Raw genomic sequence first — 72,089 nt, 5'->3', positions numbered from 1 at the left:
TCGGATCTCGGAGGGAAGACATGCCCACAGCCCGTGGATACACTTATGATTTAAGGCTGACATGAGTTATATATATAAAACGCCTTATCTGCGACGCCATTGGTTCTACTTCATAGAGGGGGTAAGGGTGTAGGGGCGGGACGGAGGGTGGGAGGGAAAGGGAGGCTTTGAAGGGAGAACCCTTCAGAGGAAGATGTATGAATGTCAGGCGTTCGATGTGTTCTGGACGGTGGGAATGGCCTCGCTAGGATTTATGACCGTTTTAATTATGGCCTGGACTGAATTTACCGCGCACGGAGTCAGGAAGGGGAGGGAGTAGGCTGAGGGGAACCTTGTAGGGCCCTTTGGAAGGGTGGGAAGGGGGTGGGGAATATTTAAAAAAAATTATAAGGGAAGGATTATTAAAAAAAATACAATCGCCAGAGTTGTAATGATTTTTTTTTATTCCAAACGTAATCTTTTTCATGGGTTCTTTTATCGTTCCTTCGTCTTGAGAACTGAGATAATCCCGCCGTCAGATCAAACATTCAATCTCTAACGAAGTATGCATAGGATAATTAGCAAAGTACAGTACTTATGAGAGTTATGAGAGTATGCTAATGTTTTTTTGTGTTTTTAATAACCATTACGAGTCGGTGTGAGACAAATCAGTCTTGAATTTGGGTGCTAATGTCGAGTTTTCTCAAAAAACTATTGCTATAGATTCGATATAGATTTGCGTGTAGTGAGGTTTGCAAAGAAATTTACGGTAATTTTTTAAATTTCGCGAATTAATTGGCAAATTTCTAAAAAAAATTATGTTGCTATACATACCCCTAAACAATGATAAAATGCTTAGCTGTGTTTATTGTTTATACTTGTCTGTAGCAGCCACTTAAGGTAAAGAAGTGTTTTTTTTTTAGTTTTAGGAAATTTTTCGTTTTTTACGTAAAAAATGGATCAAAGAATCGGTATCAAATTTTTCCTATTAAATGGAACAGTATGAAACACTAAATCTGTTTGAAAATAGTTGACAAAAAGGCAAAAATGACGAGTCTGCTATGGCTAAAACAATATGTCTGGCAAATAAATTGATACGGACTATAGCCCCGCCCAATATAGCGGTGCCAGTTGCCTGAGCAACATATAGAGAAGCTATCTTTGTGCTTGGCGGATCGTTGAGCTGTGAGCGTATGGCATGCCAGTTATGTTTAGTTTCTGTTGTTCTTGTTTTTACTATTTGTCGTCTGAATATGGGAATTGAGAACGAAGTCACAGATCAACAAATCTATTTACTAAATATTATTTTTAATGCTGAAGTGCAGAGGTAAATGTATTGATGCGGACTATAGCCCAATAAAACGGCGCTAGTTGCCTAAGCAACCCAATGAGGAGCCATCTTTGTGCTTGGCGGATCGTCGAGCTGTGAGCGTATGGTATTCCAGTTTCTCTTGTCCTTGTTATTTTTACTGTTTGGAAATTGAGAACGAAATCACAGAGAAAAGAATCTATATACTAAATATCATGCTTTGCATATCAAGGACAATGCACGTCCACATGTCTTCACATCAAACGACCACCCTACTCAATGAATTCGGCTGATGGGATGTATCATCGACCACCCTCCTTACAGCCCGGACGTCGTTGTCCCCCAAGCGACTACCACTTGTTTCCCGCTCTCAAAAAACACCTTGGAGGACAGAAATTCAAGTCAGACGAGGAAGTTCAGGAAGCAGTTGTCGTGAAGTTGGCTTCGTGTGACATGGCAAGAGAAAGGTACGACGCCGGTATTAAAATGCTGCCTACAAAGATGCAAAAAGTGATTGAACGTCAAGGCGACTATGTAGAAAAATAGCTAAATGCTCAACCTTTCCATACGATGTACGCAAATTTAAGAATAAATTTGGTTTTACAAGGAAAAAAATAGGAGACCTTACTTTTCGTAACAATGTTCCAATCCATATTGAAGAACTCATGGTGCTATATTCAATTCAAAATGCAGAATTAAAAACAGTGTTCCTATATAAATGAGCAGATCTCATTTACATCTCTCTAATACTACTCAAAAATATAGTTTAAATTGTATGAATTGTATGAGAATAAATATGTCCTGTCCAGAAAGTAACTTACATTTTTAAATAAACTATGAAGCATATTGGAAAAACTTTGATCAAAGAATTTGTATATTAAATTTGGCGTTAAAAATAAAGCGCAAAACTAAGTCTGTGTGTGTGTGTATAAATAAAAAAATGCTAAAATGATGAGTGTCTCTGGGTTAATGAGTGAAACAAGAGTTTCTTAATAATGGTGTATATAAGCGAGGCTGCAAGATGTGGACGTTGAAGAAGTTTGAAGATGGCGAACGGACGACCTCAGCACATATCAACATAACAACAACCGATGAAGAAACGTGGAAAAAGTACGTGGCACGCTGTTTAAACTCGCCTTGTTTGACATATATACCATACAACACTAGAACACGTCTCCATACTTTATCCGCTTCTCAAAATACTACACTGGATGAAGAATGTAACGACCTCAAACCTGCAAATATGCGTGTTGAGGGGGAATGTTACTTCCACATGCCAGAATGTTACTTCCACACGCCAGAATGTTACTTGCACATGCCACCAGACCAGGAGTGCTCCTGGAGGTCATTTTGTATGTGGTTTCTACAAGTATGTGTGCATTAGTTTTCGGCTTAAAATTTTGTTTTGAGAAATTGTCAGCAGTGAGGTGATATGAGGAAAATTTCAATGTTAATACAAAAATTATTGAACTATAAACAATAAAACAAGATTAATAGATGTTTGTTGTCTTAGGATATTGCATTAGATTGGTAAGATTCCGAATACAATTGGTATTATTCTAAAAATTTGATAGTTACTTATTATTTTGTTTGGTAAGTGTAGCATTGAATTTACTGCAGTCATAATTGGCGGACGGGACATTCGTGTGAAACTTCCACATTCAATGAACTTTCGCGGAGTGTCCTCCAATCACTTCCCAGAGTTCTCCGCGCGCTGACCTCTTCCAACTCGACCCGTTATACATCCTTAAGGCTCAGTCAATCCACCCTCCCACCTCCCCTCCCTCTCTCTCCCACCATATCGCAAATCTTAAATGAATTTTCACGCTTTCAAACCCGGAAATAATAATAATAATAATAATAATAATAATAATAATAATTTTATTGGACATTAAACAAAATAGTTTTGCAATAGTCTTCGTCATAGAGATACATAGTTTAGAGATTATGGTTACATAAACACATATTACAAATCAAATATTACATATTACAGTCAAAATACATTTGGTGAGACAAATGATTGTATGTCTATCATGGACCACACAATTTTTGAATCAAAAAACTCATTTACTGAGTAGAATGCTTTTTTAGTCAGCCAGTTCCGGATAACTTTCTTAAACTTGGGCACACTCACAACTTTAGCCTCAGAGGGCAATCTATTAAACAAACGAATTTTTAGAATATTGAAAGAATTTCTGTTCTTGGCTAATCTGCAATAGGGAATGTCTTGTGTATCGCTGTTCCTTGTATTATGAGAATGGAAGTTAGACCTTTTCTCGAAAGAGCTAAGGTTTTCCTTGACATTACATAGGCATTTATAGATATACAGACTATGCAGAGTCATGATGCCCAAATTACAGAACAGAGGTTTACAATGTTCTCTTGGGGGTGAAAAGGAAATAATTCTGACTGCCTTTTTTTGCATCTTAAATAACATATTTGTGGAAGGTGAGTGGCCCCAAAGTACAATACCATAGTCAATGTGGCAATGAAATAAAGCATAGTATACCTGAATAAGGAACTCTTTTGGAATAATATATTTGAGTTTACGTAACATATACACAGCCTTTGACAATTTTCCAATGAAAATCATATCGAAAAATCACTTCTGCCATGTTTAATATTCGCAAAAAATTAACTATTTATAGTTCGGTATGAATTAAAAAAAGCTAATTTTGTTTACGAACAGGAATCATTCAATAACTCCTTAGAAAAGCTATGGCAGAACAACCTTACTATTAAGAAGAGAATAATAATTTAACAGTCAACAAGAAAAATTGGCAAATTGATTCACCAATGGAGTCAAAACATTCCCATGATTTTTAAAAAACTTTACCGTATCGATGTTTGAAATAAATAGAATAAATATCGATACATGTATATCGTAACTCGATTAGATGCTTGAACGTGCGATATATTGCCGACACATTCCGCCAAAAATATTAGTCTAATAATTAAAAAAAATCCTGAATATGATACAATCAGGCATGTCCAACTTATTCATGTCTTATTCTGAATTGTGTATCGATGTTTTGCATCAACAAAAAAACGGTTAACATCGAAAAAATATCGATTTTTAGTGATCATAATGCAATTAAAAGCTGGGGTCACCGATGCATTCCATACGTATTCCTTTAAAAAAATTATAGTTCTATAGTCTAAAAATATCTGAATAAAATACAGTCCTTTGATCGGATATGTTAAACATTTTCATGTTTATTAGATGTTTTAAATCGATTAAATATCGATCAGAATCGATTAAATTTCAGCTAACATCGATAAAATATCGATTTTTAGTTAGCGTAATGAAATAAGATGCTGCAATTACCGATGCATTCCCTACATATCTGACAAAATATATAGGTTATATTAATTTATAAATTTCTGAGTGTAATACGATCATTTGATCGGACAAGTCAAACTTATTCATTCCTTATTCTTAATGTTGAATCGATGTCTGGAATCGATAAAATATCAATCAATTTCGATAAAATATCGATTACTTTCCATGAAATATCGATCAATTTGGATATAATATCGATCAATTTAGATTAAATATCGATCAATTTCGATAAATTACCGATCAATTTGGATAAAAGATCGATCAATGTCGATAAAATATCGATCAATGTCAATAAAATATCGATCAATGTCAATTAAATATCGATCAATGTCGATAAAATATCGATCAATTTCGATAAAATATTGGTCAAAATCGATAAAATATCGATTTTTATGTATCGTAAGGTAATTAGACGCTGGAATAAACTACGCACTCTCCACATTTCTCACTCAAAGTATTAGTCCTATAATTTATATTTCTGAATGTATATGTGTTCTTTCATAGGATATTTTTTCTTTATTAATGTCTTATCGATGTTTAATCTCGTATCGATGTTAGCGATACATCACTACCTTATCATATAATAATGAACTTCTTGTCTCACACCATCGCAGGGTTCTTCTTCAAAATCGTTTCATGTTACAACATTCCGTCTGCGGAATTCTCACCTGAGATAACATTTGAAAAACTCTCCTTCCGCAATAACATTTAAGGAAGCACTTCAGAAGTTAATTTTCCTTAGTTACGAGCGATATCTCAGAAGTACCCGACCAAAGAAAACACAACAAATTTTGGGGAAAAATGTGTTTATATTTCAATAAAATCTCCTTTCAAATCAATAAAACACTTTCCTCAGCGATGTTCAATAAGTTCTATGCCCTTTTTATAATAATAAGAACTGTCTAGCTACTCGAAATAGCCATTAACTAAAGCCGACATCACTTCTTCACAATTTGGAAAACCTTTGGCCATCCGAGCCATTTTTTCTAGTTTGCAAATGCAGAATATAATCCGAGGGAGGGGCTATATCTGGCGAATGATGGTGAGTTAGGTACGAGCAATTCAAACTATAAATCATGAATTTTTTAGCCATTGCAATAACGGATTTGTGAGTGGGTGCATTGTCCTGATGAAAAAACACTTCCTTCTTCGCCAAATGCCGCCGCTTTCGCTTGATTTCTTCCCTCCCAACGTTGCAATAAGTTCACTGCATAATACTCGCCTATGTTGATAGTTTTTTCCTTTTTCGAGATAGTATCGATACTAAATCAACACCGTATATTTTGAAATAAAATGATATCCGCGTATTTCTCACGCGAGATAAGATTTCTACATCTTATTACAACGGCGTATCGATGTTCGCGAAAAATCGATACAGTATCGATACAGTATCAATTTGTCGAAGGTTTAATTTTACCAAGCAGTATATTTGTCGGTATACATTCATCACACCGTCAAAAGAAAAATATGAATATCACCCAAACTGAGATAACATCTCTATTTCTTATTACAATAACGTATCGATATTCGGGTTAAATCGATATGTATCACCTTTGTATAGAAAGTATAATTTCAGACTGTATTAGGTCAGTATACGTATCGATACTAGCTCAACACCGTGCACATGAAAATATAAAAGTTATCAGCGTAAATTTCCAAACTGCGCTTTGATATCCTCAATTACTATAGCGTATCGATGTTTTTGAATAAATCGATACAACATCGATGCACAGATACTTATATACATATAAAAAAATATATATCTCAAAGAGCACTTCCTCCCCTTGACTGCGTCTCTTAAACCGCACGTTCGTGCCTGCAAAAGCTCTCCACCCCACCCCAAAGCCACACATAATTCTACCCCCCCCCTCCCAAGTCCCAAGAAACCCCTCACCCCACCCCTGTCCCGGCTGTGGGAGAGGCGGGACAGGGGTGTTAGCCAGTCCCTCACTTCCCCTCCGTCCCAACCCGCCCCTTTTCCCCCTGCTATCCGTTCCTTCCCACTCATCATAGACCCGTCACTGCTTGAAGGATATATGTCTCTGTATAACGCCCCGCCTGGAACCGGGAGGGGGCGTTCTGGCTGCCTTATCCCTCCCTACCCACCCTCCCAAACCCCCTCCTCACCCCCTCACACAAAGGAAGTGTTCTCCACAGCCATTTTTTCCCATCTCTCCTCCCCTCCATCATGGCACAAGAACTCCCGGGTGATGTATTCGCCCGACGTCACGAATTTGAGGTGGGTTTGCCATCGCGGTGGGATGGGAAGCGGCTGGAAGGGGTTACTGGAATTAGGTCCTGGAGTGTGAGGGAGTGGGGAAGAGGTTCCAGCAGCGTTAACGTCGTCTCCGCAATTGTAAATTTTGTTTCAACTGCTTTAATGTTGTCATTGCGTATGTGTTGAACTCAGTCCCGGTTTGAGTTTATTATATTTTGGTGGATTTTGATCTAGTTCAGTCGTGGTTGTGCTGAAAAGTTTACAGGACTAAACTGCACTAATGAATCCCCCAGTAGGGTCACGTATTCACTTTGGCCAATTTAAATTAGAAAGTTTAATTTTTTAGATCGTAGTTTATAATAATCTATGTTAGTTCTTATTTAAAAAATATCTTGGGATAATTAAAGCATTCCTGGAGTATATTTCCACTCCTTTACCGTTGCTAATTATGCTTAGTTATGCTAAAATTCTTAATATGACGCTAATTTGAATTAGATTGTTTAATTTTTAAGATCGTAGTGTATACTAATCTATGTTAGTTCTCATTTAGAGAATCAATGTTAGGTCCCGGGTTCGATTCCCGGGCAAGGCACTCTGGGCACCTGCAGCTCCACCCAAGCTATAGTGATTTTTCGGGTACCAGGTCATCCTGGGAAACCATAACCGGCACAGGGAAAGGAACTGGCCCCCCTTAATACCCTGTTAATGTGTGAATTTTCACACGCCGTATAGGGCTTAGTACTGGGTTATCTCTACCATCACCTACTAAACCGACCTTCGGGTTGATTACTGTGTTTATGGTTTATTAGTTAATACTAATCTTGGTTAATTCTCATTTAAAAACAACTTGAGACGATTCCAGCATTCCTGGAGTAGATTACCCTTTTTCCAAATGCTAATAATGCTTCTAATTTTACATTTAAATTCGTAGTTGACTGCCAATCTTGTTTCATATTGGATACGATTTTGGTAGATCCCATAAAATATGATTCTTCCATTTTCCTATATATTCTACGACGTAGTCAACTACGGGAAAATAGGGCATATGCCCCTATTACATTAAACAGCTGTCCATGAACCTATCTGCTCTACGTAGGGTAATTCTCATTTAAATACATCTTCAGAATATTCCAGCATTCCTGGAGTAAATTACCCTTTTTCCAAATGCTAATTATGCTTCGAATGTTACATTTAAATTCGTAGTTTATAGTCAATCTTGATTATTAAAGATTAATCTTCCTTTTTCTAAATATTCTACAAAGTAATCCACTTAAAAATGTCTCCATTATACACGTAAAAAAACCTTCCAAAGTCGGGTTTACATATGAGACATTTCTTCTATAATTTAACATAGTTTTTGCAAATTTTTAAGTCATTATATTCACGTAGGATAGCAGAACATATCATATCATATCATAAATCAGGACCAAAAAGTTATAATCTTTGTAAAAACAATTCCAAACACATCATTTCACATCCACAGATATATTAGTTTGTTGACGTACTCGATAAAGCTTTTAATCACACCAAAGAAAGTACCCCGACATGTGAATACAATATTCAATTCAACAGAATATGTACAATCATATGATGTTGTACTAGAACTGTTAAGTAGATTGGTCTATTAAATTAAAAAGAGTAAGAACCAGGATATATACAAATATATACATTCTATAAAATCCTAATTATCCCCAATCGCAATTGCTGTTTTATCTATTTTCATCTCTAATGATTCAAGGACAAAAAGATATTTTAAAACTATCCAATCTACAAATATATATCACTGATTTCGCGTTGGTGATCTTATTATATTCATAGAAGCACTAGAAAGTTGAAGTCTGTAAGATGTCCTTAAAAACCTCAGATAGGTAACCTGCCTCAAATTCATCCACAGTTCATTAAAACCTACTACTACCCTAGTTGTTTCCATTACGTCCAATAGTATCCTGACATTGCAACCTACTTTTTCAAAAAAACCCTATCGCAAACCTATCTAATCTACGTTTCACTCGATGTAGTTTCTACAAAAACAAAGCCTACTTCATGAGGATCCCATACACTTGAAGGGCATGTAATACTCAAGGTGGGGTCTGACTAACTTAAAATAACATAGCTCATTGATCTCTCTTATTAACAAATCACAATTAACCTACGAGGGTCATCCGGAAAGTAGTACCCGTTCGTGAAATAAAGACACAAAAGTAAATATTAACAAACATAAAAAAATTTAATTGAAAGAGGATACTTTAAACTACTTCTCAACATAATCTCCAAGCAAATTAAGGCATTTGTCATAACGTGTGACAAGTTTCTGTATTCCTGCTGCATAGTCCTTCGCCGCCAGCTCATTGAGATACGCGAGGGACCCATCTTGCACAAATTTTTGCATAATGCAGATGGTGTTTAACAATTTCATGAACAATTGTTCGAGAAACATTGGGAAAATGCTCACAGATGTCATCAATTGTGACGCGCCGATCGTTCCTCACGAATTCGTCAACTGAGCTCACCAGTTGGTCTGTAATGACAGACGGTCTCTCCGAACGCTCATCGTCGTGTGTGTTCCCCCTCCCCATGTTGAAGTTGCGACACCACCGCCGAACAGACGACTCGTCCATTACATTGTCTCCATACACCTCCTTTAATTGGCGATGAATATCACATGGGCGAACGTTTCTTGCATTGAGGAATTTAATCACTGCCCTCACTTCACAACTGGCGGCGTTCTCAATTTTTTTAAACATTGTAAACAATCACAGAAACAACACAGGCAATGCTAGCGTCACGCAACTTGGCTCAGAGAAGGCAGACAAGCCACTGAAGCTATCTGACCTCGTCCAGCGGCTACTCGCGTCGTCAGCACTTCATGCGGCACGAACGGGTACTACTTTCCGGATGACCCTCGTATTATATTAATCCTAACTTTGTGATTGCCATTCCGAAAAATTTCGCGAACGTATCATCCCCAGGATATATCCACAGTTAACGCTACACCCGAGTCTTTGAACGATTCCACGTTTGGTTTTTTTGGATCCCTGGTTTTTTTAAGGTGCCTTTGGTATATTTACGTGGTGAACTGAAACGTTTCACTAAAAACGAGTGCCTCTTTGATATATTTTAGGTCAAAATATTAACTCGAAACGGTCTAATATTATTATCAAAAATTAAACTTTCGATTTTCAAATTTTCTACAAATAAATCCAATTTTTATTGAACCCATACAATGATACTAAACTTGTCAAATCCGGCTTTACCTTTTTTAAGACTTTTTATCATGTATTTTACTAACTTATTTCAAGTACTTTCGTTGATTTTTCCCTTAAAAAAATGAAGAATTGTTCATAGAGCAAATCAGTATAAATACAGGACGCCCCCAAAAGTGGTAGGACTGATTTTCTCTGGCGCGAACGGAGCGGTGGAGGGGGGTCTGCCTGACAGCGTAAGGTGGAGGGGGCTCTTAGCAACAGACCGACACGTACCTCAGTCACCTGCGGGCCCTCGTTGAGTGAGGACACCGTTTTTAGTGAAGCAAGTTTTTTGTCCGCGTCGAAAAACAAAATGAATCTGAATTTGGAGCAACGTTATTCCGTGAAATTTTGTGCGAAACTCGGGAAGACGGCAACTGAGACCCTCGATATGATCGAGCAGGCTTATGGGGACACTGCCTTAAGCCGTTCCACAATATTTGAGTGGCACAAGTTGTTTAAAGAGGGTAGGGAGCTCGTTTAAGGAGACCATCACTCCGGACGGCAAGAACCGACACGAATGTGGACAGAGTAAGGACACTGCTGAACACAGACCGACGCTTAACCAGTCCAGAAGAAATTGCAGACCAGTTGGGTCTGTCTGCATCAAACGTCCAACGCACTATTTCACAGGATTTGGCCATGCGCAAGGTGTGCGCCAAGATGGTGCCGAAAATTCTGCCATGGCGCGCTCGTCGTCAGACAGCTCCTGGCCAAATACGACGTTGCCACGTTGCTGCACCCGCCCTATTCTCCCGATCTGGCACCAACGGACTTCTTCTTCTTCCCCCTGATGGAAAGACAGCTCAAGGGACGACGTTTTGACTCGATAAAGGCCGTTCAAGAGGCTTCGACGAGGTTCATCAACGGCATCCCCAAAGAAAATTTCCAGCGGGCGTACGGGGAATGGGAGCAACGTTATACTAAGTGTGTAGCAGCTCAAGGAGTATACTTTGAAGATTATTAAGTCGATGTAAGTATATCGACAATAAAATTCTTGGAAAAAAAATCAGTCCTACCACTTTTGGGTGCGACCCTGTTTATATGACCCCTGTTGTTAATTCAGTTGTTTTAGAATATATGGTCTTCGAATTATTTCTTTTCGTTTTTGATGTCCATAATACACTCCTCACCGTACACTTCCACTAAATGGCTGGATGAATTTATTATATCGGAGGAGAAGCAGTAGTCGCAGTTGGCTTCGTGATGCAGTGGGAGAAAGGTACGATGCCGGAATTAAAAAGCTGCTTACAAGGAGATGCAAAAAGTGATTGATCGTCAAGGCGACCGTGTGGGAAAATAGCTAAATGCTCAACCGTTCCATACGATGTACGCAAAGTTGAGAGAATAAGTTTGATTTTTAAGGAAAAGAACATAGGGGACCTTACTTTTCGAATCGTCTGCGTACCTCAACGGCTATAAACACGCTAGTTTAACATTCTAGATGTTATTTTCAAAATGATTTTTTCTTTCAAATGAACAAAAAGGTAAACAGACCAATCTTGGTTTGATTGATAACATTATAGCATTTGCATAAATTAGCTAGACCTCCTTTCAATTCATATGCAAGGTCTTCAATCATCAGAAAAAAATGAAATTTTCTTTCCTAATATTATTATTCTTAAGGTTACTAAATATTTCCTTAAGAGAAATCAACAATTAGCGTCTCCTTTTTTCGCAGGTTCTTCACACCCCCCAACCCCTTCGTGGGTATTTTCCTGGATCGTGGGTTTTTACTAGTTGAGCAATGCTATCACGCTCTCCATAGCTTCTCGCACAAACCTCATAGCTTTGCTCAGGCTTTCCTTATTTTATTGTCCTCTATCTTCACTGTCATTTAATTTGAGTATGTGTGTATGTATTCTTAATTTATATATGTATATATGTATGGGTATATATGTGCGTAATTATGTATGCATTTATGTATGTGTATACAAGTATGTATGTATGTTTATGTGTGTATATATGTGTGTGTGGATATGTATGTATATGTGTAGGTATGTATATATATATATATATATATATATATATATATATATATATATATATATATATATATAAAATATCTTCGAAATGGAACGCTCTTCGGCGACACACAATTATATATAAACACAGATGTAGATTTTTAGAATATAGAGACACAAAGAAAGGACACTCACAATTTGTTATTTTATGTTTCAACAGCACGGCTGTCGTCTTCTGATTCTGAAGACGACATCCGTGACGTCTGAAGACGACAGCCGTGCTGTCGAAACGTAAAATAACAAATTGTGAGTGTCCTTTCTTTGTGTCTCTATATTCTAAAAATCTACATCTGTGTTTATATATATATATATACTATATATATAGTATATATATATATACTATATATATAGTGTATATATACTATATATATATACTATATATATAGTATATATATATATATATATATATATACTTTACATATATATATAATTTAATAGTATATATATATATATATATATATACTTTACATATATATATAATTTAATAGTATATATATATATATATATATATATATATACTATTTTCTTTTCGATGTGCAAATCTGTTCTAAATGAATTTATTCTGTCTTTATGTAATTATGTGTGCATTTGAATGTAACTATAAGTTTAATACCTGATATAATATGTATACGACGATGGGTTAAATGGAAGGAGGGACCATTTGGTCTCAATTTCGCCCGAATAAAGACCTCTATCTATCTATCTATCTATCTCCTTAGCCTCGTCTCGTCTCCTTATCTCTTTGCTATTTCTTTCCACTCCTCATCAAACATTTCTCTAATTTATGAAAGATTTCATAAGATTTAATTGCCTTCCAAAGCAAAATCGCAAACTGAATCCTTCTTAAGACCACGTATTACTCCATTTCCTATCATTAAGATCCCTTTCCAGGAAGTAACTAACTAGCTAAATGAAAAATAGTGAAACGCTCAACCTTTCCATACGATATACGGCGAGTTGGGAGACTAAATTTTATTTTTCACCTAAAAAGAAATAGGAGACCATACTTTTCGAATCGTCCACGTAATAAGTTCTTAAATTTCAAAGTCTATCTAGTCAAATATTATTTCCCAACAGTGTAAGTGACAGTGATGTATTTATAATTTCTTATTTCAACTAATTTATTCGCGTTTCATGAGAATCACTCTGCAATTCCTGAACGAATGGCATTTGCATATGGATAGTTGGAAAGCACTCGTTGACATGAAATATGGATACACCAGCAATGTGAGATTTAATAGACAAAAAGTGAAAGTTTCAAAGTGTGTTACATCAATGTATGCAGCTGTTTTGTTGATTTCCAATCACTTAGATCTCTATCCAACATTCCCTTAAGCCCAAAGGTGTTTCCTTGCATAACATAGCAATCCTTAACATATGGCTTACATAACTACGACTTATTACCGGGAGTGTTGTCTCGCGAGTTGGCTAGGCGGCTCTTCTGTTCGTTTAGATAACATCCACTTCGATTTTTTTCATTAATTGTTACAGAACGAGGTCTGCCCAATGAATACGCGAATTGACGTCATTCAACTTGTATTTTGCATTAGTCTTCTACATCCATGATTTTGTGGTCCCATTCTTCAAAGTATTCTCTCTCAATTCGTAGTATGACTTTTTATGCTTCTTCTAATAAAACAGGGTCGCGCCCAAAAGTGGTAGGACTGATTTTCTCTGGGGCAAACGGAGCGGTGGAGGTGGGTCTGCCTGGCAGGGTAAGTTGGAGGGGGCTCTTAGCAACAGACCGACACCAACCTCAGTTGCCTCCGGGCTGTCGTTGAGTGAGGACACCGTTTTTAGTGAAGCAAGTCTTTTTATGCGTCGAAAAACAAAATGAATCTGAATTTGCGGGATTTCGTTTTTTTTCGAAATTTTTGCGTCGTTTTAAATCCATGGGTCCATTACTTCACACCCGAGACAAAATAACAATCAAAACAATCAGATTCAAAAGGGAGAACCGTCTCCAAAGAAGGAGAAGACCGTTTTATGTGCAAACAAGGTCATGGCGTCCGTTTTTTTGGGATGCGAGTGGGATAATTTTGCATTGCCCATTTTGAAAAAGGAAAAACCATCAACGGCGTGTATTATGCAAACTAATTGCAATGTTGGGAGCGAATAATTCAAGCAAAAGCGGCCACATTTGGCGAAGAAAGAAGAGTTGTTTCATCAATACATTGCACCAGCTCACGTTATTGCTATGGCCAAAAGTCATTGAATTAAAGTTTGAATTGCTACCTAATAGACCCCTATTCACCAGATTTAGCCCCTTGATACATTTTCTATATTTGCAAACTTGAAAAATATTCGCGAACTTGAATGAATGGCACGGATTGTCAAAGATTTTCCAACCGTTGAAGAAGTGATGTTGGTTTTAGTTTAATTTCTATTTTGAGAAGCAAGACAGTTATTACAGCTGTATTGACAGCTGTCTTCCTGTATTCCAGCTTCTTCTACTTCTTGTCCACTCAACTGTTCAGAAAAGCACCTTCCTTGGAAGTCCTCCTTTAGAGTCAGCAGTCTGGAGGCTTTTAAGTTTTCTATCGTGTCGTTTCTTTGTTTATTCATTATTATGTCTCTCTTCCATACATCATCTTGCTGTGCCCAGTGATGTACAATATTCCCAAATTTCAAATTTAATTGCATTTTATGGGAATACATAACAATTAGTCGCAAAGAGGCAAAGATCTATTAAGAATAAGGATAGGATAGATGACCAAGGAACTAGGTAATTGAATTTATAAATACCAGAAACAACGGCGAACAATTGGAATGCTCTGAATGTGGTCAATGGTGCATTGATTGGTGCATGGAGTGCCCGAGGATCCATCCATCCAATCACGTCATTTGGTCATAAATTATTAGTATGTGCACTGTCGAGTTTTCTAAATTCAGTTATCTCAGCAATCATTCGGATCACAGTTTATAATGACACTGCGCACACGATCAATGTAGTGGTCAACACAGGTGGATGAAGGTCTTGAAAGACCTTTCATCATCCATCGTCTTTCGTCATTGTCATCTATTTAACACGCTTACTAATCCACTTAAAACGAAAGTTTTCTTAAAAGCGATATTACCTGTCATACAGTGTTTATTCTTCTGTGTTGCATGTTCATGTGGTGGTGGAGTTTCGCATTCTTGCATGTTGTGTCCTGGCTTGCGTAGCATTGCCATCCATATTAGCGTCTAGGGAATGATAATTAGTTCCCCATTCACTAACCTCGTGTGTTTTTACCCATTCTTGCCGAATTACCTCATTAGTACTCTGTTCATCTGTTTATAAGTCTCCCCTACAATCCCTCATCCCTCTCCGCGGGGGGAACTGCCCGCTACCTGCAATATTGGGTATCATTCCCTGCATTTCACAGTCTTCTCAAAGGGGTAGAGTGTTTTGTGTTCCATGTTCATGTGGTGGTGGAGTTTTGCATTCTTGTATGTTGTGTCCTGCTTGCGTTTCGTTGCCACCCATATTAACGTCTAGGGAATGATTAATAGTTCTTCTCAAATGCATAAGCCCTTTCACTAACTTCGTATGTTTTGTTATCATAACCCATTCTTTCCGAATCACCTCATTATTGTTCTGTTCATCTGTTTATAAGTCTCCCCTTCAATCCCTCGTCCCTCTCCGCGGGGGGAAATTCCTGCGACCTGCAATATTGGGTCGCATTCCCTTCATTTCACAGTCTCCTCAAAGGGGTAGAGTGTTTTGTGTTCTATGTTCATGTGGTGGTGGAGTTTTGCATTCTTGCATGTTGTATCCTGGCTTGCGTTGCTTTGCCACCCATATTAGCGTCTAGGGAATGATAATTAGTTCTTCTCAAATGCATAAGCCCTTTCACTAACCTCATGTGTTTTGTTATCATAACCCATTCTTACCAAATTACCTCATTAGTGTTCTATTCATCTGTTTTTGGGTCCCCCTTTCAATCCCTCATCCCTCTCCGCGGGGGAACTGCCCGCTACCTGCAATATTAGGTCGCATTCCCTGCATTTCACAGTCTCCTTAAAGGGGTAGAGCGTTTTGTATGACATGTTCATGTTGTGGTGGAGATTCGCATTCATGATTGTTGTGTCCTGGCTTGCGTTGTGTTGTTGGATGGCTTTCGTGCTGCATCCTGGGGTGCAGTTGTTTGTTGGTTTATTGTATTTGTGTTTAAATTAATGTTGGATGAAGGGATTGTTGAATTCGTGTGTGCGCTGCGATGGGTGTAGTTTTTCGTATTGTTGTCTTTGCATGTGGTATTGTTCTTTTTTACGTTTGGTGACCAAAAACACCCCCTGCCACACGTCCTTGCGGTGGCTTGCGGGGTATTATGTAGATGTAAAGCTGTCAGTATATTTCAGTAATTTCTTATGATAAATTTCACCACCGCAATTCATCGTAAAAACTGGATGTGTTTATCCGTTGCTCCATGATTACGTCAATTTCCATTTTCATGCGACAAACAATAAAAATAACAAGGGCAAGAGAACGTGGAATACCATACGCACAGCACGACGATCCGCCAAGCACAAGATGGCTCCTCACTGGGTCTATGGCAAACTAGCGTTTCTTTAGTCCGCGTAATGGCCGCCAGATGGCACTAATTTGCGCATTTATTTGCCAGGACACGTGTTTGGTTGCTGTGTCCATCTAAAATTACCTATGATAACCAATAGATAACGTTTACTTACATTAAAATGAAAGAAATATTTCTAAATCTCGTACGGTTCCAACAATAGGTATTTCTTGTCCCTACTGAAAGACAAAGGCTTTCTTATGATCGATGAAAGACGAAATGTGTTTGAATTGTTGGAAAAATTCAGATTTGGTGTGAGTTTTGAAGGAACGGGGATCTTTGATGTGTTCTACGAAAGGAAAAAGGTGTGTTATAATTAAGAGGAATGGGGAACTGACTTCTACGGGTCAGGAAACTTGTCCAGCGACCCGACTTGAAAGATATATAGCATCGAATCGAGATTTTGGCCTCAAGATAAAGCTAGCGAGACAAGATTGAGAGCTTTCTTCTTGTGGGGAAGATATAAATATGTCTCTGTATATGTGATTGTGTGTAAGAGAGTATATCTGTGTGAGTTTGACTATTTTTTTATATTTATAATAATGGTATAATTCATTTTCAGCAATCCATTCCATTGGAACCTTTTGGAAGAGTTTTTTTAAATATATATTCGGAATAAATTAATTCAAAAGCTTCGATTATCTTTTAGGGTCATAAATTAATATTTTCCCGGAGGTATAAAAGGAGAGAAATTCCCTCACCATAAATTTCTCCAGACAATCTGGAATAATTACCGGTCTATTGTATTCCACAATGGCTAATTAATGTTCTATCGTTCAATTGACGAATTCGGGTCATTCTGCGAAATTCCCGGAGAATAGGGGTTATATTAAACATTTGGGTAAACGATATTCCACAATTAAAATTGCCAGAAAACGCAAAATTCCTTTCAGCACAAAATATATTTTAATTTACATACGCCAAACGGATTTAAACACTTACAAAATGCGGGGTTTAAATCCGGAAAAGCACGTCTTTCCTCAAAAAGAGATTTCCTCGCCATACTAACAAAAACCACCCCTTAGACTTCCCCGAAGCATTTATACTTATTCAAAATATCGCATAAACAACTGATCTGTAGAGTACACCAGAAAAAGAATCGAATTACCATTTCGATTAAATATAAAGCCCAACGCGATGATATTAATATCGATAATTAGTGGCTATTTCGATTGTACTCCGCACTTGTACGCATACGACCAGGCCATTTTTGAGATTTTTATGACTGTTTACTAGATTCCTATAGATTTCAAGAACACCAATCGTGACCTAGAGTAGAACTACGATATGGCGTGAAATTCGAAATGAAATTCGTCCGGAGATAACTGCCTGTTTAGTTTATAAAAAACTGCCTATTTAGTTTAGTTTATAAAAACTACAGTAGGTAGAACAGTTTACGCATCTCGGAAGTGTTTTGCACTAACACGGTCGCGGTAGTAGGTACGTAAGGAGAAGAATTGCGCTAGGCAAAGAGGCTTTCACACAAGGAGGAGGGAGTTAAGATGAGAGGGACGTTGAGTAAGGGTGTTAAGAAAAGACTCGTTGGAAAACTTTGATATGGAGCGTAGTTATGTGTGGCTATGCAAACGTGGTCATTGAAGCAGGAGGATAGACGTAGACTGGAGGCTATTATAGATATGTGGGTGTGTGGAGATGAATGGGGAAGGTGAAATGGACAGAGAAGAAAACAAATGAGGAAGTACTTGGTATGGTGGGCGAAGAGAGAGGGGTATGTTGGGAGATATTACTATGGAGGCAGGAAAAGTGGATGAAGGGGGTGTTGACCGGCAATAGTAGGATGTTGAAGACTGTAATAGAGGGGAGAATGTTAGGCAAACGAGGAAAGGGAAGGAGCAGGATAGGGATGTCTAGGATAGGCGATGAAGGGAGGGAGGAAGTACTTATATAGGGTCGCACCCAAAAGTGGTAGGACTGATTGTTTTTACAAGAATTTCATTGACGATATACTTACATCGACTTAATAATCTTCAAAGTATGCTCCTTGAGCTGCTACACACTTAGTATAACGTTGCTCCCATTCCCCGTACGCCCACTGGAAATTTTCTTTGGGGATGCCGTAGATGACCCTCGTCAAAGCCTCTTGAACGGTCTGTAGATGAAGAGGGACCTGATGTAGAGTAGGATGCTGGATTTTGTGTTTTGTTAGGAGTCACAAAATGTTTATTTATGAGCTGTGTCCATCCAAAAACCTGCCTTAACCGGTATATTACCTAGTAAATATATAATGTATAAAAGTAAGCACTAGAGGACATAGACAAAAACACAGAAACACACAAAAAAGGAAAGAAACTCAATAAGTTTCGAATTTTCGGTGGTCGCAGCCACGTTCATCAAGGAAAAGAGGGATAGAAAGCGAGATCTATAAGAATGAGGAGAGGAGAGGATTTTGATCGAGGATCAAGGCGATTGAATATTTTTCCCGAGACAACGGCAATCGATCGAAACACTCGAAATACTCGAAACAATCGAAATACTCTGAATAACTGGTGCATTGATTGTGGTGAAGTGTATGTCCCAAAGATCCATCCATCGATCGTGTCCTTCGGTATTATAGTATTAGTATGTGCCTGTACACTGTGTATTTCCCTAAATTCAGTCCATATCAGCTATCATTTGGACGGTTTATTATGACGATAGGATAAAAAGGACAAGGGACCATTGCACACACGATCAATGTTGTCAATAGCAACATAGGTGGCGGTTACAGGACGTGCCGACCTTGCATCATTCATCTTGCTGTGTTGTCTGGACCATCTTCATTAGAACGCTTTATCCACCTGTAAACGAGGATATTTCATCTTCAGATACCATTGTCACCGCATAAACAGCTATCAATATTTCCGTAATTTCTTATAATAACTTTTACCATCCCACTTAACCAAAATACGTGATAGCTTGATTCGTCTTAGCTCCGTGATTTCGTCAATTTACATTTTAAGACGACAAACAGTAAAAATTACAAGGATAACAGAAAGTATAGCATAACCAGTGTACCATACGCACAGCTCGACGATCCGCCAAAGCACAAAGATGGCTCCTCATTGGGTTGCTAAGGCAACTAGAGCCGCTATTGTGGGCACGGGGCTATAGTCCGCATCATGGCAAACTAGGATAACAGAAATTATAACATAACTAACGTACCATACGCACAGCTTGACGATCCGCCAATGCACAAGTATGGCTCCTCATTGGGTTGCTTAGGCAACTAGCGCCGCTATTGTGGGCACGGGGCTATAGTCCGCATCATGGCTAACAAAGATAACAGAAAGTATAACATAACTAACGAACCAGACGCACAGCTCGACGATCCGCCAAAGCACAAAGATGGCTCCTCATTGGGTTGCTAAGGCAACTAGAGCCGCTATTGTGGGCACGGGGCTATAGTCCGCATCATGGTAAACTAGGATAACAGAAATTATAACATAACTAACGTACCATACGCACAGCTAGACGATCCGCCAAACACAAAGATGGCTTCTCATTGGTTTGCTAAGGCAACTAGCGCCGCTATTGTGGGCACGGGGCTAAAGTCGGGGTCATGGCTGCCAAATTGTGCACTAATTCAACCATTTTTTTGCACAGAACACGTATATATTGCAAGAACATTCTTAAAAAATAGATTCGTCTTACTAGTTCAAATTTATATTAATTCTCAAAGATTAAGGGCCGATCTAAAAACTATTAAGTTGTCTACATTTCTATGAACACTAATGTCATACCAGCATTTTCAAAATCTTCCCAACAAATGTACAACACGAGGAATAAACAAGATGAAAATGATAATCAATGCGAGTATGGTCCATCTGTCTAATTCAGATCGTGTTCCCATTGGAAACGTAGTCACTCCCTCGCCTTTGCAATGGACTCAATCGAAACATCGCTGTTATTAAAGCCGCTCGCGATTTGATTTACTAGTTCCGTCATTTGAAATTTATTTCTTTTTTTTAATTTTTTGCATCGATTCAATTCCTTTGATTTTTTTAACGCAAGATTGGCGTGGCATGTTTCAGAATCACATTATTCCGCTTCCCCAGCACCATCTATCGGCCCGGTACGTAAATTACCGACCGTTAAATCTTTCAAACCTTGCGAATAATGTCTGCTTTGCCAAAGCGACGATTTCCTCTTCATCTGTGACGTGCAAAAAGCGTCGTCATTTGGTTTTCAAAACAGAAGAGATAAGAAAAGACGAAAGCGTGTCATCTTAGGCAACCCATGTAGTTAATAAACTTCTATGAATGGGTGGTACTACATAGTTTCTGTTGTCCTTGTTTATATTATTTTTATGTGTTCTTATATTGTTTGTTGTTTTCCAAGATTAATATAATGATATATATATATTCATAAAAATATATATTTATATATATACGTATATTTATGTATATATAAAGTTTGATATGCCACGCAGGTATCTGGCCGCAAGACTTTGTGAGATCAGTTTTAGTTCCTATTCCGAAAAAGGTAAAGGCTACATCATGGGAGGACTAAAGGACCATAAGTTTGATATCCCACGCAGCTAAAGTTATTCTCAGGATCATATACAAAAGGATAGAGATTAGGGCAAATGACTACTTAGGGGATGATCAGTTTGGTTTTAGGAAGGGGAGAGGTACGCGTGATGTCATTGCAGTAATGACATTATTAATCGAAAGGAATATACAGGGTCGCACCCAAAAGTGGTAAATTTAAAAAAAATTTTCTCTGGCTCGAACGGAGCGGTGGAGGGGGGTCTGCCTAGCAGGGTAAGGTGGAGGGGGCTCTTAGCAACAGACCGACACCAACCTCAGTTGCCTGCGGGCTGTCGTTGAGTGAGGACACCGTTTTTAGTGAAGCAAGTTTTTTGTCCGCGTCAAAAAACTTACTTAGGGGATGACCAGTTTATGGGTTTAGGAAGGGGAGAGGTACGCGTGATGCCGTTGAATATGAGTAATGAGATTATTAATCGAGAGGAATATAGAACACAACCAGGAGGTATTTGCCTGTTTCGTATGATTATAGGAGAAAGACGTTCGATAGAGTGAATTGGGAAAAACTTATGAGTACATTGAAGGAAATAGGAATAGATTGGAGGGAAAGGAGGCTAATCTTCGCAACCTGTACATGTCTCAGACTGATATCGGGTGCGGGTGGGGAACGGGGAGTCAGGATGGGCAGTGTTAGGAAGAAGTGTAAGGCAGGGTTGCCCATTATCACCGTTGCTGTTCAACCTGTATGCAGAGGAAATGATTAAAGAGGCATTATGGGAAGAACTGGAGGTAGGAATGAAAGTGGGCGGGGAATTCGTAAAATCAGTTAGGTTAGCTGATGACCAAGCTTTAGTTTGTCAGTCAGCCAAGGGGCTGCAAGCATTGCTTAGTGAATTGGAAATTCAGTGCGACAGGTATGGGATGAGAATCAATATTAATAAAACAAAGGTTATTTGATTTTCTAGAAAGAAAAAGGCTAAGCTAAGCATTAAAATAGGAGGGCAAAACCTAGAGCAGGTAGAACAGTTTACGTATCTCGGTAGTGAAACACGGTGTGAAAGTAGTAGGGGCGTAAGGAGAAAAATTGCGCTATAGGGTAAAGAGGCTTTCACACAAGGAGGAGGGAGTTAAGATGACAGGGACGTTGAGTAAAGATGTTAAGAAAAGACTCGTGAAAACTTTGATATGGGGCGTAGCTCTGTACGGTGCCGAAACGTGGACATTGAAGCAGGAGGATAGACGAAGACTGGAGGCTCTTGTAGATATGTGGGTGTGGAGAAGAATGGAGAAGGTGAAATGGATAGAGAAGAAAACAAACGAGGAAGTACTTGGTATGGTGGGCGAAGAGAGGGGTTTGTTGGGAGATATTACTATGGAGGCAGGAAAAGTGGATGAAGGGGGTGTTGACCGGCAGTGGGATGTTGAAGACTGTGATAGAGGGTAGAATGTTGGGCAAACGAGGAAAGGGAAGGAACAGGATAGGGATGTTGGACGGGATGAAGGGAGGAAGAAAGTACTCAGAGATGGAGAGGGACCTGATGTAGAGTAGGATGCTGGATTTTGTATTTTTTTAGGAGTCACAAAATATTTATTTAGTAGCTGTGTCCATGCAAAAAAACCTACCTTAACCTGTAGATTACCTTATAATATATATATATATATATATATACACGTATGTCTTGGTGTCTCTGACTTCCAGGGTAATTGTACAATAATAAAAGTCAAAACGCTTCCAGGTAATGCCACCTTCCCACTCGGGGGCATATATCATCACTGACCGAGAATTTGACAGGTCATTCTCCCATCTCTCCCCGAGGTCAGCGCGCTCTGAAAGTGGGAGTGATGAAATATCGGCCGGAAAAGAAAAACTCCGATGGAAATGACGTCAATCTCCCTTTGAAATGTGTAATTATAGGTTAAGGGAATGATAATTAAACTCCCCCTGTAGATCAATCGACAATTTTATGTTCTTAGAATAGGAACAGACGAGCCCTCGGATAATAGTTGCTCTCACAGGAATACATTAAACACTTTAAGTTTAGCATTGATATATTTGCTGGGAAGAAGTTTCAAGATGGAGTACAATCCTTTTAAGAATCCTGTCTACTTAATAGTTTTCATGGGTCCTGTAAATATGAATTTAACCTATATTGCTCCTATCCTAGATAACCTATCTACATGGTTAGCGCAGTATTGTCCAGTAATTGGATTGTAGATAGTAGTGGTATATATATATATATATATATATATATATATATATATATACATATTATACATATATATATTTATATATACATATTATACATACATATATATATATATATATATATATATATACATATTATACATATATATATATATATATATATATATATATATATATATATATATATATATATATATATATATATATATATATATATATATATATATTGATGGTACGGAAAAACTCACACGAGCGGCACAATAATGGGCTGACACAATTTAACACAAATAGAATAGAATAGCAACATTTAAAAGGACGCTCACACGATAAATTGCTCGAGCTTTCGCCCCTCTCAGGGGCCTTCTTCAAGTGAGACTCGAGAGGCGCTCTTTAAGTAACTTTACTTGAAGAAGGCCTCAGAGAAGCCCGAATGCTAGAACAATATACCGTGTGAGTGTCCTTTTAAATGTTACTATTATATTTGTGTTCTATTGTGCCATCCAAATTATACATATATATACAAAATCCGTGGGTCGCGGTAGTCCATTGGGTAGACCGTTGGGCTGCTGATCAGAGGGTCCCGGGTGAGATTCCAGGGCAAGGCACTCTGGGCACCTGCAGCTCCAACCAAGCTTAAGTAATTTTTCGGGTACCAGATCTTCCTGGGAAACCATAACCGGCACAGGGAAAGGAACTGGCCCCTCTTAATACCCTGATGTGTGAATTTTCACACGCCGTATAGGTGAACTCTACCATCACCTACTAAACCGACCTTCCGGTTGATTACTGTATTTATGTTTTTTTTAAATATATATATACAATATTTGGACAGCACCATTGAAAAAATACTTACTAACAGAGTCTTACTTGAAGAAGGCGTCGGAGAAGGTCGAAAGCTCAAATAATCAACAATTTAATTGTCCTTATATATATATACGAGGGTCATCCGGAAAGTAGTACCCGTTCGTGAAATAAAGACACAAAAGTAAATATTAACAAACATAAAAAATTTTATTTGAAAGAGGATACTTTAAACTACTTCTCAACATAATCTCCAAGCAAATTAAGGCATTTGTCATAACGTGTGACAAGTTTCTGTATTCCTGCTGCATAGTCCTTCGCCGCCAGCTCATTGAGATACGCGAGGGACCCATCTTGCACAAATTTTTGCATTACATTTAATTCATCCAATAATTTAAATATTACCCAACTGGTTAGAATATTATATTCGTCTGGGGTGCATTGGTACAGGAAAACTCCCATATTCACCCTATTGTTGCATAGGATACATACTATCTGACACCATTCTGCCAATATTACCGCTTTTATTAAAATAATAACACCATTGCCAACAAAACGGAACTAACAGTACGATATCATTTTGATATTTCAAGGAAACGTACGAGGATTTCACTTCGTAACCCTGAATAATCTTCTTTCCTGATTTAATTCCATAATAATCTCGTAAATTTAACCTAGATGTCAGTATCTGGTCTAATTTTTAATGAAATAAAATATTTCAGTGTCGTTATATTAATAAATGGTAAAGTGAGGCGTTTTTTACCTGTACGAAAATACATTATTGATTAATCACCTGGTGAAGGAAGTTGATGTTGGATTGATTACTAAACTAATTAAAATATTGTATCTCCGAAAAAAACACAAAACTTAACATCTTTATCTACAACAAAAAAGTCCATCTTAATCTCTGATTATATAATTCCTATCAAAGTATTTCAACGAGCCTTTTCTTAAATATCTTACCAACTAAATTCCCAACGTCTCCTGTGTCTTATCTCTTTAATTCCCTCTTCTTCCCCCTCCTTATACTTTGTTCCAAGCTCCTCTGCTCCTAATATAACGCCATTGTTCTTCTCCTCCTTACGTTCCCATTAATACTTCTACTTTGACACCATTTTAATCCAAATTACAAGCACTACCCGAGATACGTAATGAACTTTGAAGCCAGCTCTAATTGTTCGTATTTGCCCACTCCTATATTTTAATAATATTTAATAATATTTAATAGTATTAGACTTTCTTTTTCGGGATAACCTTTGTTTTGTTGATATTTATTCCCATCCCGTTTGTCTGTCGGACTGAGTTCTGTAGTGCGCTCAATCCAATGCTTGCAATACCGATTATTATGAAATAATATGTGTAAATTTCCAAAACAAAACCTATTTCAAAATAGGGTGTTTAATTGACATGTTTCAAACTAATAAAATGCAACCATAGATCGATTGAATTTGTGGCAATTCAATAATGACCCTAACTTGTATCTTATTTAAAAAAAATTAATGGCTGGAACTTAATAGATTATTTGATATCGATAAATCAATGAAACAGGTCACATTTGACCTTTTTGTGTGTTGGTCAGCCTCCACTGAAGCTTGCATACACTTAGATTTTGATAACTGTGATCATTAGTTGTATTGCGAATATGAAATTGTCTATTTATACACAGGAATATTTCATTTTCGTGTTCTTATTATTGAAATATATCTGTGATTTGTCCAAAAAATGAATGGTATATGGGATAATAGAGTTTATCGCAGATCATAGTACAAATTAATGAGATCTCGGTTGAAATCTTTATTCCTTATTGTGTTCTGTAAGCTTCTCTGCTTCTTATACTATAACTTAATTCTATTTCTTCTCCTTCCCAATTATACATCTATTTTGACACAATTTTGGTCCAAATAACCCTTCCGAGACAGGTATAAACTAAAGGAGATAGCTTCAGGCGTCACTTTGTGGAAACGATACATATTGCAAAGGAAACACTTGGTTTTTCCACATAAAATATTTATTCACGACCTAGGTTTCGACGCTCAGCGTCATCTTCACCTGAAGATGACGCTGAGCGTCGAAACCTAGGTCGTGAATAAATATTTTATGTGGAAAAACCAAGTGTTTCCTTTGCAACAGGTATAAACTGTTCAACCTGCTCTAATTTTAATCATCCTTTGTTTAAGTTTAAATATTAGGCTTTCTCTCTCAAGAAAACAGCATTTTCTTCGGTTTATAAACATTTAATCTTCACCCAGTATGTCCATCGAACTGAATTCCGTCATTCACTCAAACTTTCACATGATTCGTCGATTCATATATTTGTTTAAGAAATTTTATTTTCAATTTTTTTTTCTTAAATTTTATGAATGTTTGTCAAAAGTATTGGTTAAGTCGTGATTTAAGTAGACTTAGCTATTTGCCTTCGCTCTTTCCATGTCTCCCAATTAGTGCGTTTGTATATGTGCCTCCGGTTTTCTTTTCGTTTCGACCAAAGCAATCATTTCCAACATTTATTCTCTTCAATATTTATTCTTTCCAACATTTTTTTTGCGTCATTCATTCTTTCCAAAATTACTTCATTCCAACATTTCCTTCTCCCAACTTTTCCAAAATTTCCTTCTTCCAACTTCTCCCAACATTCCAACATTTACTTCTTACCAACATTTTTCTTTCCAACAAAACTTGTTGTTGCTTTCCATCATTTTTATCAAGATATCTTTTTCGACATTCCTTCCTTCCAACATGCCTTCCTTTCCAAACAATTTTCCTTCCAACATTTTTCCATCATTACTTTATTCCAACATTTCCTTCTCCCAACATCTCTTCTTACCAACATTTTTCTTTCGAACAAAACTTGTTGCTTTCCACCATTCTTATCAAGGTATATTTTTCGACATTCCTTCCTTCCAACATGCCTTCCTTCCAACATTTTTCCATACCAACATTTCTCCTTACCAGCATTTTTCCTTCCAACATTTTTTTCCGTCATTCATTCTTTCCAACATTATTTCATTCCAACATTTCTCCTTTTCTTTCTTTCTTTCCAACATTTCTCCTTTTCCAAATTTCTTCGTAACAACATTTCTTCCTTCCAATATTTCCTTTGTCGAACATTTCTTCAACCCAAAATGCCTTCTTTCAAACACCTCCTTATTAATGTTTTTTATTTCCAACATTTCTATATTCCCGCCATAAAACAGCGTTTTTTTTCAACTTTTCTTCCTTCAAAAATTCCATTTATTCAATATATTTTCTTGGTAGCATTTCTTCCTTAAAAAATTTCTTATATCCAACATTTTTCCTTTCCAAACATAACTTCTTTCAACATAATTCCTTCCAACACTTCTTCTTACCAGCATTTCTTCTAACCAATATTACTTCTGTCCTAAATTCCATCTTTCTCAGATTACTTCATTCAACATTCCTTCTGAACCATAATTTCTTCTTTCCAAAATTTCTTCTTTCCAACATTTCTTCTTTCCAACATTTTTTCTTCCCAACATTTTTTCTTCCCAACTTTTCTTCTTCTAAACATTCCTTCTTTCAAAACATTCCACCTTTCCAATATTCCACGTTTGTCAGATCTACCTTTCCAACATTTATTCTTCCCACCCTTCTTTCCGAAATTTTTCCTTACCAATATTGTTCATGTCCAACATTCTACCTTTCCAACATTCCATCTTTTCAACATTTTTCCTTTAAACATTACTCTTTACCAGCATTATTCTTCCCAACATTTCAACTTTCCAATATTTCTTCTAATCAATATTACTTCTGTCCAACATCCCCTCTTTCCAGAATTTCTTCCTTCCAACATTTCTTACTTCCAACATTCCTTCTTGGCAACCTTCCTACTTTCCAACATTTCCTTCTCCCAACATTTGTTCTCACCAACATTTTTCTGTCCAACATTCCTCCTTTCCCAAATTTCTTATTTTTAAAATTTCTTCATTACAACATTGCTCGATTCCAAACATGCTTCTTTCCAACATTTCTCCTTACCAACATTCCTCCCATTTCAAATTTCTTATCTTCCAAATTTCTCCATAACCACATTTGTCGATTGAAAACATTACGTCTTTCCAACATTCCTTCCTTCCAACATTCCATCTTTCCAACATTCCTTCCTTCCAACACCAACATTTCTCCTTACCAACTTTCCTCCTATTCTAGATTTCTTATTTTCCAAATTTATTCATAACCACATTTGTCGATTTTAAACATTATTTCTTCCCAACATTACTCCTTACCTAAATTTATCCTTTCCAACATATCTCCCTTCCAACATTCTTCCTAATCCAATCACTTATCTTCCAAATTTCTTCATAACCACATTTGTCGATTGGTAAAATTATTTCTTTCCATCATTTCGTCTTACCAACATTTCTTTTTACCAATATTACTTCTGTCCAACGTTCCTTCCTTCCAACATTCCTTCCTTCCAACATTTCTTCTTAACCAACATTATTTCTTATAAAACTCCTTACCTAAATTTCTCCTTTCCGACATTTCCCCTTACCGACATCTCCTCCCCGTCCCAGCCATATTTCCCAACCTCCCCCCTCATTCCCCAACCCCCGGGAGAACCTCTCCAAGTCCACATCCCTCCCCCCACACCCCTATTCGCCCCCCTATTTCCCCCTCCCACCCTATTCCCCCCCCACCCTATTCACCCATCCACACAAGAACCCAATGCATCTCTGACACTCCGCCTGACACAAATCATTCTCCCTTCGCTCCCCGCCCTGCCCTCTGTCGGCGGAGAAGGGGGAAGGAGTGGAAAAAAAAGAACAGCACACAACGCATCGTAAATTCTTTTATGAAATTCTCCTTATATTTTTTTTCCCAATTCCATTGCCCGCCCAGCTACGACTAATTTATAGCCCTTAAGTTCCTCATACAAATCCCCCCCTTCCCCCCTTCCCTACTCCTCCTTCCCAACTCCTTTCCTTCTTCTCTGTAATTAAGCACACGTAACCGTTCTCCGGACGGCGGATGAAAGATTCACATCGCTTCGGCGTGCGCGCGGTCGCCATGTTGGACGTACCGACGAAGCGATATCGGGATTGACGCGATGTTTGGAAGGATTAATATTAGATCAGACAAAAAAGAACCCGAAGAACTGGAGAGAGGGTTGGGATATAAGAAAGAACCACAGAGCAAGATGTAGCTACTTGGATCAGAAACCTATGCACGTTGTCTGCTCAATAAAACCACGAACTGAGGAATAAATACTATATTTTTGATTTGAATTTAGAGTCTACATCTTAGATATTGGTGTCTTTTTCTTATTAAAAATACTCTCTCAATTCGTACTAGGCTATGCATTGTTATCTTTTCCATTTTCTTCTGCTTTTGATTTCCATTCTTCAGTAAAGTATCTTCCTTTTGAAGTCCTTCGAGTCGGTTTTAAGACTTTTTTTAGTTTTCTATCGTGACGTGCTTTATTATAGTGTCTTCCACACATTCTTCAGTGCCTAAGTGATATACAATGTCCCCAAACATCTTAATTTTATTGCATTTTATATTGGGAATATTGAAATAGGTCGAAAAAAGGGGCAAATATCGTTGAGAATGAGGAGAGGATGATCAAAGGATCAATTGTGATTGAATTTTAATACTCCAGAAGCAACAGCGAACAATCTAAATGCTCTGAATGTGCTGAAAGATCCATCCATCCATCGCCTTGAGTCATAATTTGTTCGCACACGACGCTCGCTATCTCTCTTAAACGCTTGAGAGAACTGTCTAGGTAGAACTCCGCATTAACTGTTGGTTCTTCAGAAAGAAATTCATGATGGAAAAGACCTTCGACATCTAAGAATACCAGGAGAATGACACTGATCATACCATGCTCACAACTCGACGATCCGCCAAGCACAAAGATCTCAAAAGCAACTCATTCGGTGTCAGAGGCAAGTAGCGCCGCTATAGTGTAGGCACGGGGATATAGTTCGCTTCATGGCCGCTAGAGGGCACCAGTTTGCGTATTCATTGACGGACTACGTATTAGTACACTTCTGAAGTGAATACTGCTAAAAAAAAACCATTTTTTCGCAAAAATTTTGAAACTTCAATAATCAATACGAAGTGTTCAGGTAAGAAATGGAGGTTATTTCCAATAAATCACAAACTAGAAACTCGGGATAATGATAAAAGAAGACCTCAATTCAAAATAGAACGGCAGTCGTAAACACGAGTAGGATAAATCTGTGGGAAAAAATGCATCGCATATTTATACTGTAAAAATTACTAAAACTCTTCAAAAAAGCACCCTTTGTGAATATTAATACTTGGGACTTGGGACATCTAAGCGCCTGTGCCACGCTTCTGGTACACTTCCTGTGCCATGGCATCAACAGGGCCCTCGTTCAAGGCACCATTACGACCTCTTTGAAACATAATCTCCAAAGTGGTCCAAAATGGTACTCAAACTAAGGGTCGTACATGAGTCGTACTCAAAGGCCCATGTGTCTATATATAAACATAGAATCTCTCTATCTCCTAGATAAAATATCTATGTGATATATTCTACACATGATTATCCTGGGGCCTGAACTGACTCCTGGGGAATTTCGATTACAAGCATTCTGGTCTCTTATTGTTCATAGAAAAAATGATCCTATTCCAGTCCTACCCCTATCCCTACTTCCTCGCTTACCTAAGATTCCTTCTCCTGTCTGCAATAGTTCTCAACATCCCACTGCCAATAAAAATGCTCTCTTAATACCAATCTATAATTCTCTATCCTCCTTCGAATTGCAAATATTATTGCTATTTTCTCTGTTAATTAGATTTCGTATTAATATGATTCCTGATTGACCGAGAAAAGGTCGTATATTTCTGCATATGTCTGTACTGCATTCTATTTATCCCTTATCTTATCACTGTGGTCAATCTTGACCTTATAATGTGTAGCATTTATAATTCCCTTAGTGTCTAAGTCGAACTCTGAACTTTGCTGAAGAGTATTTTTGTAGACGGGCTTGTTCCTTTCGCTTCTCAGTGGACTCCCAGACTAATTCCCCCGAGAAGCCCTGTCCCAATAGTCTTATAAAGCAACAATTTATATAAATATACCAGAGAATTTTATCTCTTTAATTATTATTATTTATTATTTATCATAATAGGCAAACATCTCTCCTCTTAGCACCTCAGAAAAGAACTGGGACACAGCTAAAATCCCTTACTGACAGGAATTAGAGTGTTGAGACCAGATCATAAGGAAACTAATCTGAATTTGATATAGTTTGATCAAGAAAATTACATAACTAGTGCTCTATGAATATTCAGCTCAAATTTTACAGTTTCAACTTATTTTGAGAAAGGTACCATAGATGGCGTCAGAATAATCCATGATTGACGTCAGGTTAGCACGTGATCCTGACGTCATTCCCGACCCGAATTGAAATTAGTATGAAAATAATAATATTTATGTTCAAGGCACGAACACCTTAGTGAGGTATTTCAAGTTGAAAGATTAAAAAAAGTAAAAAATAATATTAAAAAAATATAGAAATCAGATGCCAACGTAAGATTTCACATTTCCTTCTGTGATTGATGTGGTATGTCGCAAAAAGGGAGACCCTTCATGTCTTGGAAGGAAGCCGGATTTAACAATAAAAGTATATTTTCATGAGCTATCGTAATAAATAACTTTTTATCTCATTTATCCAACGTTTCGGACGAGAGAAGGGGGTGTGTGTACGGACGTAAATCTAACCTCCCTACCTCAAACTGCCCTGACGCGACTAATCATTTCCCAAAGCCTCCCCTCACCCACCCCCACTCCAAAATACCCTCCCAACCCACTCAAACAGATCGAAGACATCCCGCGTAAGCAAATGGAAGGACTAGTTAGACCCTCGGCCGATGTCCGAAGGCAAGGGAATCATTGCTGCGCCGTTCACGTAACGAAGGAGCTCGTGTCAATCAAATACCAACCTTAAACGACCATACACCGATTACATTTGCTTCTTGTAATCTACAAGTAAAGTTTCGGCTTCCCAAACAAATCACACTACCCAATGAAATCATAGTTTACAAATACGAAGTTCATTTACATCTAAATATACATGTATAATTCCTTGCCCACTACATTCCCTGGCAAACACATCCCTATCCATATCATATTCCTCCTATCCCTATATTATTATTATTAGGTAATCTACCGGTTAAGGTAGGTTTTCGGATGGACATAATTACTAATTAAATAATTTGTGACCCCTAGCAAAACACAACATCCTACTCTACATCAGGTCCCTCTTCATCTCTGAGTACTTTCTTCCTCCCTTCATCCCGTCCAACATCCCTAACCTCTTCCTTCCCTTTCCTCGTTTGCCTAACATTCTACCCTCAATTACAGTCTTCAATATCCCGCTATTGCCGGTCAATACCCCCTTCATCCATTTTTTCTGCCTCCATAGGATTTCTCCAAATAAACCCCTCTCTTCGCCCACCATACCAAGTACTTCCTCATTTGTTTTCTTCTCTGTCCATTTCACCTCCTTCACCATTCTTCTCCACACCCACATATCTACAATAGCCTCCAGTCTACGTCTATCCTCCTGCTTCAACGACCACGTTTCTATCCGTATGTACATATATATATATACATATATATATATATATATATATATACACATGTGTATATATATATATATATATATATATATATATATATAAAATGTAGAAGCACTCACGGGAGCAATATAACATTTAGATGGCACTGGAGAACCCAAAATAAAATAGATAGAACGTCACTTACGTGTTGTACATTTATGTATGGATATATATATATGTATATATATATATATATATATATATATATATGTTTATGTATTTTTTAAAATATATATATAAACGGTAGTGCAGCCTCTTTCTTCTGAAGAAGACGGATCTAAATTCTGTCGAAATTATTGAGAAATATCGTGTGTTCTGTTTGTGTTCTTATATTGTTCGTTGCTGTCCAATTTTTTAATTCAACCTCACTCTCTCGTGTTATTTAACGAAATCATCTGAACATGTATATACACACACACACTTTGTTTTCCAATTTATTTCATTTTTAACCCGAATTTTGATACAATAAAACTAATTCTTTTCAATATTTTATGTAAAAACTTAAGTTACTTTTCGGAGAGAATATATTTCCTCTCTCGCACAAGGTAGACTAGATTTTTGCGGAGTTTTAGAATTATTTGAATGCAATGGTCTCAGAAGTATTTGCACAATTTTTTAATTTTTGCATTATGAGTAGTTATTCGACATTAATTGGAACATTAATACTTTATAAGTTTGAAATATGTATTAAATTAAATAAAATTAAAGACGGGAAATTTTATTTCACAAATTCTTTGATCCAATTCTTTTGGCAAACGAAACTCGCCTCACGCTCATCAGAAACACGTGGTTTCCAGACATCAGAAACTTTAGCGTGGTTTCCAGAGACAGAGTAAACAATGAACATGACCGACAATTAGCTAACACTTAAAGGGGCATGCATACTAACATAATACAAAAACAAAATTGACAATCGGACCATCCAATCTCGCTAAATTTTAAAAATTTTCGTTATTTTCTGAATACCTTTCGAGTAGATGCTACGAATCAATCCAAAAAAAATGTTTCTCCTACATTTTCCTAAAACTTTAAATAGATTTCGGGTGTAGAAGCTATCCAAGATATTAAATAGGCAGTAGAGAAAATTGTAAATAGGTGATTATTGGTTGTACAGCAGATCAAATGGAGTTTCAATGAAAGATTTGATGGTAAATTCAATTCGGAAGGTATTCATATAAACTGAAATGTCGGAGCCTGGAAGGTAACTCAATATCCTTACACGTAAAAAGTCGTTGTCGAGGACATTCAAAAGCATAAAAAAATATACTTTTTTAAATAGGTATTGATGACGTATGAGGTGATAAAGTTGGGTAAAAAAACACGAAAGGAAATAATTGGATAAATATTTTCATTTCTCAAAAATGTTTTCAATTAAATGATTAGTTCTTTGTATTCTTTCGGAAATAATTGCAAAGATATGTTTCGTCTATATTACGCTTTTTTGAAAAAAAAAATATCAATTCAGTCGAAAAAACAATTAACTATACTTAATTTAAATATTTTAAACAAAATTTTTAAAATAAAAAATGAAAAAAAGTCATAAACAAAATTTAAACTTATGCTCTTTATTTCATTTTAATAGAAAATACTTGTTTTGATGTCTTACCAGAGACGCTATCAATATATAGTTCTATTTCCCCCTCCGGTTTTATATAATATTCCTAACAAACAGCTTAGTGTAAAACGCTAGCCAATTCTTTACTATCGACCGATTGGTCAGAATTTATTCCAAGGTTTTCAATTATTCAAAAAACTTTATTCTTCTTTATCTCTTATTCTTAAGCTAACGATCCTGAGATCCACTTTAACTGCACGTGGAATCAAAGTTACGAGAGCATTCCCAGAAGTACCCGACCGAACAAATAAAACACGAAAATGTTGGTAAAAGATGTATTTATATTTCAACATAATCCCTTTCCAGCTCTAAATATACACTGTTTCCAGCGTAGTTCTATAAGTTCCATACCCTTTTTATTATAATAAGAACTGTCTTGCTGATCAAAATACGAGTAGCTATTAACTAAAGCCGACATCACTTCTTCACGGTTGGAAAATCTTTGACCTCCGAGCCATTTTTTCAAGTTTGCAAATGCAGAATATAATCCGAAGTAGGCTTAAATCTGGCGAATAGAGTGAACATGAGGTACGAGCAATTCGAACTTTAATTCATAAGTATTAGCCATTGCAAAATTTAGTTGAAATTGATTGAATTTCACTGTGGTGCATTGTCTTGATGAAAAAAACACTTTCTTCTCAGCCAAATGCGGACGCTTTTGCTTGATTTCTTTACTCAAACGTTGCAATAAGTTCATATAATACACGCCGTTGATAATTTTTTCCTTTTCCGATATAGTCAATGAAAACTATCCCACTTGCATCCCAAAAAATCGACGCCACAGACCTTGCTTGCAGATGAAACGGTCTTCGCCTTCTTTGGAGCCAGTTCTCCCTTTCGAATCCATTGTTTAGATTGTTCTTTTGTCTCGGGTGTGAAGTAATGGACCCATGTTACATCCAGTGTTATGAAACGGCCCAAAAATTCTGCTTTGTTCCTGTGAATCTTTGCTAAACACTCAATTGAAACATCTTCACAACACTGGTTTTGCTCGAGTGTGAGCATCCATCTTGCACACTGCTTTCTCATACACAAAATTTCAGTTTATAATTTTACTTAGTATTGTATTACAATGAACGATGATCAATATTCTCTCCATTTTCACAAATTCACTCGTAAAAGTTCCCTATTAATGGCTACCAAACAAATACTAAACAATGTGGCGTCTTATAATTTGAAACATATGCTTTATATATTGCATACTTTCTGATACAATGATATATTTCAAACAAATAGCTCAATCACTATGTAGGGCAGGGTACTTATGGGACTCCCATTGACACTAATATTGAAAATACGCTTTTATTGGAATAAAATCATTTTTATTACATCGGGGTAATACACCTTCTTGTTTATATGTTTTTACGATTGATATTGAATAAACAATTTATTGATTAGACCAGAACAGTTCTTTCGTCAAGGTCTAATACCCTTGCAAGGGTACCGCTGATTTCTTAAGGGTTTCAACGTAAATATCAGGTCCTCCTGCCTTCTTTCTTATAGGCATAGGCTCAACGTGGATAGATTTCATCAGGGTTCTTTTACTAAGGATTGCTCAAAGATCTTCCCTCGCCTGTTCATCTCCTAACCCTTGTATACCCTTCCCCATACCCTAAAGCAGTCCCGAACCTTTGCTACCTTAATTCCCTCAACCTCCACGCACACCCTAACATACAACAATCGGAGACCTTTCCCTTAATTAGTACGGTCAGCGGAACAGAAATTGAGAGGACCCTTAACGTATTAGAAGGAGCCAATAAGGGTTTTAGGAGGGGTATAGGCGTAAAAAGGGTAAAAGAGGTCGGACGGGAGACCCTGGAATTGTGGAAAGGGTGAAGAGCAACTCATCCATGGATCCCTTTCCGAAAAAATCTTTTCTTTCAGGGTCCGAGTTGGATTTCTGAGCGTTTGATTTGGGAGAAGAATTAAAAGGGTGTGGGGAGAAGGGGTATTGATGGAAAAGAAAAGGGTGTGGTTGGGTGGGAGATTAAAAAAAAAAAACTGACAAACGAAATGCGAAGGATGCGCGTGGCGGCCATGATGACCCTGCGATGCTCAGCTTTTTTTATCTTTTATCATTCTTTCGTTTCTTATTTCCCGAAAGACGAGTTAATGAAATTACTCGCGATTTTTTTGTTTTTTTTTCGTATTTTTAAAAGTACTTCGCCGTCTTTTTTCAACTCACAGATTCTAGCCAAAGTGGTCTCTTCGGGTTAGGTAAGGCTAAAATGTTTATTATTACCTGACTTATTTGTTTGTTATGAAAAAGTACGTTCGGAGGACTAGATTAATGATTAAAATACGTAAAATCTTCGTCAGATAACCTCTAAAACCCTTCTGCAATAGACATTCCATTTGATCAATCAATTAGGTAGTTTTAACGAAATCCCCAGACCGAACTGGTAATTCATACCTCAAAAAATCATATTAATACATCTATAAATGATGCAAAGACCTTAAAAATCAGACTGAACGCCTAAGAACAAAATAATTCAAGTCTTACGTTGTTAGACCTACTGATTCCACCTATAAATAACGCAAAAATACGTGGCCACTGCAATAAATGCCACAACTGATCCAATCTGGCGGCTTTGACGCGGACTATAGCCCACTATTGCACTGAATGGTTGAGGCCTTAACTTTGTAGAATTCCATTTTTAACTTAAGAAAAATAATATCTTTGCTTTCTACAAAATAAACTTTATTCGTCGACTAGTTTCGTTTACACTGTAACATCATCAGGACTAGCGCCCACTATTGGCGGCGCTATTTGCCTCTGATATCCAATGAGGAGCCGTCTGTGTTTGGCGGATCGTCGTGCTGTGCGTATATACCATACGCACAGCTCGACGATCCCCCAAGCAGTTATGACGAAGTAATGTTATGGTATACCAGAAGACCGAACCTGAATACTATGGACCAAATACTTCGGGAATATAATATTAACATCAACAGGAAGAAAACTAAAATCATTTTGGGTGTGGCAGAGAGAAGCTGAATGCAGATATCACAATACGAGGGGTGAACATAGAGCAATCCCTCATCTACTTCATACCAGTATATGCGAGCTTCAAGAGGTAAATTTGAATTGAGGAAAGGGGTAGGTCTAGGAAAGGATAGATTATTTTAAGGACAAAGATAGTTTGAATATTTTGGGGACTCTAAGAACTGTTTACAATAGTTTATATGAAGTTTGGATGTCTTTGTAAGGCTAAGATAAGTTAAACAAAAATAATAAATGGGGTTTTCTGCCTAAACCTAGCCTAAAAAGAATGGAATACCCAAAAAAGATATCATAAAAAAATTAAAATTGAGTTTTTGTAATGTTTTAAGCCTTTAAACAATCAAAATATCCTAACATCGACTACATAATTGTGGTTTTTTTAAAGAAAAATATGTTTTTATCCTTATTTTTATTTATTTATATGTTTAAACCTATATGTATGTTGTATGTACCTTGTATGTAACCTATATGTATGTATCTTGTCTGTTTTTATCCTAATTAATATTTATTTTAATAAAATTTGTTGTCTCAGGCGTAACTTTGTGGAATTTGCATAACATATTGAAATGTAATACCACCTGATGATGACGTTCAACGTCGAAACCTGGGTCGTGTGTTTTTTAAATAAAGTGTGTGGAATTACAAAGTCAATTATTTCATTACATTTCAATATTTATTTTAATGTTTAAATCTAGTTTTAAAATAGTGAAATACACAAAAATACATCATGAAACATTTTGAATTGAGTTTTTGTAATATTTTAAGCTTTGAGACATTCAATATTTCCTAATGGCGACTTCATTTTTGTGGTTTTACAAAGAAATATCACAGTCCAATAAATATGCTCCATTCCTGTCTAAGATTTGCACGGTTTTATACACGAAGAAAAAATTGAAATACTTTAAAGTCTATTTCGCAATGTTAAGAAATTGCTATTTTAACTGTGACACAAAGGGAATTATCATTATTAAAGGAAATTTTAATTGTTATTCCCTCCCAATTAGTTACAAATTGAAACGAACAGAAATCGCGAGGGTGGATTCCTTTAAATACTTGGGGTGTAACAATCAATTCTCACGATCTGCCCTGGGGAAAGCACATACGAGGAATATGCGGTCGGGCTGATAAATAATTGCGATTTGTTGAAAGAGTGATGGGTAAATTTGATGAAAAAGTGAAGGAGGGATGTTTTCTTGCCCTAGTCAGGCCTCACCTAGAGTATCATATGCTGCCAGTGTATCTGGGATCCTCAAGAGATAAATTTGAGTTCGGAATTAGATCGAGTTCAGCGGAGGGGGGCTAGATTTGCCTCAAACATTGTTATGACCAACGCAGTAGCGGAACTTCTTCACTAGGAAATTTAGGCTGGGATTCCCTCTACACAGTGGCGCTTACAATATAGATTAAACTTATTAAATACACTTAGAAAATGGGTCTTTTCCCGATGACATCAAGAACATACGACGAACCCCAATGTATTACATAGGGCGGAGGGATCACGGATATAAGATTAGAGAGATAGATTTGCAAGACAGTTTTACAATGTCATTTTTTCCAAGAGCAATAAGAGACCAGAATGCTTGTAATCGAAATCCCCCTGGAGTCAGCTCGACGTAATAAGTATTAACCTACAAGTTAGGGATATACATATATTTTTTTCAGGTTCCCCCCATCGTCCCCATTCTATTTAAAAATCCTAGCCCCCTTACCCATTCCTTCTGGTGCTGCACCCCCTGCCACACACCTTTTTGGTGGCTCTCAGGGTGTTGATGTGGATGTAACATGGGATGGAATTAGTTCATCTGACATCAGGCAAAGATTAGCCCAAGGTAAGAACGCTAATTCATTAATAAGAAGAGGCAATTACTAATGTTCAATGAACATAAGATTGCAAAGAAGGAAGCAATTCGTCAAAGATTTTCATATGGAAAAGAGGACAAAATGAAGAATGAAATATAAGTAATTAAACCATGGTGTTGATTGGGATAATGCTGACGTTATTAAATGGACAGAGAGACAAAGTGAGACGGAACGAGGAAGTATATATATATATAGAGTTTTTCGAGTAGATTTCATTCGTGTTCTGTTCATCTGTTTTTAAGTATCCCTTTCAGTCCCTCTTCCCTCCCGGCGGGGGGGAATTCCTGCTACCTGCAACGTTGGGTCGCATTCCCTTCCTTTTACTGTCTCTTTGGGGGGTAGAGTGTTTTGTGGTGCATTTTCATGTGGTAGTGATGTTTCACATTCTTGCTTGTTGTGTCCTGGCTTCCGTGATGTAGGATGGCTTTCGTGCGGTATCCTGGGGTGCAGTTTTTTGTTGTTTTGCGGTGTATGTGTTTGCATGAGTATTGGATGGAGGGAGTTTTGCATGAGTGTGTGCGCTGCTGGGGTGTAATTTTCCGTGTTGTTTTTTGCATGTGGTATTTTTCGTTTTTACGGTTGGTGACCTAACACCCCCCGCCACACGCCCTTGCGGCGGCTTGCGGGGTATTATGTAGATGTAGATGTAGAGGAACAGAAGAGAATAGGACTATTATTATGGAGAGAACTCAATGGCAAAGAAGAAATAGAAGATGGATTGGACACACATTAAGGCATTCATAAAAAGGAATAATATAATAAGAAGGGATATAATAGTTAAAGGAGAAGACATCCCACGAGGAAAACCAAGATACAAGTACGAAGGTAGGCTGAAAACTACTGCACATTTGCTTGTAGACCACAGAAACAAAATTACATTCAGGAGCACTCCTTGTCTGGTGGCATGTGGAAGTAACAATCCCCCTCAACACGCATGTTTGCAGGTTTGAGGTCGTTAGGTTATTCATCCATTGTAGTATTTTGAGAAGCGGATGAAGCATGGAGACGTGTTCGGGTACTACAAACAAAATGACCTTCAGAAGCTCTCCTGGTATGGTGGCATGTGGAAGTAACATTACCACCCTCAGCACACCTGCGCAGTTATGAGGTCGTAACATTGTAAAATTTCGTTGTTGTAAGCCAGGGAAAAGGCCATAATTGTTATTTGAAACACGCAGCGAACGTCCGAGATCACTGACCCACAGACGATTATAAACATCGCAAACACGTCTTTGAAGATTTGATTCAAAATGACCGGCGAATCACTCAGAAGCGTATCACAAACCATATTGGAATACCCAAGGCTTCATTGTTTATTGAACAATAATTGGGATCATAATACCTCTGGATTATTTTGTGTTCACGATGGGTACACCACGCCGTCTCACAGACAGAGAACACAAACACAAAACCCTCCTCCTTATTCCCCCCCTATGCGATCTTGAGATGCCTTTTGCGATTTTCATATTTTCATCTCAACTCAAGAGGCGCCTCAAAGGGTAATCATTACACCTCGGACGATTATGAGGTATCAAGTCAAATGGATTCGAGAAAAGTCTGAGGAGTTTGTCAATGGCGGAATGAAAAAACTTTTTACGCGTTGGGATAAATGTGTGTTAGCCTCAAAGTGGTATTAGTTTTCGTTTGTGGTCTACAGGCATGGCCTTAGACCATTAGTTTTCGTTTGTGGCCTACCTTCGTGCAAAGGGCAAATTAAGAAGGACGTAAGAATGAGGTCTTTGACTCTAAATCAATTTCGTTATGGCGAGAAAATACTTTCAAGGGGTCTTTGTGATGAGAGACTTTCTCCATAGATGTATGCACTAGCGAAAGTATGCTGTAAAGACTCGTTGAACTAGGTACATTTCGGAGTTGGGCTTAGTTTCCCGGGCAACGGTTACGTAGAGCGAAAGGCGTCTGTTTTGGTGAGATGGGGGAAAGGATGCCGTGGGGTGGGGAGGGAATTGAGAGCAGTTTCCATGTCTCCATGGCGACAGCTGTTCCTCTCATTTCGCTGGGAGGTAGAGTCGTCAAATGCCTCCCATATCTTCTCCTCTCCCCCATTTGACCACCCTCTCTGCCTCCTCCTCCACAAATAACAACTCCCCTTTGTCGAAGATTTGACAAAATTGTTCCCATTTTACATCTTCATTTTGGCACGTGCAAAAACGATTATATCCTTATGCTTTCTCTCTTTTTATATTTCTCTCTCAAAAACTTAATTAGGCCCACGTAACACTGCTGAAAAACTATATAATTACAAAATTATCAATGTAATTCAATCTATAGCGTTGAAAAATGTCTCTTTTATGGCGAAAACACCGTGGGCTGGCTTTTAAGAAGAAAATAATTTGCAATACAATTATTTATACAGTATTTTGCAATGTCTAATTATTATATAAAGTATTTGGGATCCTTTAGAGAGAAAATATGGCAAATATTACTGGATAAAGTCCAGAAAACATCAAATAGATTCATGATAAAAATTGTTCTAGTAAGAACGTAAGTGTGACAGGTCTCTTAGGGGGATTTAGGCTGGGAGTCAAATGAGATACGAAGAGAACAAGCGAGACTTGGAAGGAAATTACAGTTAGTTATAATAAAAAAAACGAGTTTACTTCCTAAGACAACAAAGGCATGATAATTATGGACCCCAAACTATTTATAAAGGTGGTTCAGACCACAAATACGAGCAAACAAACATGGATCCAATATCATATGTTTCAAGTTTGAAGACGCCGCATTGTTAAGTATTTGTTGGGTAGACATCAATAGTGAACGTTTACGAGTGAATTTGTGAAAATGGAGAGAAAATTGGTCATCGTTACATGTGATACAACACTAACTGAAAATATTAACTAAAATATTATACAATATTAATTGATAATTTGTACATGAGAAAGCTGTGTAAAAGATGGCTACTAACACTCGAGCAAAACAAGTGTCGTGTTGTGATGTTTCAATTGAGTGTTTAGCAAAGTTTCACAGCAACAGAGCAGAATTTTTGCGCCGTTTCATAACCACGGGTGAAACATGGGTCCATTACTTCACACCCGAGACAAAAGAGCAAACAAAACAATGGATTCGAAAGGGAGAACTGGCTCCAAAGAAGGCGAAGACTGTTTCATCTTCAGGCAAGGTCTTGTGGCGTCGATTTTTTGGGATTTGCGTGAGATAATATTCATTGCCCATTTTGAAAAAGGAAAAACCATCAACGGCGAGTATTATGGGAACTTATTGCAACGTTTGAGCGAATAAATCAAGCAAAAGCAAAAGCATTTGGCTGAGAAGAAAGTATTTTTTCATTCATACAATGCACCAGCTTACAAATCCATTATTGCAATGGTCGAAATTTAATCAATTTCAACTATTTTTTGAAATGGCTGAAATTCATGAATTAAATTTCGAATTGCTCGTACCTCATGTTCACCCAATTCGCCAGATTTTAGCCTACTTCGGATTATATGCTGCATTTGCAAACTTTAAAAGAATGGCTCGTATGTTCAAAGATTTTCCAACCGTGAAGAAGTGATGTCGTCTTTAGTTTAATGGCTATTTTGAGGAGCTAAACAGTCCTTATTATTATAAAAAGGGTATCGAACTTATTGAGCATCGCTGGAAACAGTGCTTTTAGAGCTGGAAGGGGATTATGTTGAAATATAAATACATCTTTTACCAACATTCTCGTGTTTATTTGTTCGGTTGGGTACTTCTGGGAACACCCTCGTAACTTTGATTCCGCGTGCAGTTAAAGTCAATCTTAGGATCGTTAACATAAGAATAAGAGATAAATAAGAATAAAGTTTTTAAATATCCCTAGTGGAATAAATTCTGACCAATCGGTCGATAGTAAAGAATTGGCTAGCGTTTTACACTAAGCTGTTGGTTAGGAAAATTATATAATACATTGAAACCGAAGAGGGAAACTATGTATTGTTAGCGTCTCTGGTAGGACATTTAAACCAGTATTTTCTACAAAAATAAAATATATAGCATAATTTTCAATTTTTGTATTACTTTTTTTCATTTTTTATTCTAAAAATTTCGTTAAAAATTTCTAAATTAAGTATAGTAAATTGTTTTCTCGGCTGAATTGATATTTTTTCAAAAAAGAGTAATATAGACGAAACTTATATTTGCAAATTTTCCGGAAGAATACAAAGACCAAATTATTAAGGTGAAAACATTTTTTAAAAAATTAAAGTCTTTATCCGATTATTTCCCTTCTTTTTTTCCCTACTTCATCACCCTACGTCATGAATACCAGCTAGACCTATTTAAAAAAAGGGATTTTTTTACGCTTTTGAATGTCCTTGGCAACGATTGTCACGTGTAAAGATATCGAGTTAACTTCCTGTCTTCTCCGACATTCCAGTTTATATAAATACCCTCCATAGTGAATTTACCATCAATTCTTTCATTCAGTACCCCATGTGATCTGCTGTGCAACCAATAATCACCTCTTTACAATTATTTCTACTGCCAATTACATAACTTGGATAGCTTCAACACCCGAAACCGACGAGTAGTCCAGTGGGTAGAGCGTTGGACTGCTTACCGGAGGGGCCCGGGTTCGATTCCCGGGGATGGCACTCTGGGCGCCTGCAGCTCAACCCAAGCTATGTGATTTTTAGCAGGGTACCAGATCTTTCTGGGAAATCATAATCGGCACAGTGTATTGAGGAACTGGCCCCCCTTATTGATACCCTGCCAATGTGTGAATTTCACACGCCGTCGGGCTTAGTACTGGGTAAACTCTAGCAGCACCTACTAAACTTATGGGGTGGTTACTGTGTTTATAGTTTCATATATATACATATATATTCTTCGAGACATTCATCGCAGTTGGAATATATATCATCGACTAATGGAAAACTAATGATTTGCTTCTATAGAATTGAAAAGTAATGTTTTTTCCATTTCATTTATTTATAATTTAATGTTTATCGTTACTCCTACCTACTTTTCGTAATATTTACGACCTGGAAAATGGTAATCAATCAACCCTTGGAGCATTAAATTTACACAATTCATTCCCACCCCTCCTACACTCTTCCTCCAACCGACCCCCAATCCCCTCCCACCCACCCTACACCCCCTCCACACCCCCTCCACCATTCCCCCACGGAAACGACGATATTTCCACTGAGTTATGCCCAGGAACAGGGGACTAGAGCGTCCCGAACTCAAGCCGATGCGCTCCTGTTTATCTTACCCCGCAGAAACACGTCACGAACACTGGATTTATATATTGTTTAATTTTTTCCACAAAAGGAGGCGTGAGGGAGACAAGGAATGCCATTTAATAACTGAGTTATACACACACACACACACACACACACACACACACATATATATATATATATATATATATATATATATATATATATATATATATATATATATATATATATATATATATAAGTAGCAGAATGGGGTATTGACCGGCAATAATGGGATGCTGAAGAAGACTGTAATTGAGTGGAGAATGTGAGGCAAACGAGGAAAGGGAAGGAACAGGATAGGAATATTGGACGGGATGAAGGGAGGAAGAAAGTACTCAGAGATGAAGAGGGACCTGATGTAGAGTAGGATGTTGTGTTTTGCTAGGGTCACAAATTGTTGAATTAGTAATTTTGTCCATCCAAAAACCTACCTTAACCGGTAGATTACCTAATAATAATACGAGTATAAATATAAATATATATATATATATATATATATATATATATATATATATATATACATACATATATATAACCATAGACACAGTAATCAACCCGAAAGTGGGTTTGGTATGTGGGTGATGGTAGAGATCACCCAGTACTAAGTCCTATACGGCGTGTGAAAATTCACACATCAGGGCATTAAGGGGGGCCAGTTCCTTTCCCTGTGCCGGTTATGGTTTCCCGGGAACATCTGGTACCCGTAAAGTCACACAGCTTGGGTGGAGCTGCAGGTGCCCAGAGTGGCCTACCCGGGAATTGAGCCCGGGCCCTCCGGTTCGTTCTACTCCCTGGACTACCGCGACCCACTCATACAGGGAAGCACCCAAAAGTGGTAGGACTGATATTTTTTCAAGAATTTTATTGACGATATACTTACATCGACTTAATAATCTTCAAAGTATGCTCCTTGAGCTGCTACACACTTAGTATAACGTTGCTCCCATTCCCCGTACGCCCGCTGGATATTTTCTTAATGGGATGCCGTTGATGACCCTCGTCGAAGCCTCTTGAACGGCCTTTATCGAGTCAAAACGTCGTCCCTTGAGCTGTCTTTTCATCAGGGAAAGAAGAAGAAGTCCGGTGGGGCCAAATCGGGAGAATAGGGCGTGTGCGACAACGTGGCAACGCCGTATTTGGCCAGGAGCTGTCTGACGACGAGCGCGCCATGGCAGAATTTTCGGCACCATCTTGGCGCACACCTTGCGCATGGCCAAATCCTGTGAAATAATGCGTTGGACGTTGGATGCAGACAGACCCAACTGGTCTGTAATTTCTTCACGGGTTAAGCGTCGGTCTGTCTGTGTTCAGCAGTGTCCTCACTCTGTCCACATTCGTGTCGGTTCTTGCCGTCCGGAGCGAAGGTCGTCTTCAACGAGCTCCCTACCCTCTTTAAACAACTTGTGCCGCTCAAATACTGTGGAACGGCTTAAGGCAGTGTCCCCATAAGCCTGTTTGATCATATCGAGGGTCTCAGTTTCCGTCTTCCCGAGTTTCGCACAAAACTTCACGGAATAACGTTGCTCTAAATATTCAGATTCATTTTGTTTTTCGACGCGGACAAAAAACTTGCTTCACTAAAAACGTTGTCCTCACTCAACGACAGCCCGCAGGCGACTGAGGTTGGTGTCGGTCTGTTGCTAAGAGCCCCTTCCACCTTAACCTGCCAGGCAGACCCCCCTCCACCGCTCCGTTCGCGCCAGAGAAAATAAGTCCTACCACTTTTGGGTGCGTCCTTGTATATATATATATATATATATATATATATATATATATATATATATATATATATATATATATATATAATATATTCTAACCCACTGTCCTTTCCTCTTGTGTATTGTCTATTTCTCCTTTGGTGGGTGAAACAGTCCCCTGACGCCATCTCTTGGCTAAAGAATCGGGGCGCTTGGCGACTTATTAGACCCACGGATCTCGGGGTAAATTACATTTCCTCGATAGCTCAAGTGGTTAAGAGCATCCGCCCGGCAAGTGGAAAGATCCGAGGTTCATGTCCCGGTCAAGGAAATATTTTTACTCTTGTGATCCGTTCGATTCCGCCTTCCCCACCTTTATTGTGTTCGTCCTTTATACGAGGGTCATCCGGAAAGTAGTACCCGTTCGTGAAATAAAGACACAAAAGTAAATATTAACAAACATAAAAAATTTTATTTGAAAGAGGATACTTTAAACTACTTCTCAACATAATCTCCAAGCAAATTAAGGCATTTGTCATAACGTGTGACAAGTTTCTGTATTCCTGCTGCATAGTCCTTCGCCGCCAGCTCATTGAGATACGCGAGGGACCCATCTTGCACAAATTTTTGCATAATGCAGATGGTGTTTAACAATTTCATGAACAATTGTTCGAGAAACATTGGGAAAATGCTCACAGATGTCATCAATTGTGACGCGCCGATCGTTCCTCACGAATTCGTCAACTGAGCTCACCAGTTGGTCTGTAATGACAGACGGTCTCCCCGAACGCTCATCGTCGTGTGTGTTCCCCCTCCCCATGTTGAAGTTGCGACACCACCGCCGAACAGACGACTCGTCCATTACATTGTCTCCATACACCTCCTTTAATTGGCGATGAATATCACATGGGCGAACGTTTCTTGCATTGAGGAATTTAATCACTGCCCTCACTTCACAACTGGCGGCGTTCTCAATTTTTTTAAACATTGTAAACAATCACAGAAACAACACAGGCAATGCTAGCGTCACGTAACTTGGCTCAGAGAAGGCAGACAAGCCACTGAAGCTATCTGACCTCGTCCAGCGGCTACTCGCGTCGTCAGCACTTCATGCGGCACGAACGGGTACTACTTTCCGGATGACCCTCGTATGTGTTCCTATCCCTTTTCCTTATATCTGTTTCTGTATATATGAGTATATATATATATATATATATATATATATATATATATATATATATATATATATACATATCATTATTCTGCAAGGCACATTTTGTGAGTTTGTTTCGTATTTGACGTCTCAGTCAACTGTACAATGATCTTCTTTCACTCGCTCACTCAATACAATGAATAAAGAGCGTCATTTTATCCCTTACCAACGAATACAATCATTATTGTTTAGAAGTTCACTCTGTGACGTTTCTACCGATTACCACCCAAAGCGAACTTTTCCCCCTTTTATTTGTTCCCTGATACCTTCTGCTTTCTTCTTCTCAAGAGAATTAAAGAGAAAGAACCCCTGGGGGCGTCTAAGAACAGGGGGAGGGGATCGTTTGACGTATAACCTTGCGGATATAATAACGCGACCTTTTATAGTGCCATTAAGTAAGTGGTGAGGGCAGTTATGTCCGTAATCGGGCGACGTATGGCAGCTAATCGGTCGCCATTTCACGAACACACACACACACGGATGTCCGCCTTCAATTGTTTCCGCGTCCATCCTGCGGCGTCCGGGCGGAGATGAAACAAAAGACGAACTGCTTGCGCGCGTCAAAGATGGGGAATGGACGCCGTGTTGTGCGAAACGAGTTCTAAGTGTGATTGTGGTGCAGATTGTTTTGTTATACCTTTGATTAGTTCTCATTCTTCTTTCAAAGAGTTTTAATATTGCTTCGGTGAAAAAGTAGTCTCCATTAGACCTGTGTTGGTATGAAAAATCACGGAGAGTATGGGAATGTGATAGGGCGGGTGTGACAAAGGAATATGATCCATAATGAATGATTCGCAATATCATTTCAATCTAAAACGTTTGCGAAAACAGAAACCGCATCAGTAATTTAAAAATGTTTAACATGAAAATATACTTATAAATTTCCTTAAAATATCAACTTATTTACGAGCGAATAGTTTACGAACTTGCAAAAAAAGAAATTGCAATTTTTAAAGAACAGAAAAATGGCTGACAATTGCAGTAAGTGTACAGATAAAACACTTAATACGAATGATTATAATAGAAACCAACGAATATTTTTTTCGTGAATAAAATAATGTCAATTACAATACCACGCTCAGAGATTTGGACATAAAAACCTATGATTAAAGTGTGCGGAACGATTGTAATGCAATAATTTTCGCAATTTTGTAATTGCAAATAGAATTGACTTCTCTATCTTCCGATGTAACTTCTCTTTCTTCCGATGAAGACGGAGCAGAATTCCGTCAAAATGATCAAGAAATAACGTGTGAGTGATCCATTTATTTGTTTCTATATTGTTTGTTGCTGTGCAATTTATTATATACATATATAAATAAATATATATATATATATATATATATATATATATATATATATATATATATATATATATATATATATATATATATATATATTTATTTATATATATATATATAAACATACATGTACATTCCAACATACCCTGGGACCCTTTTTGTTTTATATGTTGGTAACTATGAACTTCTGTATGAACGAGTAATTATATATGTTCCCGTACAGAGTAGTTCATAATTACCTTCTCATCATCAAAGGAAAAGGGTGTCCCAGGGTATGGTGGAATTTACCCTGACGACCAAAGGATACGGAAATGGGATCATCACGGGCATCCTTCGAGAGGATTGGACTCGGAGGGACAGAGAGAAGCAGGGGTGGCTACGCAGGGGGGTGTTTGTGTGTGTTGGGAGGGGTAGGAAGGGTTTCAATGGAATGAAAGGGATGCATGTATAAATCAGGATTATCTGAATGGATCGTAATATTACGGGATCCTTAAGTAATCAATACTCTTAGCGAAATCAAAACTCAATCGCCAAACCTTCACGTTTCTAAACATAAACTGTGTATTAAATACATTTATATGTATAAGTATATGATGGAAATGGAACGCTCGAGTCGAGGTCAATGGCCTGTCGAAAGAGAAGTCCGTGGTTCCAGTCCCCATCAAGGATATATTTATAATTTTGGGATCTGCTTGACTTCGACTTCTCCATCACTCCTGTGTTCGTCCTGTTTATTATGTGTTCCAATTCGATTTCCTAATATATCCACCAGACCAGAACCCCATTTTGTCTGGGCGTTTGCCCTATCTTGTAAAACTGCTTCGGTGCGACATCGTCCACCCCTTCAGCTGTAGTGGTTGTACAATTTCACATGGGATATAATAACGAACGAAAGTGTAAGTGACGAACGTGTACCTTTCCAGTGTTAGTGAAGGAGAAGTTGAAAGAAAGACCACTAGTGGGTTGGCAATTGGCCGTAAATTAAGAAGAGAAACTAAATTAAATTACCTTAACTTAAGGGCTGGAACATGTTGCCCATTATCACGTCAACACGACGTTAACTAATCCTAAATATTTTAATCTCTCTCTCTCTCTATATATATATATATATATATATATATATATATATATATATATATATATATATATATATATATATATATATATATATATATATATATATATATATATATGGTCACGACCACCGAAAATTCATAAATAGTGAGTCTCTTTTTTGTGTGTTTCTGTGTTTTTTTCTGTGTCGACTAGTGCTAAGTGTTATACATTAGTATTCACGTCCGTGAGACTTTCAAAAAGTTTTATATATATATATATATATATATATATATATATATATATATATATATATATATATATATATATATATATATATATATATATATATATATGTGTGTGTGTGTGTGTGTGTATGTATATATATATACATATATCTATATATATCTATATGTAATAATGGATACTTTATTTGATACTAATCATAATTATTTCTTTTACTTGCCTCTTCGTCTGTTTAGTAAGTAAGTGTTACCTCTTCGAGTTCTAGGGACATTCATCTAAACCTTCCGTCTCGGGACCAAAAGGTCAATCCATAAACTCCCCTGAAAGACCATAGGTTATCGTTTAATTGCCAAGAGCTCCTTGACGGCCCTGACATCAGCAAATTTCTCCATACATGCTCCCTGGGACAACTAAGGAGGCCATATTGTTAATACCCCCCTCACAAAGACCAAAGACCAAGTCCGTCTTAACTGCGGTCACCCCTGGCATAAATACCGACCACCCCTGACACCGGCCGCCCCTTACATCACCCCGCCCCTTTTCGAAACGACCTGAGTCGACCAAATATCAAGGATCCTCGCGATAGCGGGACATATATCAAACTAGTCCGAACATCCTTTATGCACAAAACTCCGCAGACCGTGGCGCTTGATAGTGGTGTGTGCCCGAAACTATAGGATTGTTGCATATGTGTGTCTGAGTTTATGAAGAGACACTTTGGATGGAGTTAAAACTTGGTCTAGTGGGATAGTATGGCGAACGGACGTTTGAGGGACTCAGTATCAATCATCTCGATCACGAGGAAAGTATGTCAGGGTGTGAAAGTATGATAGATATACGATTTCAACGTTTGAGGCGAAATTAGGACCGCTTATTGATTACCAGTGCTGTTTAACAGGATTTGTGCTTACTATATTCGCTCATAATAATAAATACATTAAAATTCATGAGTTACATACCTATAAATAAATAAATAAATAAATAAATATATATATATATATATATATATATATATATATATATATACACACACATATATATAACTAATGAATAGTTATATACATTCATCTATATATATATATATATATATATATATATATATATATATATATATGTGGGTTACGGTAATCCAGGGAGTGGAGTGCTGGACTTCAGACTGGAGGGTCCCGGGTTCCAATCCCGGGCGAGACGGTCTGGGCACCTGCAGCTCTACCCAAAGCGATAACTCACCAGCTTAAGTGATTTTTCGGGTACCAGATTTTCGATATTTCAATATAATTACCGATTCTGTCCATTTAAATTTTGCAAATGTGAGAAGGAACAGATAACTGTGGTAAACAATAAATTTAGAATTCAGGTGACAATTAACATCAAATCGATTTTTACCGAATCGGACGAAAATTTACATAAATCGAATGTTATGTTTTGATACATCGATGTATATATCGCATAATTTCGATTTTTGTTGACGTCGGAGGAGTCCAACCCGTGGCTTACAAGCCTTTGGAAGAGTACGGGAATGATTCCAGGATTTATTCAAGAAATTTAAGATTCCAGAACATTTAGGCCAAATGAAATTTTTCTGGCATCGATATATTTCGCATACGTTCGAAACATCGATTTTTATTTAGCTTTTGACTTTTGAGAAGTCCTATTTTCGACTTACAAGGTGTAGGGAAATGAAAAGATTGACTCCAGGAGCAATTTCAGGATCTAAGAACATTAAGATAAATCGAACTGTACTTTAACATCGATTAATATCGTAAATATTCGATAGATCGATTTTAATTGATTTTTTGAGGTCGGGGATGTCCTATCGTCACCTGACAAGACGTAAGGAGACGAAAGAAACGATTCCAGAGTTTTATTCCAGGATCCCAGAATCTTAAGATGAATCGAATTTTTTATATGCTTCGATATACATCGAATATTTCCGATACATCGATTTTAGTTGATGTTTTGACGTCGGAGGGGCCCTATCTACGGCATAGAAGACTTCGGAAGATGAAGGGAAAGATTCCAGGATTTAAAAGCGATGGCTGGAACGGTTTTGCTGGAATGAGAGGCTGGAGGGAGTGATTTGCGTCTTTCGTTGGTGGGAGGGGTAGTCAGATGAGGGGAGCAGAGGGGGGGAACGGCATGCGGAGGATGATAAAGGGACGGCCGGGGAAAAATTAACGGTCGTCCTCGGAGGGAGTATGGCAGGGGGGTGTAAAGTGGGAGTGGGGGTTGAAATAGTATGGGGTGGGCTTTATGGGTGACTAAGCGACACTGAGACCTACCCCTTCCCACCCCCCCCTTTCCCCCCTCCACCCTTAAAAACCAACCCACCCTCCCGTGGATATCGACTTGAGACCCTGAAATTGTAAGACCAATGACAGCAAGAATGACTTAAATAGCGGCTCTGATACATTGAGGGAGGGTCGCACTGGAGTAGGGCTACCGCTGGAGGATCGCCTGGAGTGTACTGGAGGGGGGCCATATATATCAATAACAATATACATAAATATATATATATATATATATATATATATATGAAAATTAGACTCCTAACCTTTTGCTAATTTTATATATATATATATATACACACACACACACATATATATATATATATATATATATATATATATATATATATATATATACATACATACATATATATATATATATATATATATATATATATATATATATATATATATATATATACATACATATATATATATATATATATATATATATATATATATATATATATATATCCCTCCCCGGACTACAACCTTGACGTGGTGGAAGGGCTTGTGCGTTCCGATGACCCCTAGAGCTGTGCTGGCGGGAGTAATAATTATTGCTCCTGGTAGGGTCACCCATGCCAGATAGGTCGAAGGTTAGGAGCCAGACGAAAGGTAGTCCACGCAGCGTCTGTTCCTCAGTGAGGCGGCTGCAATGGCGTCTGAACCCCAGTGGGGCGGCCAGTAAGTGATGGTGTCACGTTAAAAACACTATTGAGGAAGGCAACGGGAAACCACCTCAATTATCATTCCCTAGAAAAATATGATGGACAATAGAGATAATTTGAGTCCTGGCAACCACGGGGCTCGGCCCAATCGGCCGTGTGTCGTGCCCGGCAGCGGGGGAGGCAAGGCTTCCGCGGTCGTCATCCCACGAAACCCTTGCAAGGGAAAACCAGCAGCAGCAGGACAGAAGACGCAGGAGAAGAAGACGAAATTAGTTAGAATAGGAACGTGGAATGTTAGGACAATGATGAGGACAGGGAAATTGGAAAATGTTAAGCGAGAGATGGAAGGGGGAAATATAGATATTTTAGGTCTATGCGAGGTGAGATGGAAAGATAGCGGGGATTACTGGAGTGATAAGTATAGAATAATATACAGCGGTGGGGACGAGAGCCAACGAGGGGTTGCCATAGTATTAAATGAAGAGGTAGGAAGAAGCGTAGTCAACATAGAGCAAGTAACGGATAGAATACTACTAGTGGAGATAAAAGCAGAACCGACGAACTTAGTTATTATTCAGGTATACATGCCACCGAGCAACCATAAGGAAGAAGAGGTCGATAAGATATACGATCAGTTAGAGGACATGATCGTGTGTGTTCCTGCTGGGAAACATTTGATAGTGATGGGGGATTGGAATGCGACGGTAGGCGAAGGAAGAGATGGTGATGAGGTGGGGGACTACGGTTTGGGCACGAGGAATGACCGTGGGGAGAAAGCAGTTGAGTTCTGCAGGAGACAGGGGTTAGTCATCACCAACACTTGGTTTAGACACCACAAAAGACGCAGGTATACATGGAAAATGCCAGGTGACTCAGGAAGATATCAGCTAGATTATATCCTGGTTAGACACAGGTTTAGGAATAGTGTGATAAATTCCCACAGCTTTCCGGGAGCGGATGCGGACTCAGACCACAATTTAGTTGTTATGAAATGTAGCGTACGTTTCAAAAAGATAAGGCAGGAGCGGCGAGTTAGAAAATGGAATGTAGAAGCATTAAATGGGTTGAAAAGGAAGGAATACAAACAGGCGGTAGAGAAAATCATGGATGATGGTAAAGGGCTTATTACTATCGAAGAAAAATGGGAAATGATCAAAAAAGGGTTGTCTAAAGCCGCAAAAGACACTATTGGAACCGTTAACGCTAAAAGGACTAGGAAACCATGGATCACGGATGAGATGATTACAAAGATGGATGAGCGGCGAAAATGGAAGAATATAAATACAGAATTAGGCAAAATGAAGTACAAAGAATTGAACAATAAATTGAGGCGGGCAACAAATAAGGCAAAAGACGCATGGTGGAAGACGCAGTGCGAGGATATGGAAAGTCTCCAGAGGAAGGGTGAAATCGGTGCGCTGTACAGCAAAGTTAAATCGTAATCGGGAAGTAAGAAAGGAAGAGCTATGCTAACAGTTAGAGATAAGGCGGGTAAGGTAATAGTTGACGCAGGAAAGATCCAAGAGAGATGGAAGGAGTATATAGAAGAACTCTATAGTAAAGAACTCAGACCAACACAGTTAGACATTGAAAAAGAAATTGACGTAGAGGAAGACAGCTTAGGTCCAGGCCTACTAGACAATGAGATAGAAAGGGCATTAAGCGAGATGAAACTAAATAAGGCCGTGGGGGTAGATAACATTCCCGTGGAACTTTTAAAATGCTTAGGAAAATGTGGGAGGAAGAGGCTATATGGGCTGATCCGTAGCATTTATGAGGAGGGAATCTGGCCGGAAGACTTTGTGAGAGCAGTTTTAGTTCCGATTCCGAAAAAGGTAAAGGCCACGTCATGTGAGGACTATAGGACAATTAGTTTGATATCCCACGCAGCTAAAGTTGTTCTCAGGATCATAAACAAAAGGATAGAGAGTACGGCAAATGATTACTTAGGGGATGATCAGTTTGGGTTTAGGAAGGGGAGAGGTACGCGTGATGCCATTGCAGTAATGAGATTATTAATCGAGAGGAATATAGAACACAACCAGGAGGTATTTGCCTGTTTCATAGATTTCGAAAAAGCGTTTGATAGAGTGAATTGGGAAAAACTAATGAGTATATTGCAGAAAATAGGAATAGATTGGAGGGAAAGGAGGCTAATCCGCAACCTGTACATGTCTCAGACTGCTCAGGTGCGGGTGGGAAACGGGGAGTCAGAATGGGCAGTGTTAGGAAGGGGTGTAAGGCAGGGTTGCCCATTATCACCGTTGCTGTTCAACCTGTATGCAGAGGAAATGATCAAAGAGGCATGGGAAGAACTCGAGGTAGGAATGAAGGTGGGCGGGGAATTCGTAAAATCAGTTAGGTTTGCTGATGACCAAGCTTTAGTTTGTCAGTCAGCCAAGGGGCTGCAAGCATTGCTGAGTGAATTGGAAATTCAGTGCGATAGGTATGGGATGAGAATCAACATTAATAAAACAAAGGTTATGCGATTTTCTAGAAAGAAAAAGGGCAAGCTTAACATTAAAATAGGAGGGCAAAAACTAGAGCAGGTAGAACAGTTTACGTATCTCGGTGGTGTTTTGGACCAACACGGTCAAAGTAGTAGGGACGTAAGGAGAAGAATTGCGCTAGGCAAAGAGGCTTTCACGAGGAGGAGGGAGTTGATGACGGGGACTTTGAGTAAGGATGTTAAGAAAAGACTCGTAAAAACTTTGATATGGAGCGTAGCTATGTACGGCGCGGAAACGTGGTCATTGAAGCAGGAGGATAGACGTAGACTGGAGGCTTTTGAAATGTGGGTGTGGAGAAGAATGGAGAAGGTGAAATGGACAGAGAAGAAAACAAATGAGGAAGTACTTGGTATGGTGGGCGAAGAGGGGCTTGTTGGGAGCGGTCCTGTGGAGGCAGGAAAAGTGGATGAAGGGGGTGTTGACCGGCAGTGGGATGTTGAAGACTGTGATAGAGGGTAGAATGTTGGGCAAAAGAGGAAAGGGAAGGAACAGGATAGGGATGTTGGACGGGATGAAGGGCGGAAGAAAGTACTCAGAGATGAAGAGGGACCTGGTGTAGAGTAGAATTTCGGGTTGTGTTTTGTTAGTAGCCACAAAATATTTGTTTGGTAGTTGTGTCCATCGAAAAACCTACCTTAACCGGTAGATTACCTTAAAAAAAAAAAAATATATATATATATATATATATATATATATATATATATATAATTAGCAAAAGGTTAGGAGTCTAATTTTCATATATATATACACATATATATACATATATATAGATATATATATATATATATATATACATACATACATATATATATATATATACATATATATACATATATATATATATATATACATACATACATACATACATACATATATATATATATATATATATATATATATATATATATATATATATATATATATAAAATCAGCTAATATATATAATATGCAAATATATATGTGATTCCTAACAAAGCAAAATCCAACATTCTACTCTACATCAAGTCCATCTTCATCTCTGAGTACTTTCTTCCTCCCTTCATCGCCTCTCCGAAACATTCCTATCTTTCCTATTCCTGCCCTTTCTTCAACTGTCATCAACATTCTCCCCTCTATTTCTGTCGTTTTCAACATCCCACTATTGCCCATCAAATCGCTCTTCATCCATATCTCACTTCTTCTTCCTTCCTCCTTAGTAATATCTTTCAAGGCATCCCTCTCTCCTCGCCTCGTCCACAATACATAGTGCTATACTACCGCATTTGTTTTCCTTCTTTTGGTCCATTTCACCATCTTCTCCATTCTTCTCCACGCACCCACATATCTACAATAGCCTCCAGTCTACGTCTATCCTCCTGCTTCAATGACCACGTTTCCATAGCCACACATAGCTACGCCCCGTATCAAAGCTTTTACGAGTCTTTTCTTAATATCCTAACTCAGCTACCCTCTCATCTTAATTCCCTCCTCCTTGTGTGAAAGCCTCTTTCCCTAATTGCGCAATTCTTCTCCTTACGTCGCTACTACTTTGATACCATTTTAGTCCAAAACACTTCCGAGACACGTAAACTGTTCTACCTGCTCAAGTTTTTGCCCTCCTATTTTAATGTTCAGCTTGGCCATTTTCTTTCTGGGAAATCGCATAACCTTTTTTTTATTAATATTGATTCTCATCCCATACCTGTCGCACTGAATTTCCAATTCACTCAGCAATGCTTGCAACCCCTTGGCTGTCTGACAAACTAAAGCTTGGTCATCAACAAACCTAACTGATTTTACGAATTCCCAGCCCACTTTCATTCCTACCTCCAGTTCTTCCCATAATGCCTCTTTGATCATTTCCTCTGCATACAGGTTGAACAGCAACGGTGATAATGGACACCCCATGCCTTACACCTCTTTCTAACACTGTCCAACCAGACTCCCCGTTCCCCACTCGCACCTGAGCGGTCTGAGACATGTACAGGTTGCGGAATCAGCCTCCTTTCTCTCCAATCTATTCCTATTTTCTGCAATATACTCATTAGTTTTTCCCAATACGGAACACGCAAACTTCCTGATTGTATTCTATATTCCTCTCTCGGTTAGTGATCTCGTTACTACAATGGCATCACGCGTACCCCTCCCCTTGCTAAACCTATAAACTTATCTCCCCTAAGTAATCATTTGCCCTACTCTCTATCCTTTTCTTTCCTTAGGGTATGTAGGAATGTGCAAGTATGTATGTATATATATATATATATATATATATATATATATATATATATATATGAGGCCTAAGAAGAGTACTTTGAAGAATTTCAAGTGTTTATGCAAATATATTCAATAAATAAGTATTTAAAAAAATAATTGCATTATTTTTTAAATTCACTCTGCAACAATATAAATCACAATAATGGTTGATGAGATTTTTACTATTTAATAAAAAAATGATTTGAAAACCTTGTCGAAACACGTTGGTAACCAAAGAATGTAAAATAAAATATTAATTATGTTAATATATGTTGTCCGCACTCTTGAATGTTTATCTATGATGTCTGAACGAAAGTCGCGCAAATCTAATCTCGATTGTTTTTGCGATCTTAGTTAGTCAATTGTTTTATCCCAAACCCATGAGGAACAAAAGAGTATCTAGAAAGCGCAGTGCGTCCATTTTTACGCGTCAACGTATCCTATGATAACAAAACTTTTAGATTTCTTTATCAAAAGTTTAATTTTTTACTCCCGCGAATAAAGGAATCCCTTTGGGTACATTCGGGCATTTATAAATACAGAAACACACACACACACAGATACGAAACGTTCGTCCTTTTCAAAAAATTCTCATCCAAAGTAAATATTGACGTATGATCTTAAGCGTTCGGTTGAAACGTGTGCTCAAACGTTTTTATTGATTTGAATTTGAAAAAGGTATGCCCCGGCTGGTTACGCATTGTTAGCGTCATACCTTAAGGAATTAACCATGGATGACGTGTGAAGCTATGGGGGAAGACAAAAGACGATTGCCGTGCGTGTATAAAGTTACGGCGACGAACATGTGTATGAGTAATATTTTTTTTTATTTTTGGAATTTCTTTTTTTCGAAGTTTTATTCTCAAATAAAAATGGTTTCTTTTCGTTTGTGTGTTTTCAAAAGATTTATTCAGTCCCAGAATGCCTTGCGACGTTAAAAAAACGCATAAAAATGGTGTTCTGTTTGCGTTCTTTGAATGTTGAAGGATAGATCGCTGCTATGGAGATTCATCCTAATAAAAAAGGGGTTACAAAAAAATCCGTAAAAAATGAATTTATTACCGTTAAAAAATCGCAAATTACCGTATTTCTCCTTCAAGACCTCTCATTGAAATTTCTCCATACGCCAATGACTCTATAGCATTTCTTCCAATAACGAATGGTACGCCGTCTTGAAAGCATCATGAAGAAAACCACTCGCGTGACTTTACGTCACACCGTTCCGAAATGGTTCCCTCGTTTCTAGCTCCTTTTTATTCTTTTTTTAAACTACTTTCAAAACACAAACATACACACACAGATGACAGATGGCATACGTTTCCCTTCGAGAATTAAGATTTCAAAATTCACCCAGTCCAGCGTACCAGGCGTCTACAAACTGGGAAACTCGTGTTCAGATATCACTCATGCGTGACTGGATCTTTGTAACATTATATCCGAGCGTTCCAAAATGGTGCCCATTTCCCCCAAGCTCTTTTTTATTTTTTATGGGGAAGACAACCCAAAAAAGGGTCCGGCAACGTTATCACATCATCGACGGTGCCGTTCGGCAGCGTTGCCAAATTGCATGCTTGACCATGTACTTGTATTTGTTGCCATCGTGGTCCACGCAGCCTCCCTGTCGTATCCATGGCAACAACGACGATTGTTGTTGTTTTTCAAATGTTAAAGATCATGGTGTATTTAAGGAAAATGTATTTAATACACAATTTATGAGTTTTGATTTCGCTAAGAGTATTGATTACTTAAGGATCCAGTAATATATCGATCCATTCAGATAATCCTGATTTATACATGCATCCCTTTCATTCCATTGAAACCCTTCCTACCCCTCCCAACACCCACAAACACCCCCCTGAGTAGCCACCCCTGCTTCTCTCCGTCCCTCCGAGTCCAACCCCCTCGAAGGATACCAATGCTGATCCCATTTCCACATCCTTGGGTCGTCAGGGTACATTCCACCATACCCTGGGACACCCTTTTCCTTTGATGATGTGAGGGTAATTATGAATATATATATATATATATATATATATATATATATATATATATATATATATATATATATATATAAGCTGTTCGCGGTAGTCCAGGAGCGTTGGACTACTGACCGGAGGGTCCCGGGTTCAATTCCTGGGCGAGGCTCTCAGGGCACCTTCGGATCCACCCAAGCTATGTGATTTTTCGGGAACCAGATCTTCCTGGGAAACCATAACCGGCACAGTGTACGATTAAGGAACTGGCCCCCCTTATTGATACCCTGTTTATGTGTGAATTTCACACGCCGTATAGGGCTTAGTACTGAGTGAATTTACCATCACCCATCCACCAAACGGACCTTATGGTTGATAACTACTGCGTTTATGGTTTATATATATATATATATAATTATTATTAGGTAATCTACCGGTTAAGGTAAGTCTTTTAATTATTAATTAAATAATTTATGAATCCTAACATAATTCATAACATAAAATCCATCATCCTACTCTACATCAGGTCCCTCTTCATCTCTGAGTACTTTCTTCCTCCCTTCATCCCGTCCAAGACATCCCCTTCCTTCCCTTTCCTCACTTGCCTAGCATTCTCCCCTCTATTACAGTCTTCAACATCCCAATGCCGGTCAATTCCCCCTTCATCCACTTTTCCTGCCTCCATAGGATTGCTCCCAACAAACCCCTCTCTTCGCCCACTATACCAAGTACTACCTCATTTGTTTTCTTCTCTGTCCATTTCACCTTCTCCATTCTTCTCCACACCCACATTTCAAAAGCCTCCAGTCTACGTCTATCCTCCTGCTTCGATGACCACGTTTCCTAGCCGTACATAGCTACGCTCTATATCAAAGTTTTCTAAAGAGTCTTTTCTTAATATCCCTACTTATATTATCGATATATATTATAGTTCGTTTCTTCTACTTTTGGCTGTGTACACCACAGATTAACTGTTTATACGATATGATGTGGGGCTGTAAGTATTAAATGCTTCGGAGAATTTTTAAGTGGGAGGTTTTGCTAATCTGAAGAGGAGATCTCACTCGTGGTAAAGCGTAATTGTACGGATTTGAGAAACGCACCCTGTATATGTAAATACTTGGGAGGTCCCATGGGTACCCGGACTGATTTAGAAATGGCGGTAGTTGTTTGAAAAATATTATTACATTAGATTGTACCCAATCTATATAGCATGTAAAGATTAACGTTAATAAAGAATAAAGCCTTTGTGTTGACGGGATAACTTCCATTTTTTCGCGTAGACAATATTTTCGAGACACTGTAAAAAACACAAGTTATTATCAAACGGCATAATGTTCAGAAGAAAGTTAGCGTTAAAATAAGTTGGAAACGTCGAGGTGTCACCTGAAGAATTTAAATTTTGTCAAGGTTCGAAATATAAATAGCAACCCTCGTTGTACGTCAACTGTCTTTCACGTTTAAGGCTCTTGAAAACAACCTTTCAATTTTGTTCCACGTCTGTCGAGTTCCATGTTCTTAATTTCGCCCCGAACGGTATTTTTTAAGAAAAAGGGGGCGAGTTGTAACTCCTGTTAATTCGGACATTATTTCTTTGGCACACACGTCTTTTTTCCGACTTTGCAATTTTAATTTTTTTCTTACGAAGTCACGTTTTTTTTTTAAATTCGCAAATCTTCTCTTTTCAGGATTTTGTATTCTCCGACGACGTAGACGTGTACGTGTATAAAAAAAACCTCTTCCCCTTACCCCTATACCCCTTATTCTCACACCAGCACCCCTCAAACTAACAGCACGGGGCCGTAATATCTTAGATGGACACTGTCCAGCTCCGGGAAGGCCATAAATTATGACTTTAGCGTTTGATTCATTGCGGATATATTCTCTCTCATTCTCTCCCTCCAATCCCGTTCCGCAATTCCCCCCCCCCACATAGTCTCCTCCTTCGAAACCCTTTTCTCACTCATACCCTGGCCGCTTGGATCCCTCAAACTAACCCCCAACCCTTGCTGACGCCTTCAAAATCCTAACGCTTCCATATTTTATCTCACACCCATATTCCGCAACCCACCCCCTGCCACACGCCTATTCCCCCACCAACGAAACAATCTCCACCAATACCCGTCTTGTGTAAGGGTTTTTCGTCACAGGAATCAGTCGTTCAAACCCTTTTCATATGCAAGAAATACAGCACCCTTTTCTTCGTGTACAGTCAAAATAGGGGGTTTCAGGAAGGGTTACTACGGATTTCGGCTTGATTTGGTTTTGAGCGAATCCGATTTAATGTGTCGCATCCTGGGAATGTCTTTAGAACCTTGATGTCTTTGAATGGTGAGGAAAATGTTACATTATCCTCATGAAGTAGGCCTCGTTTATGTAGAAAATAGATCGAGTGAAACGTAGAGCAGATAGATAGGTTTGTGATAGGGGTATTTAATTAACAAGTAGGTTATCAGTGTAACAAAACTATTCGATGTAATTAGGATATGGAATAAATAATTTTTATGCATAAAATTTCATTATAATTTCATTACATTATCCTTATGAAGTAGGTTTAGTTTATGCAGAAAATAGATCGAGTGAAACGTAGAGCAGATAGATAGGTTTGTGATAGGGTTCTTTAATGACCAAGTAGGTTAGCAGTGTAACGAAACTCTTTGACGTAATTAGGATATGGTATAAATAATCTTTATGCATAAAATTTCATTATCATACCTGCATTTGCAAAAAATACTCTTTACATTTTAAGCACGTAGAAGCAGTAAAATATTAGGGTGTAAAGAAAACTGTAGATATGTCCTGGAGATAACACATTCGTAAAATTTTGTGGGACATCAATTAAAAAGTTAGGATTAATATAAAAGAATACTTGGGAATTATCTAACTAATGAGCTAGGGTCAAGGAGATTTGTTATTTTAAGTTATATAGGCCCAACTTTGAGTAGCATATGTCCTGCAAGTGTATGGGATCCTCGTGAAGTAGGCTTAGTTTTTGTAGAAACTAGATAGAGCGAAACGTAGAGAGCAGATAGCTTTGTGATAGGTTTCTTTAATTAACAAGTTGGTAGCAGTGTCAAGACTCAATTGGACGTAATAAAGATATGGAACCAACTAGTATAATAGTAGGTTTAAACACAGGTCAAGTCAACTGCGAGTAAAGTAGGTTTAAACGCAGATTTAATTAACTACGAGTAAAATTGAGGAAGATTACTTATCTTAGAATGTAAAAGACATGTACTACAGGCCCCCTCATTTGTAGATCAGATCAGGAAGTTAAAATCAGGGGAGAATTCATTGTAGAAAGGACATATTTATAAATTTATTTTTTCCTAGAACCGTTTGACATTATAATAGACATGGCAGCAATCACAATAGGTGATAATTAGAATTTGGAGAAAGTCAAAAGCAAGAGACCATTTCCTACAGAGACCATTCGTATTCGTCCCGATTTATGGTATGAAAAATATTATAATTTCTCCCCATTTTCCTTCCTTCTTTTCCTTGAGAAAGGTGGCTTCTACCACGAAAAATACGAAAACGAGTGAGTTTCTTTTCCCTTTTTTGTGTTTGTCTCCGTGTTTTTGACTTCGTGCTAACCTCATATACATTATAGATATAAATATTTTGATACATATATACCTTACAGAGTATTTCCAAGTATATATATGTATATATTAATATATTCACGGACACACACACACACACATATATATACATACACCAATCATACTGGTAGCCGTGGAAAAGACATCCATGGCAAACCTCTCTCATTATAAAGAACGACCCTCGGAGATAGCGCGTCGCAGATAGCCGCCCACTTAGGAGCGAATATCCCTCCCCTCCCCCTCCCCAACCTCCCCCCTCCCCCTCCCCCCCTTGCGGGGGTCGGCCATCTTTGAAAAACAGATGAAAGCTAAAATTCGAATTAAAATTCGCTGCCCTGTAGCAAGTGGGAATTGTCTCTCCACCCAACGCCTCCTTCTCCTCCCACCCTTTCTCGCCCTTCCCCAGTCTACGGATCAATGCCTTTCAGACGCGGGGAAGAAGGGGTATCAGGGTACGATACCCTGAGAGGGGAAAGGGGTCGTTTGAAGACCCCCACCTCTCAGTTTGAGAGAAGGGAGTGTTGGGTGGAGAATCCTTTTTTTTTATTTTAAGGGTTCTCCCACCCTAGCAGGATACGTCGCCAGGCCCTCCGCCGAATGAGGGCCGGCACAGGAGTGGGGGGGGGTAGGAAGGGGGGGAAGGGTTTCAGATTAGGAACCCTGGGAGGATGGGTGCAGATTGTGATAAGTCGAATTAAATCGATTATTTATGGGCGGGAGAGGAAACTGGAAATGGAGGGAAGGGGGTTCCGCAAGGGTATGAGTTGGGTCCTCTTCTCTTCCGGTTTTTGTAGGGGTTTGTGGAAAGGGTATTTCTCCCTCCCTCCCTCCCCCCATTCGGAGACTTAGCGGCTTCAGCTTAGGCAAGACGGCTCGGTGAGGAATGCGACAATGGAGAGAAAGGGAAAATATCCTTTGGGGTGTACTCATGGAACTCTTAGCCGACAGGGACGGAAAAGTATTCCGCTAGCGAGAACCATGGCAGATGACCATAGGCCATCATACTCTATATCCAAATTAGAGTTCTTATTTATAAGAGGAGGTATAACTATATATATATATATATATACTATATATATATATATATATAATTAATATTCAGACGGCACAATATATTAGTAATACTTTAGGACACTCACATTGTAGATTGTTTGAGCATTCGGCCTTCGCAGTGGCCTTCTTCAAGTAAGACTGATATATATACACACACATATATATATATATATATATATATATATATATATATATATGTATATATATATATATGTATATGTATATATTAATATATATATATATAATATATGTATATGTATAAATATATATATACATATATATATATATATATATATATGTGTGTGTGTGTGTATAGTCATTCACAATAAGTAGATATAAGTGAGAGGGATAGGAGCACATGTAAAGGACGAACACTGGACAGGTCGAGAAGGCGAAGTTTAAATACGGATGTCAGGGTTTCTAATCTAATCTAACCTTACCATCTTCATCATTGCCATAGATACACAAAGTCGGCACAAGTTCTGAATTTATGCAAATTTTTTTTTGACTAGAATAACATTTTTTTAAATAAGTAAATGGCTCTTAATTTCAAAATAATCCTGTTTGTTTTCTGATGTATCAAACATTATTTCTTGAGCCATTGTCTCCCGGGGATAAGTACTGTGCATGAATTAATTGCGACGCGAATATCCATAGCAGTTCGGTTCAACCTGATTGGAAATGTGTGGTGGGAGGTCTGCCCTTCTAACTCAGCCGGTTTCCAGTTTGCTCCGAGAAGTCTTAGCTGGCAGATGTATCTCCGCGTGAAGTGTGTTTTTCGACTTTGTAACACTTTCAAGCTCCTCCATTACAATGCCCCCCCCAGCCACACGTTCTTCATCGTGACTAATTTTCTGGCCCAGAGCACCACGACCCCAGTTATCCCCCAGCCCAAACTTGGTTCTATTGGACTTTTTTATTTGTTTCCCCTTGTTGACTGCAGAGATAGAGATGTGAAAGAAGGAAGAGAGTATTGGATAATAGAAACCGTGGATTGAACACACATCCAAAAGCCCGCGACACAACGTACAAGAGAATAGGAGACACATTCCCATTAATAGAGAGAGAGAGAGAGAGATGGAGAGTTTGAGGGTGCCTTCTTGAAGGGCATGAGGCCAGACACACACACGTCTCCTTGTACTAGTGTAAGTGTTATCGATGAAAGGGATAAGGGGAAGAAAAGAGTATTTTTAAGAAGAATTTGATGTGCATTTGTGAAAGGACGTAAAATCTACGTTTATATTTTTTCCTGAGAATTCACATAACTTTTATAATGGTCCCTTAATATCGATATGGAGCCCCCTTGCTTCATACACACCCTTTAGAGAGCTTGCGGGGTATTATTGTGTTGATATGTGGAAGTATACAGTAAAACTGTTTATGGACCAGGCTAACTCATCTTTCCGCCATAGGTCTTTTTTATCATCGATTCTCCACTCTTTGCATTCGAGAAATTCTTTGAGTGAGCCGATCCCAGTTGGATTCGTCTCGTTTTTGGACTCTCTTTAGATTTAAATCAAAGTGGTCAACGTACAAGCTTCCCAACTTGAGGGCCCGGGTTCAAATCATGGAGACAACGATGTAGTTCCCATAAGTACCCGGCCTGCAGTAATTTAAAAATATCACTGTATTAAAAATTACGCTATCTATAAATCATATGAATGACTCCATTCTCGGGATGTCACTCGGTATGTTGTTTTTCTGACAACAGTTTCGCCCGTGTTTCAACGAGCGTCTTCAGGTCGAAGTGCCGGGACGTCCCGTATCATTGTCAGCCCTTGCGGGCACACATTTTGGCCGCGTTTATATATGTTTATCCTCTCCCTCCCTGCTCTGTGATTGGTCGGGGGTTTCCCGCCAAATCCTATTTCAGGCTGATGATAGGCGGTAGCCATCTTCTCTGTTGAAGTTATCTTTGTCTTTTAGTATCTCGATTGATTCTCTGATAAGCCTAGGATAATATCTTCTTTCTTTGGATATTAAATTAATAGTATCTATAAAGCATATGTTTAAAGTTTTTTTAAGACGCGTCTGAATATTGTAAGTACTTATAAAAGTCCAACAATCCATTTTTCCCAGATAAATAAATAAAACCATATACATTACTATCATAATTGAACATGTATTCTTCCTCCCAACTTCCCTCTTCTGCCCTACGCCTGCAGTCAACCATACTATATTTCGAGTATACATAGACCTTTCCTTTCGTATCACCGGTCCATCGAGGATTTATCTTGTAAGCAAAACGGGATGGGATTAAACGGAGTGAGATTTTTATCGTTCTGCTTTGAATCTGTGTGAGTTCCCGGGCAGTTTATCAAATACAAGTCCCCTTTACCCTCACTCCAGGCTGTAGGAACCCTTATCCTGTACCCCTTCTCCAAGGATAAATATTCTTTCGATAATTTCTCTTGATTTGGAACCTCTTGGTGTGCAAATATTACTACCTGGCATTAAGAAGTGAATATATGTCGCGGATGGGGGAGAAGCTTTGGTGTTTCTGGGGGGTGTGGGGGGGTCAGATTGAGGGGTGGTTGTGCACATGGGTCCAGCGACTGACCTCTTCCACCCCCTCCATCCCTCAACCCCCCATCTCTCCCCTGACAGTCAATTTCCAATATCCGCCATTTCGAAGGAGTTATTGGTCCTGAAAAGGCCGTTGCCATCACTGTTAGTATCTGCTCGCGATTTACATGGAGACCCATTTTTTTTTAAATTTTTTTAACAGAACATATACATCGATTAAAATCGAGAAATATTTGTAACATCAAATTCACTTGGAACATATCATAAAGAACACCCTATACTAGCTACACACTAGAGTAAACTGGAAACTGATACACACATGCTCGTAGAACACAAACAAAACAAACTTTAGAAACGCTTCTGATAGAATATGGAAGTAACATTCCCCCTCAGCAAGCATTCCCAGGTTTGAGGTCGTTATATTATTCATCCAGTGTATTTTGAGAAGGGGAAGAAGTATGAAGTTGAACAGCGTGCTGTTGCTTGTAGACATCACAAACAGAATGATCATCAGAAGCACTCCTGGTCTGGTGGCATGTGGAAGTAACATTCCCTCTCTTAACACGCATGTTTGCAGGTTTGAGGTCGTTACATTCATCCAGTGTAGTATTTTGAGAAGCCGATGAAGTATGGAGACGTGTTCTAGTGTTGTGTGCTATATATGTGACAACATGGTGAGTTTAAACAGGGTTACTATTAAAAAGTGACTCCTACTTAGAGATTCAATCGTCGTTTAAAGACTATTTATGTTGAAGATGCCGTTGATAGGTCCACTGTTAATCAGATGGGTAGTAAAATTTCGTGGTTGTGAGCCTGGGAAAAGCGATAATTGTTAATGGAACACGAGCAGCGGACGTCCGATCACTTCCACAGACGATAAACATCGCAATCTCGTCGAAGATTTGATCCAAAATGACCGGCCTTTCACTCAGAAGCCAATCGCAAACCATATTAGTATAAACACGGGTTTATTTATTGAACAATTGGGATATTACCATGATAACTCTGTGTTCACGATGGGTCCACCGTCCACGCCGTCTCACAAACGAGAACAAACAAAGCCCTCCTTATTCCCCAGGTCTTGCGACGGCTTTCGATTTTCATATTTTCCTCCCAACTCAAAAGACACCTCAAAGGGTAATCATTACACCTCGGACGATGAGGAGGGGAAGGCATAAAATTCGATCGACAGCATGCTCTTTTTACTCGCATTGACCTAGCACTAAAACACGTCTCCATACTTCCGCTTCTCAAAATACACTGGATGAATGTACGACATCAAAACTGCGCATACGTGTTGAGGGGGAATGTTACTTCCATATGCCACCAGGTGTGCTTCCGAAGACCATTTTGTTTGTTGGCTACAAGCATGTGTTCATTAGATTTCAGCCCACCATCATATATTGAGGTATTGGCAAAATAGGTAAGCAAGCAGTACGGTGTGTATTGGAAAGTCAGTTCGATAGGTTTTATAGGAGAATGTTTATTTATACGATATGTATGTACCATTAGATGACTAGAATACAAAGTTAAATTTTGGGAAAGAACTGGACAGAAAATTGTCCAATATAGTTGTCCAGCATTGGCGTCGAAAATTGTTTTCCTACAATGTTGTCCAACATTCCCATCCAACATGTGTATCCAACATTTGTGTCCAACTTTCCTCCCCGTAATTGTTTTTGCACACTGAATGATCGCTACAACACTATAATCTCCAATCAAGATCACTGCATTTTTGGAAATCTAAAAATCCTTGTATATCTAGAAAACATAGTTAACTTTTGGGAAAGACCTCGACAGAAAATTGTCCAAAATAGTTGTCCAACATTTTTTGTCGAAAATTGTTTTCCTACAATGTTGTCCAACATTCCCGTCCAACATTTGTATCCAACATTTCTGTCCAACTTTCCCCTCCAACATTGCAGTCCATCATTGTTTTTGCACACTGAATGATCGCTACAACACTATAATCTCCAATCAAGATCACTGTATTTAACAAAATCTAAAAATCCTTGTACATACAGCCCTTGGATAATTAGAAAACACAGTTAACTTTTGGGAAAGACCTCGACAGAAAATTGACCAATATAGTTGTCCAACATTTTTTGTCGAAAATTGTTTTCCTACAATGTTGTCCAACATTCCCGTCCAACATTTGTATCCAACATTTCTGTCCAACTTTCCCCTCCAACATTGCAGTCCATCATTGTTTTTGCACACTGAATGATCGCTACAACACTATAATCTCCAATCAAGATCACTGTATTTATCAAAATCTAAAAATCCTTGTACATACAGCCCTTGGATAATTAGAAAACACAGTTAACTTTTGGGAAAGACCTCGACAGAAAATTTTCTGATATAGTTGTCCAACCTTGGTGACGAAAGTTGTTTTCCTAAAATGTTGTCCAACATTCCCATCCAACTTTTCTATCCAACATTTCTGTCCAACTTTCCCGTCCAACATTGCAATCCATCTTTGTTTTTGCACACTGAATGATGGCTACAACACTATAATCTCCAAATAAGATCGCTTTATTTATGAAAATCTAAAAATCCTTGTACATACAATCCTTGGATAACTAGAAAACAGAGTTAACTTTTGGGAAAAAGCTCGACAGAAATTTTCCAATATAGTTGTCCAACATTAATGTCGAAAATTGTTTTCCTACAATGTTGTCCAACATTCCCGTCCAGCATTTGTATCCAACATTTCTTTCCAACTTTCCTGTCCAACTTTGCAGTCCATCATTGTTTAAGCACACTGAATGAGCTCTACAACACTACTATATAATCTCCAATCAAGATCATTGTGTTTGTCAAAATCTAATATCCTTGGACATATTCCTTCACAATGTAACAAATTCCATCTTCATGCTGGCTAAAGTTTAGGTCTAAGACGCTTAATTCTTGGGGGAAAATTTTGTATTTTAGAGTCAAACTTTTTTGTCTTAGATGCTGAATATTTAGCCTAAGAGGCCAAGGCTTTAGTCTTTGAGGATATTTTAAGTTTTAGAAGCTAATTTATTGGCAATAGAGTTTAAATATATAACCTTAGAGACCAATCCTTTAGCGTTACAGGATATTTTTAGCTATAGAGACTAATTCATGATCAATAGATGCTAAATGTTTAGACTTAGATGATATTTTTAGTAGGAGTTGCTAAAATATTTGTCTTATAAATTCGAATTTTAGTCTAATAGGCACAATTTCCTATCATGGAGGCCAATTTGTAGTCTTATAAGATAGATATTTAGTATTAGTGGCTAAGTTTTGAGTCTTAGAGGCATAGAATTTAGTCTTAGAGGCGTAATTTTTTATCTTAGAGGGTAAATAATAAGTTTTAGCTTCAGAAATTAAAGATTTAGCTTTAGAGCCAATACTTTTAGCCCGAGATACTAAATTTTTTATTTTACGAGGATAATCGTTTAAATCTTATAAGGTAATGTTCTTATCTACATTTTAGAGGTTATTTTTCTAATAAAATACTAAATTTTAGGTCTACCAGGCTGATTGTTTAATCCTAAAATATAATTACGAACATTGGCTAAGTATTCCTTCGACACGTTCACCTGTTCAAACCCTCTGAAGATACTACCGCATAGCCAGAAGAAAGAGATGAGCCACATTGGCGCGAAAGAATCGGGGCGCTTGGCGATATATAAGACCCACGGATCTCAGGGTAAATTACATATCCTCGATAGCTCAAGTGGTTAAGAGCATCCGCCCGGCAAGTGGAAAGATCCGGTGTTCGAGTCACGGTTGAGGAAATATTTTTACTCTTGTGATCCGTTCGATTCCGCCTTCCCCACCTCTATTGTGTTCGTCCTTTATACGTGTTCCTATCCCTTTTCCTTATATATGTTTCTGTATATATGAGTATTTATTCGCCGTTTGGCGGGATTTCGTGTTTGAATGTGTATTTGGCCAATGTGGCTCATCTCTTTCTTCTGGCTATGCGTGCCACGAAACGCACTGTTCTTTTCCTGTATGATGTTGTATGAATTCTAACCACTGTCATTTCCTCTTGTGTATTGTCTATTTCTCCTTTGGTGGGTGAAACAGCCCCCTGACGCCATCTCTTGGCTAAAGAATCGGGGCGCTTGGCGACATATAAGACCCACGGATCTCAGGGTAAATTACATGTCCTCGATAGCTCAAGTGGTTAAGAGCATCCGCCCGGCAAGTGGAAAGATCCGGTGTTCGAGTCCCGGTTGAGGAGATATTTTTACTCTTGTGATCCGTTCGATTCCGCCTTCCCCACCTCTATTGTGTTCGTCCTTTATACGTGTTCCTATGCCTTTTCCTTATATATGTTTCTGTATATATGAGTATTTATTCGACGTTTGGCGGGATTTCGTGTTTGAATGTGTATTTGGCCAATGTGGCTCATCTCTTTCTTCTGGCTATGCGTGCCACGAAACGCACTGTTCGTTTCCTGTATGATGTTGTATGAATTCTAACCACTGGCCTTTCCTCTTGTGTTTTGTCTATTTCTCCTTTGGTGGGTGAAACAGCCCCCTGACGCCATCTCTTGGCTAAAGAATCGGGGCGCTTGGCGATATATAAGACCCACTGATCTCAGGTTTAATTACGTATCCTCGATAGCTCAAGTGGTTAAGAGCATCCGCCCGGCAAGTGGAAAGATCCGGTGTTCGAGTCCCGGTTGAGGAGATATTTTTACTCTTGTGATCCGTTCGATTCCGCCTTCCCCACCTCTATTGTGTTCGTCCTTTATACGTGTTCCTATCCCTTTTCCTTATATATGTTTCTGTATATATGAGTATTTATTCGCCGTTCGGCGGGATTTCGTGTTTGAATGTATATATATATATATATATATATATATATATATATATATATATATATATATATATATATATATATATGATTTCGTCGAAGCAACATGGAAGTGTTGAATAGCAAACTTTGACAGTAACGAACGAAATAGAAACACTTTAAAAGATCACTCACACGTTATTTCATTATCATTTCGACGGATTTCAGGTCCGTCTTCATCGGAAGAAATAGAAGTAATGATATGTATATAGATATAAATATTTATATATATATCTCCTTTTATATATATATATATATATATATATATATATATATATATATATATATATATATTGTGGTTACTCTAAAAACTCAAAGTTAAATTTTTAAACACTTTCAATCAGGCAGCCTTTGGTTATTTCATTCATAGAAATTTCCAACGACACCAAAA

The sequence above is a fragment of the Hetaerina americana genome, unplaced genomic scaffold (assembly GCF_022747635.1).
Source record: "Hetaerina americana unplaced genomic scaffold, ioHetAmer1.1.p SCAF_39, whole genome shotgun sequence".
NCBI lineage: Eukaryota > Metazoa > Arthropoda > Insecta > Odonata > Calopterygidae > Hetaerina > Hetaerina americana.
Note: the sequence above shows the minus strand (reverse complement) of the source record.